The sequence below is a fragment of the Glycine max genome, chromosome 1 (assembly GCF_000004515.6).
Source record: "Glycine max cultivar Williams 82 chromosome 1, Glycine_max_v4.0, whole genome shotgun sequence".
Lineage (NCBI taxonomy): Eukaryota > Viridiplantae > Streptophyta > Magnoliopsida > Fabales > Fabaceae > Glycine > Glycine max.
The window spans coordinates 53,438,648-53,510,736 of record NC_016088.4 but is presented as its reverse complement, the minus strand read 5'-3'; the positions used below and the strand labels follow the sequence as shown (position 1 = coordinate 53,510,736).

Sequence of the window (72,089 nt, the reverse complement as noted above, 5' to 3'; positions counted from 1 at the left end):
GGTTTGGAGAAAAGCTTTTCCAAAAGTGAGAATGCATTTCCCTTTTTGTTTTAATAAATATCTGAGGCCGAGAAGTCTGACTTCCTTTTTTTATTCTCTTTATACATTTCAATTATCTGTGGTAACAACATAAAGAATATACATAACAATAATAATAATTGAGTCATTCCACATAACACTGTCCTATCTGTTTTCTGCATCACCTTAAAAGTTTCCCAGTATCACATATGCTTCAGTTGGTTATATCTGTGATAAACTCTAGGCACTTTTAATTGAAAGGTGTCTCATTTTTTTTTTGTTGTGGCAGCCTTTAATTGAATTCAAAAACTTCTTTGTACTTTCCTTTTCCCTCCAACCTAACACTGATAATTTCTCCTAGGTTGTTTGCATTAATCTGATTCTTTTCTTGAGTCTTGAGTACTAAGCAATTGAATGGTCCTCAGGGTGTGATGTGATGAAAGGGGGGCTACAAACTGGTGGGGAAGGAAGATGGTAAGCTAGCAAGAGTTTCTATTCTGGGATTCAACAGTTCCCAAAGGGACTTGGTGCCTACCTGAGCTATGCCTTTGGGTGTAAATTTAATCTCGTGTTCCTACTCTTCATAAGCTTCATTTTTCAGACTGTCTTGAAAAAATTTCAGGTTCTTTAGTTCTATGATTAGGCTGTTCAACTTACAGTAGTATGCCTTACATGATAGTATGTGTTACATCTGGAGGTGACCTGATACTTACCTCTTAATTTATTCTTCATTCCTTGACTCACACACAACCATTTGTTTGCAATGAATGAAATGTGGTCATTTTTATGCAATATTTATGTCCTTATCTTTCTCACATTTGAATATCACCCCCCCCCCCCCCCCCCTTTTCCTGGTCGTCATATGTAGTACTATAAAGTGATTCGGTTGACAGTGTTGTTTCTTATCTTATATGTTGACAGAAGAAGTCTTCTACTCCTTACGTTCCTCAAAACTCAACCCCATGTGCAACTTTATTTGTAGCTAATCTGGGGTCGTCTTGTAATGAACAAGAGCTAATCCAAGTGTTTTCTAGGTCAGTAGACATGAAAATTTGAGGTATTTTTTTATTTGTAAATTCAGAAGAAGTTGAATTTGATTGTGTTTTTTTTATATTTATCTTTTTCCATCAGATACCCTGGGTTTTTGAAACTGAAGATGCAGAGCACGTACGGGGCTCCAGTTGCATTTGTTGATTTCCAGGTTTCTTTTTGTTCTTTTATTTTTTGCACTGCATACATAACTACTAAGTGGGAGTATTTTATCACTCGGCACCTATGAAGTCCACATAAATTATATTACAGATACAGGGATATGGGAACACATTAACAATTTTTTTATATATTTAACATAAATGCACAATATTTGTAAAGGGACATTTACATTAACAATTGCTCATCATTGCATAAACATTCAATAATCAATATTTGGAGTACTAGAGATGTATCAGGCAATTTTTTTATATTTTTTGGATAGTTATCTTTTTTATTATTATAATATGTAGATTTTACGGCTCAGCGCCTTCCTATTTCAATTTTCTATTATTAATGAATTCCCTGGGTCCTTTCTGTCTATTTATTTTAATACAAATAATTGCATGCAATGAGTGATGATAACATCTAACATTAAAACTGTTGTGAAAGTCATTCAGAAAACTAGTTTATGGGCCTCATTGGCCTGTTGCTTGCCATCTTTGATTTGCATGGATTTTATTCTGAACAGTCACGAAAATATATATATCCTGTAATGTGCAGGATGTTGGTAGCTCAACTGACGCTCTAAACAGTCTGCAAGGCACAATTCTTCACTCCTCACAATCTGGCGAGGGAATGCGTGTAGAGTATCCTTTGTTCTCATTCACTTCTTTTGTTTTTTTGGACAACTTTTTAGATGTTTGGTTTTATTTAACACGAACCTCAGATATGCTAAATCGCGTATGGGCATGCGGAAGAAGCCCAATAGATAATAACGAGAATCACTCATGACATGACGCCTTTGAGCTGCGCTTTGAGTTGTTTAATATTTGCGGCTACATTGGTAAAGTTCTCGTGTATTTTATCCACTGTAAATTTATATCAAAGCTACCTTTTACAGCTTTTTAAAGATTGATGAAATACTTTCTATTTTATTTGATGTATGTTATATTCTGTACTTTTGTTGGTGTATATTGTAGCTTAATAAAATTGATGATAAAAGTCAACAGTTAAGATAGTAGTCATTTGACATTTTGATTCGTTGCCGTGAATTCTTACTATTAAATTATTGCTTTCAGTAATACGCAGTCGTTGGTCATTACCTGCCCACTGATTATTGACCAAAATCTCAATTCTATTGAAATTCATATTTGACACCTAATAATTATAACATTTCCTACTTCTAACTAAAAATGGATGAGTAGAGTATATGATACGTTTTATTATGTGAAAAAGATACAAAATTATAAAGGCGATGAGGGTCCTATTGTTTCATGCCTCAGCCACGGGCTTTTTATAAAGGTGATAAGGGAAATGATTGTTGGATACTCTTTGGATATTTACATCTTGAGAGTGATAGAAAGAAGTGAGATATAATTGATTGATAAAATTGATATATTATGAAAGAAAAAGAGATATAGAAAGATGAGAGACATTAATGGAGTGTTTGAAAATTATGGGTATTCAAATTAAATATTACCTTTCTTTCTAGAATCATTGCACTTTGGACAAGTTTAAACAAATATTGTCTTTATGATGCTATTTTTCTTTTTTTACTTTTATGAGAAGAGTATTTAAATAGCTTTCATACCTGCATAAAAAAATAGCTTTCATATATTTTTTGTTTTTCTAAAAATATCAAATTATAATAATAAAAAATTAACATTTAAAAAAAATGGAAAACATAAACAAATGTCAACTAGTAGCTGATTTAAGTTTAATTCTTTTCAAATAAGATCTGGAGTTCAAATTAAATAATAGTTCATTAATTCCCTTAATTGAATATAATTTTTTTAAAAATGTTTCATGCATGTGGTTTAGAAAAAAAGAAGAAAACAAAAACGTCAGGAGACCGCGTTAGATATATTTCTTCATAACCACAACTATTTTATGAGTCATGACACAATTGTTGCGTTTCATTTGTTGTCTAATTTTGATATTTTGTTCCTCGATATGTTTATATTTTGTTCCTCGATACGTTTGATTATTGCATTAATTAAGGTCTCGTTAATTTTATTATCTTCTTCGTATCTTCTTTTGAAAGGCCACGAGCCTAAATCTTCTAAATCTAATCCACACAAAAAAAAGCTTCTAAATCACTCGTAGCGGCACAAACAGTAGAAGGGTCAGAATAGAAGCTGTCAAATGCTACTTAATTTGCGGTAACACAGAATGGAAATTTTGCATAAAGTAATGCTTGAAAATGATAACATGTGCCTTATCAATAAACATATTATAGCATAGTTAATAGATAACCTTGGAAGATTAGTCCTAGGCTTTCGACTGGGATACCTTTGTTCACACTTCGCACAAAAAATGTGCCTTATCAGATCTGAGATTGAAGCTCCCAGGAACACAGCATATTCAGGACAGTGAATTATGAAGAAATGCTTTCATTCTCTGTTCCCCACTTTCACATGCTCCAAGGAGACCTTTTCTTTTACAAATCTTTGACATGTTTTATTATAATTAGCTAATTAATTTTTTTACTTAAATTATTTAACTAAATCTTTAGAGGTAATTGATCGTTTGATTGGTTAATTTCTTCTACAACAATTATTTACATAAATTATTAACAGACTAAGCTGTAATGTTATATTTGCATTAAAAAAGTATTAATAATTATTCAATATATTTTTTTAAGAAAGTTGCAAAAAAAAAATAATTTGCTAATAATTTCTGTAAATAATTGATGCATAAAATCCTAATAAATTTCACAGATTAAGCCAAATTATATAGTCGATTGATTAAAACAAAAAAAACTAATTATTTCATAAGTATAAAATATGCCAAAAATAGCATAATTGATTGGTTAATTTCAATGAAAAGATTTATTAAAAAATAAATTAATTTTGAAAATCATTCATGTAAACAATTATTGCAAAAAAAGTCAACTAGCTCAAATGATTTAATTAATTAGTTAAAGTTAAAATCAATTAATTGATTACCATAAAACATATATTTTGCTATTTATTACTGGAAAAATTTGTAAACAAATAATACAGTATGTTAATAATTTTCATAAATAGTTAGAGGAGAAATTAAATCAATTAATTTAAATCAAATTATGTAATTGTTTGATTAAAGTTAACTAATTAATTATAACAAAATATTTTACATTTACTTGTAAGATTAATTTGTATTAACAGTTTAAAAATGGTGCAGATTTTTAGATTTACTCTTGATGTCAATGAATCATATCTCATTTGATTGTAATTTCTATGCATGTTATTGTAAAATATATTAACTGTCAATTAATCATTATCAATAATTTTTAATTAATTATCATAAAAGTTAAAATTTTATTAAATATAATAATTTTTAATTAAATAATAATATAAAATATTGTTACACTAACAATATATAAACTATTTACTCTCACTCACATAGTCTTGCGTTCTTTTTTTTTTTTTTTATCGTCTTAAAAGACAGATCGTAAACTTTCACTGAAAAAGTTTATCTGTATCACTGTTCAAAGCGAGTCTACGAAGATGACGGGAAAAAGAGAACAAAGTCAAAAGAGTAATATAAATGGTGTTCGCTGTGAGATCAGAAAAGAATCAACGCATCACATTTTCAATTCTTTTCTGTTGAACAAATGTGAAATGTTGTGCACCACATGGTATAATTGAAAAAATAGTTATTGATGTTTTTTTGAAATTAAAAAAAGAACACACAAAAAAGCAGATTTTATTACTTATTTGTTTCTCTTGTCTTTTTTTTTTTAAAAAAAAGTTTCTAATTATTTGTTAATTTGGAATTTCAAGATAACATCAATTATTATTATTTCATTATATACTTTTCCTTCTACCTATTTCTTAAATATTTATATATTTGTCACAATATAATAAAATAATAATAGAATTTACATTTGAAAATTAAAAAAATATTTTTAATATAAATATAATAATTATATGCTTTAATTCGTGTATTATCTTACAAAGTAAATAAGAAAAAACAGAGGGGGTTATTATTGTTTCCTCCATATCTGATATGATTTGTCTTTTGAGGTAACATACATGTCCTAATAAAATTAACAATTACTACATAAATTACTATGATAAAATGTTTTTTTTACAAAATGATTTTTGTTAAAAGATTTAGGATGTAATTGTAAAAAAAAAAAAAATTGTTTATGTAAGATAGCAATAAATGAGTACTAGGCATGATTCTAAAAATTAATTAATACTCTGGGTTTTTCAAAACAACAAATACGCAGTATTTTAAAACTAAATAAACAAAAGTCAACCCCGACTGTGTTCATTAACTTCACCCATTGATTGTACGTCCCTGAAAAGGAAAAAAGTTACCCCATTCAATTTTCACCGACATTTGGTTTTTCCTTCAATAATGGAACAACTACATTAACATCCCTAGGATCTGTCCTACAAACAAGCAAATTCTGATACAGAGACACTAATAACTTGCTCACTCGTATATAATCAAGAATATTATTTTGTATCTTGAATTTCAATATAAATAAAATTAACTAATTTTATTCTTATTTAATAATATTTTTTGAAAATATGTTTTTAATTATAATTATATTTTTAATGACTTTATTTTTTTATGATTTTAAATTTTAATTAAAAATATTTTAAAAATAATCTTATTTTTGTTTAAGATCAGAAAAATTAAATAATTTTAACTATTTTTTAATTGGTATGAAAGTAGTTATTTTTGTTCGTATAATATATTTGGAGGAAGGAGTATTTTCTTTTTTGTATTGAATCAGTTTCAACAGATAAATTTATCTTCATCAAGAATGTAATATTAGTATTTTTTATATAACAAGATGAGAAAATATATTTGTATATTTATTTTAAGACCCTCTTTAAAACTGAACTGATTACCTGGTCGATTATGGACAAATACATGAGAATTGCGCGACCCAGTGTTGGCTTCATCAAAATTGGTGGAGTGACGAGGAATTCCTTGAACCGTTGATTAGTAATATATTAATAATGTTATATATTCTTAATTTAATATAACCAAATGTTGTGGTGACATTCTGTTCAGTTTTAACAATAAAAACTTAAAACTGAATTACATTGAAAAAAAAGTTCGATTTTTTGTTACGAATTTAATTTTCAGATCGATTTAACAGTTTAAATAATTTACTTCATTCTAAAATGATTTGTACCTTCACAAGTTGGTCAAATTGCTTTGTTGTGTTTTACTGTTATAAGGACTGCTATGTTATAGGAGGACTGGCATTTGTGAAACAATTACTAAATTTAGTCCTTGCTTGGTCAAATTGCTATAACAAGTTTGAAATTTCTTGATATGGCAAGTTCACTGCTTAAGTCCTTACTACGTTATAAAAGCAAACTGGCCAGAATTATCGAAATTTTATAGAGGGTCCTTTCCCCAATATTTGTGAAAGCCATTGTTTTCAATTCCAAAGGTGATCCGTATCAGCAATTTGCATAATTGTTTTAAGGAGAATGCTAACGAATGTCTTTCGATAAGGATATTGGTTAACGAATTAAATAAACAAAGATTTTTATTAAGTGTAAAATTATATTATTCGATAAGGCTATTAGTCAAGGAATTAAATAAATAAAGATTTTATTAAGTGTAAAATTATACTATTCATGTTTTTTTTTATAATTTTTATAATAAATATTTTTCTTAATTTGTGTTAAGGAACTGGTTAGCAAGATCTCATATAGACCAAATGTCTATTTTTTTGGCATAAATTGGTGGCAACATTGGTTATACCACCGCAGCTTGAAACATATTCGAGCTTACTTATGTTTTTTGTAGCAATCTATTTTACACCACGTGTTTCACAATTGGAAAAATGGAGATATATGTTAGAGTAGAAAGACAAACCTCACATAGTATAATACAAACTATGAACTAATGATTATGAGAGTGATGATCAAGAGAGAGGAAGGAAGAGAGAATAATAGTTTGTATTAATTTTTCAAACACAAGGTATCAAAAGCTTACACTTAACAATGCACATGCCTAATAAATTGTTGGTTTTAACAAACTTTAACCAACTAACTACCTAACCAAGAGAATTAACTACCATATGAATTATCTAACTTCAACACTCCCTCTTAATTCATATTGGTAGAAGACATTACTCATATCCTATCTCTCATTTTCTTGAATTTGATACACTTCAAAGGCTTTGGCAACATGTCTACTAGTTGATCTTCATATTTGCAAAATTCAAGCTCAAACTTCTCCTTACTCACTTGATCTCTAAAAAAGTGAAACTTGGTATTGATATGTTTACTTCTCCCATGTACAACCGGATGTTTTGCCAAGTCAATAATTGACCTATTATCAATTAACAATCTCATTGGGTTGACCATCTTCAGATTAAGTTCTTTCATCACTTCCTCGAGTCACACAGCTTCACATGTTTCCATAGTTGCAACAATGTATTATGCATCACAAGTTGACAATGCAACTACACCTTGCTTCCTTGGACACCAAGAAATTGGTGTTGACTCAAATTTGAAAACATAACCAATAATACTTTTCTTATCTCCTTTATCTCCACACCAATCTGAGTCATTATAGCCATAGACTTCTCCTTTTGCATTCTTCTAACTGTGAGGATAGAAAATTCCCAAATCCAGAGTACATTTCAAGTATCTCAAGATCCTTTTAGTTGCTTGGAAGTGAGGTATCCTTGGCTTCCTTATAAATCTGCTTATTAACCCAACATAATATGCAATAGTCGGTCTAGTATTGCATAAATACCTTAGTCAGCCTACAATTTGCTTATACAAAGTAGGATCAACTTCCTCTTCATCTCCTTCTAGTTGAACGCTAATTCCTGTCTCAACAAGTGTGATTATAGGGTTGCACTCACTCATGTTGAACCTCTTCAAAATGTCTTTAGCATACTTCTTTTGATGCATGAAGATCCATTCACTTGTCTTGACTTCAATGTCTAAGAAGTATGATAACTCACCTAGATCAGTCATCTCGAATTCCTGCATAATCATTTTCTTAAATTCAGCCATATCCTCAATATTGCTTCCAATTATCAGAAGGTCATCAACATAAAGGCATATAATCAAAATATTGTTCCTTTAATTCCTAATGTAGATTCCAAACTCAGTAGTGCACTTTATGAACTTCTACTAGACCAGAAAGTTGTCAATTCTCAAATTCCAAGCTCTTGGAGCTTGTTTACGGCCATACATTGCCTTCTTCAATTTTTAAACTTTTTGTTCTTAACCAATCATTGCATATCCAGGTGGTTGTGTAATGCACACTTCTTCTTGCAGTGGACCATTAAGAAAAGCTAGCTTCACATCCAGTTGATAAATTAGCCTATTTCTATAACTTGTTATTGCTACAATGAGTCTCATAATATCAAGCCTAGCTACTGGTGCAAATAATTCGTTGTAATCTTGGCCATGTTTCTATAAAAATCCTCTTACTACATGCCTGACCTTGTATCTGGACATTACTCCATTTGGCTTCATTTTGGTTTTATAGACCCATTTCACATCAATTGGTCTCTTTCTTTTTGGTAAATCAACTAATTCCCAAGTATCATTTTTCTCTATTGACTTCAGTTCTTCTTCCATAGCATATCTCCAACAAGTACTCCGAGAAAATTCTTCTTGACTTACTAGTTTTGATTCAGCAAGCAAGGAAAAATGAACTAATTCTCCCTCTGCATTGATTGTTGTATCAAAGTAAACTTCATAATCTCTGAGTGCTTGTGGTGCCTGCCTTTCCCTATGTGATCTTCTGAGTTGAATGTTAGTTGATTCAACAATTTTTACTTCAATATCTGCATTGTCAAAATGCATAATCACATTCCTTTTAGTATTATCAGTTGTTGTGGTAGTCCAATCCCAACTCTTTGATTCATCAATCAACACATCTCTATTGACTAGAACTTTCTTCATCTTGGGATTATACAACTTGTAAGCACCTGTTGGATGATAACCAATAAGAACCATTGATTTTGCCATGTCATCAAGTTTCCTTCTAAGTTGCTCAAGCACATGCTTGAAACATAGTGAGCCAAAGATTTTGAAATGGCTCACACTTGGCTTGTGCCCTGACCTTGCTTTTTCAGGAGTACACCCTTGTAACTTCTTTGTAGGACTTCTATTCAAAATATACATAGAAGTGATGACTGCTTCTCCCCAAAAATAATGTGGCATTTGCTTTCCCTTCATCATACTTCTAGCAATGTTCAGAATGCTTTTGTTTCTTTTCTCAGCAATACCATTGTGTTATGGTGTGTAGGCTGTAGTAATCTCATGCATTACTCCCTCTTTGTCACATAATTCTTGAAACTAATTTGAATTATACTCTTTCACCTCCATCAGTTCTCAGAACCTTAATCACACTACCACTTTGCTTTTCACATAGTAGTTTGAATTTTTTAAAGATGGAGAACACTTCACTTTTCTGCTTAATAAGGTTAATCCAAGTCTTTCTAGTAAACTTATCAATAAAGGAGACAAAATAACTATTTCCTCCCAAGGATTTCACCTCAAATGGCCTACACACATCATAATATATCACTTCTAGTTTCTCCTTTGATCCATTAGGTGTTTTAAACTTAAAAGAGTTTCTAGGTTGCTTTGATTCACAGCACTCAACACATAATTGTTTGGGCAATTCAATTTCAGGTAGGCCATGCACCATCCTTTTATTCTTCAATTCACTTAAACTTCTAAAATTTAAATGACCATATCTATGGTGCCACTTCCAATTGTCATCACTTATCAATGTAGCTAAGCATTTTTGTTCACCAATCTGAAGTTCAATCTTTAAAGTTTTATTTCTAGACAAAAGAGATTTTAAGATCAACTTACCAGACTGATCAAATAGCTTCATGTGATTGTCCTCCATTTGAATTGAAAAGCCTTTTACAAGTAGTTGCCCCAAGCTTAGTAGATTGTTCCTCGTATTAGGAACATAGAGAATATCACTGATGAGAGTTTGCTGGTCATCCTTACTTTGTACAATCACTTTGCCAATGCCTTATGCATTCACAGAGTTGTTATGTGCAAATTTAATTCTGCTTTTCGCCTTAGCATAAATGGAAACTAACCACTCCTTATGTCTAGTCATATGATTGGAACAACCTTTGTCTAGATACCACAAGTTCACATTCTAATTTTCAGTATTGGTTGTTGCCATCAACAACACCTTATCAAAGTCAAAATCTTCATCTTGTGCCAATTGAGTTTCATCAAAGTTCCTTGGCACCTTCTTGCTTTTGCACTCTCTTGCGAAGTGGCTAAACTTTTGGCAATTATAGCATTGGAGTGACTTTCTATCGAGTTTCCTTCTTCCCATTCTTCCAATTTCCCTTGCCTTTCTTGTTTATACCTTTATCACTAGAATTCCCTTTGTAAGTTTGAGCTTGCAAAGCTTGATTTGAAGATCTCAATGAATTTCTTTCATTGAGTCTCATATCTTGTGCTTCAAGAATCCCTTGCAGCTCTTCTACTTTCATTCCCTCTAAGTCTCTTCCTTGTTCAATTGCAACAACAATGTGATCGAACCTTGGGGTTGAGGTTCTCAAAATCTTGTCCACTATAATTGTATATTTTATCTTATCACCATAGTTCTTCATTTGGTTTGTGAGGGTCAGCATTCGAGTGAAGTATTCTGCTACACTTTCCTGATCACTCATCTGCATAAGTTTATACTACCTCCTTAGGGTCTGCAATTTCACCTTCTTCAACTTGTCAGCACCCTCATAGGATTTCGTGAGAATATCTCATACCTCCTTTGTAGTATTCACACCTATTGTCTTCTCTGAGATATCTACATCAACACTTTGATGAATGATGAATAAAGCCTTGCCATCTTTCTTATTGTTTTCTTGGTATGTTGCCTTCTGCACTTCTGTTGGAGTTGCACCGAGTTCTTGAACACCTAATTTGATGGTATCGATAACTTCTTAGAAGCAAAAGATTGCCTTCATCTGAGCGCACCATCAATCATAATTCTTCCCATTAAGAATGGGAAGAGAAGTTGGCAAATTCCCTGATGCGGATGCCATCTTCGAATCAGTCATAAGCTCCCACCAAGATCAAGAACGAAGCTCCAAATACTAGTTGTTAAAGCAACAAGATAAACCTCACACATACACTCACATAGTATAACAAAAACTATCTACTAATGATGATGAAGGTGATGATCGAGAGAGATGGAGAAAGAAGGAATAACAGTTTGTATTAATTTTCAAACACAAGATATCAAAAACTTACACTTAACTATGCACATGCCTCTTATACACAAGGCTTGTTGGTTATAACAAACTTTAACTAACTAACTACCTAACTAACAGAATTGACTACCTAACTAACAGAATTGACTATCATATGAATTATCTAACTTCAACGGTATCTAATCAACAGAAAAACATTTTTTTTTTCTAATCTCAATCCATTATAAATAAATAAACAATTGCAAGAAACATCTTTGCGCAACAACTTCATCAAGCAGACCAAAGCATGCACTCCCAAGTCCCATACAGTGTGAAAGTCTCATTGCAGACAGTCATTTATTAATTTATAATATTATATTTAATGACTAAAAACCTTGTGATGATACACTCATTTACCATTTAATTACTAACTCGTGGTAGATGCGGTCTAAAAAGAAAAAAAATGTAATATGGACGTGTGTATTCTAAAACCTTAAATTTACGTCTTTATCAGTTTCAATGAGTTGGTTTTTAAAACAAATTTATTTAGTATGCATTCTTACTCTATTTCCCATTCAATCATTGATATACTATCATACAGTATATACTAGCGTTTTCCATTTCTCAGCAATGTCGTGTTATTTACACAAACATTGCTTAAAAGCGTCATAACCAACATCACCAAGTTACATGCTTGCTTTCACGTCCCGGAAATTATATTAACAAGAGAAGTATTAGCCTTAACGTCTTCTGTGTAATCTCTTTCCTTTGGGCTTTTGCCCCTTTGTGTCAGGAAAAAAGAAAAACAAGAAGAGAAGTATAAAAAACGAAACAGCTGACGGTATTGGCATTATTTGCATTATTTGTAATGTATGTAATTTTTATTTGTTCACTTTGAAAGATAATAGATTTAGAGATATAACTAATATTCTCATTTATATTAAAAGTATTTTTAACTTTATTATACCACATTCATTATTATTATCTATCTCTTACTTATAATATCACATGCATTACTACTATCTATCTCTTAATTATATTAAAATATTTAAGAATTAAATAGAAAAAACTATAATTGTAGCGACTTTGTTAATTAGTACACTTTTGGTCAATGATTAAATAATTAAGAGTATAATTTTTTCATTTTAAAAGTGCATATTTAATGTTGCAGCATATTTAATATTATATACGGCAAAACGTAATGAAAAAATACCAATAAATCTTATTTTAAATTTCTAAATGGGTAAATAAATAGAACTAAATATATCTTTCAAGAGTAGATAAATAAAAGAATCAAAAGAAGTATTTGTTTTCGCTTATACTTAAATCGGGTAGTTCATTTATTATTGTTATTATTATTATTAGGGAAAGAGGGAATGTCTCTAAATTTTTTTTTAAAAGTAAATAAAAAAACAAAAAAGAAACAGAAGTTAAATAGGTACCGTTAACAAAAAAAAAAGTAATAGAATAAAAATATTAACAATATAAAAAGAGTAATAAGTTTAAGAAAAATTTAAAAGTTTAAGAAGTGATTTAAAAATAAAATTATCTAATAAAATATGAACATCAAATGAAAATATTTCTTATATTATTAGTATTGATTATTAGAGAGACTCATTAGATATTTATTAAAGTTAAATCAACCTGTTACTGAATCATTGATACCCTAAGAGGTAAGATATCCGGAGACCATTCAGGGAAGAAAAAAAAAAACACTTTCATGGAATACAATTGTAAAATAATTGTAAAGTAGGAGTACTTGTTATTCGTGTCCGCTTTTCGTGCTAAATTATTGTTTCAGTTGAGTTGTGTTCCAACAAGTAAGCAATTTGTTATTTTATTTATTTTCTTTCGCTGAAAAAATAGTAATTTAAATTTTGTTTAGTATATATTATTGCATAAAGTAGTTTTATATTAATACTATTTAAAAAATTTAACATATTGTCTTTATTTTATTTTAATCTTAAATATAAAAATATTAATTTAAAACCATATAATCGAACGGTATATATCAATTAATACGCTATTAGATTAATTTCAATTTTGGTGGAATAAAAAGAGTATGCCACGGCAAATCCGATGGAGGGAAAACGTTGACAAAATTGTAATTTTTAAATTTTATCAAATAAGATTGAAATAAAATTACTCGAAACAGTTATCAAATGAATGGATTAGCTAAAAATAATTATTTGAATTTATTTGATGATCTTAAAATCTAAATTTTGGATAGATAGCTACGTTAAATACTAAAAAGCAAAAAGTTCATCATCTAAAGTAATTTTTTCAACGGAATAGATTATCTCCAATAAAAAATATTTATAATCTTTGTAAAAAAATCTTTACTAAGAAATTTTTTTGTTAATAATTAAAGTATAAACAAACAAATTATTAATAGGCAATTAAGCCGCCCATGAATATAATTAGCAGGACACCAAGTGAACATGGTGGGCCGCTGAAATAATTATATCCCGATAGTACCCCTATCTGTGCGCATGACAAGAAATGTTTAAGAAGGATAAAATGGTGCATCCAATTCTATTGTTATTGCGTGGAGGGAAAGCCAATTGCTAACGGTATCTATCCACCGACCAACCCTCTCTGTCCACTCAGAATTATTAAAAATATAAGTATATCGGATAATAATGAAAATGAAACAAAATATTATTTATACCAAATAAAAAATCATTTTCTTTTTTCTTGTTAAATACCCTTTGAAATTCTCATTTCGTTAACCCTCAAACGACACCAACAAACCATACACCTGATAGCGCCAACGATGTACTGTTAAAATTTAATTTGAGAGTCGTGAAAAAAGAAATAGAAAGAAAAATAAGCTATAAACACAACAGCTTACGTCTAAAAAATTATATTTTCAAATTAATATAATATAAAAATTTAATAAAGTATTTATTCAATATATTGCTATTATATGAGAATTTATGTTATAAACTTGGCTACTTTAGTTTTAATGTCCTATCACTTACATGGTTAAGTAATCCCTTGTTTCATAATCATTTTTGTGTAAAATGAAAAATTTAATCCTAAAATCATTATTTTAAATTTTTAATTCAACATCAATTATTTTTTTATAATATTAAAGATATGAATTACATAAATAAAAAATAAATTAATGATAATCAGATTAATTTTATAAAAATATTATTTTTTTATATAAAGTTGATGTTGATAAAAGTAACAAAGGAAATCCCAATTAGGTTGGTACGTCCCAGAGATCCCACAAATCCCACAAAAACAAAAACTTTTTAATAAAATAATATTTTATTTCATTTATTTATTGATTTTTTAATTTATATAAAATAACTTAAAATAATAATTATAATGAGACAAAAAACTATTAACTAATAAAAATTATAAAAACCGTGATTTTTAAATAATTATTATTAAAGTTAACAAATTTATTATTTATTATTAGATTTATGAAAACTCTTTATGTTGTCCACTTATATACTATTTGCTCCAAAAAATAATTGGTAAGGTTTTTTTTTGGGGTAAGGTATTTGCTCTAAATTAAACTATAGTAGTTCAGATCATTAATTTTTTTATAAATTCAAATAAGGTTCTTGTTTGCTTTTCCAAAACATCTCCTTGATATAAGATACTATTATTATGTTTGATTGCTTTAAATGTGGGTTGACGTCCACCACGCTTATCCAAAGGCAGGTTATTATTGTACCACATATACACAGCTAGTTATGGTCGAACAGAATCATGTCTTCCCCCAACGACACTTTTTTTTTTTTTTTTAACACAAAACGGTAAAAAGAAATTCATAAACTGATAGAAAATGGGGAAAAAAATGAATATGTTATACATGTAATTTATTGAGTTTTATATATATTCAGTGATAAATTCATATCTACCATAAATTTATTGATTTTTATAATAATTATTTTAAAAATTATATTTATTATAAATTTTAATTATTTGATAATATAATTTTATACATTAATACTACATAAATATTAAACTCATAATATATATATATATATATGAATAACATAAATATACAATTATCAAGTTTTATTTGATGATAAATTTAAATAAAGTTACTGCACCTAATAAAAATTGATCTAATTGATAAAAAAATATTTAAGTCTCGTAAATAAGTGAATTCAATTTTTGTTATCGATCTAAGGATCTTGTGGTATTTATATAAACACATACATTATGATACTTGATTGTTAGAATTCAATTCATCTAAATTTTATTTAAAATAAATAAATAATATTCGCTTTTGAATCAAGAAAAAATAGTCCAAAATAAATGCTTTAATAAGTTTGATTTATGAGATAAAATAAAAGAAAAGAAGGAAGGAAAGAAAAAATAATCAGAAAATAGGATGTTTTTTTTTTAAATTGTTTGTTATTAAAGAAATAACAACATTTTTTTATAAAATAACATAAATATTCTAAATAAAAAAATATAACATGGATAAAGGTATTTTTTTCATTGTACAATAATATTTTTCTTTCTTTCTAATTTGATTTAGAAGGAAAACATTTTTTACTAAGACGCATCCATTCGTTTTCTTTCCTTCTTATTTTAAACCATTCCAAACAATTAAAAAAATCCAAAAATTCAAGATTTTCCTTTCTTCTTAAATCATTATTTCTCTAATTGAAAAATATTAAGTATATTCTATTAAATATTTAAAATTATTTGAATATAAATATGTAATGTTTTTATTTTTAATACAGTAAATAATTTTTCTGAGACATATTTAATTTTAATCATTATTTTAAAATTATTTGTTAAGTTTTATTTTTAACCTCTTAAATTCTTAATAACCCAACGGATTGACATAATGATATAAGACTTCATCCTATTCATATGTATGGAAATAATTTATTTTTTGAACTAATGACAATCACACATCATAAGTAAAATAAGGTTATGATTCAATGAGTTGAGATGTAATGATTGACTCAACAAAAAATCTTAATAAAGAGTACTTGTAAATAAATTTAAATTTTTTTTCCATTTGATTTCTTTTCATTTTTTTCTTATCACTATATTTTATTAATATCACATCAGGGTCACACGTTGAAATTATCACTTTTTCTTTTTTCTTCTTGGCACACAAATATATACGAGAATGAGATGGAAGTTATACTTTTCCCTCAAAGAAATTAATAAATACATTTTACAGAAATAAATACATGCACTAGTAAAAAATACCATGAAACCTTTTTTTGTATTTAAACATTTTTTTACTGCTTCTTAATTTTGTGTATTATATATGGTGTATCGTTTGAAAAGATATTTTCAACAAAATTGACTTTCCCGAGAAGAATGACTTACATTAAGTATTTATGTCACAAGACTCAATGTTTGAAGGACTGTATGATGTTCAAAACGATTCCTCTAAAAAGATCGACTCTCTAGAGAGTAACAACTTATCCTTAAGCATTTACATTACAAGGCTTAATACTTTGATCGCTATACACTGTCCAAAATGACTATTTCAGGAAGACAAACTCTCTTAAAAGAAACAACTTACCCTTAAGCATTTATACCACAAAGCATGCTTGGGTTGTACACCATCCAGTTGAGTTTGCGTCATCAAGATCTGGATGTCAACATATACATATCAATAAACCTATATATAGAAGGCTTAATTAAGTTTTTCAATCCTGGAATATAATTTGTTTTAAAAAAACTATCTAATATTCATTTTTTTTTACCCAAATACCTAAAAAATTTATGCATTTTATTTTACTATTTGTCATTAGTCTGCATCCTTTAAGTGATGACGTGGCAAATAAAGTGTCACGTCATCTCACCTAGTCACTAAACACATAGGCACATATGTCCACGTCATTTGTTGTCGTCGCCGGCACCGTCTTGGTTCTCAACTGTACCACATCATCGAGCTTCACCTCCCCAGTGTAGCTCTCTTTAGCGTCCTACGCCAACCTGGTTCCCTCCCTTCAGATTTGGCCTCCTGCATCAACCTCTACAACCTCTACATTCAGTGCAACTTGCTCAGCGACCAAATCCCAACCTTTCTGTTTGATTTGGTGGACTTGGTTCGCTTGAACATGGGCTTCAACAACTTCTCCGAGCCCTTTCCCACCGCCTTCAACAGCCTCACCCGCTTGAAAACTTTGTTTCTCAAAAACAACCAGTTCTCTGGCCCAATCCACAACCTGGACAAACTCACCCTCGACTAGTTCAACATCTCCAATAACCTCCTCAACGACTCAGTCCCTCTTCATTTTTCTGTGCAGAAACAAGAGTACCAAGAATACTGGCGACTTCGACATTGCTACTATCAAACATCCTGAGACGGAGTCCAAGGTTCTTGCCGACAAAGGGGTCTCCAATGTCGAGAACGATGCTGGTCATGCCAATGGCAACTCTGCGGTCATTGCTGTGGTAGCAGGGAATGGCAGTAGCAAGGCGGCGACAAAAAAGTTTCTGTCTTTGAGTTGCTCTGTCGACGCCTCCTACACCACCACGGACGATGCTGCCTCTCTTTTTGGCTTTCATTTTTTTGTAAAATAAAAAAAAACAAATATTAATGACGTGGACGCCTATGCCCATGTGTTTAGTGATTAGGCGAGATAATGTGACACCACGTCATTATTTAACAGATGCAGACTAATAACAAGTAATAAAATAAAATGCAAATTTATTTTAAGTATTTGGGTGAAAAAAATTAACGTTAAGTAGTTTATTGAAAACAAACTATATTTCAGATATAAAAAACATAATTAAGCCTATATAAAATATAGATATAATTACATATATTTTTGTCTTAATTATTTCTAAGAATAAGTAATATATATATATATATATATATATATATATATATATATATATATATATATATATATAAAAGTAATACAAATGTGTTTTGCATTGTTAATTAATTAGAAATTGTCTTTATAATAAATTTGTTAACTTAATTATCTTAGAATTTATATTATCTATAATTTCTGATTAATTAATGGTATTTGCCTAGTTGTCTACTAAACTTTATTTCAAATATTTTTTTATAAATTTAATTTATTATGTATTGTTAATATAAAATATCTAATAAAAATTAATTATTTAACTATATGATCTTGTTTATTGATATAGTGATTGATTGAATTCAGCTAATACGTATGCTGTTTTAGAGAGTAAGTATAAATGAATGAGTTTATAATATATAGATTTGGAGAAAACAATGTGCGTGGGGAGGGAAAAATCTAAAGAGAGAAAACAATAACATGCATTGCATTGTTGTTGTTGATGAAAAGAGACGGCGTTGTCTGACTTCCACAACCTGCGTCTTAAAAGGGACGGTTTAGAATTAAAATTACAAATATCCAAGGAAGGACGAAAGGGAAGGGCTCATTAGTAATGGATATACGAAGAAACAAACATAGGAGTTTTTTATTTTTAATTTCTAATTTTTAAAAAAGGAGGGGTCGAGTGAGTGACTTTGTCGGTGAATTAATAATTTAAATGGAAATAGAAAAAGAAAAAAAAAGAGTGATTATTGGTATTGCTATTATTATTAAATTATCTGGTTGGTAATTGATTTGGCATTAAAATAAAAAGCTGGGGTTGAAAGGAAGCATACCAAGGTGGAGGCTTACCCAGATGACAAGCTTAGTGCGCGAGTCTCTCTCCCTTATAACCCTTCTTCCACTTCCGTGTCTTTTACGAGTTAGATTTCTCATTCGTCATGGAACAACACATTCACTCTCTCTCTCTTTAGTGATTTTTTCGATTTGATTGACAAACACAACGAACCAAAGTTAACTACTTTAGAGAGAGAGAGAGAGAGAGAGAGAGAGAGAGAGAGATGGAGAGTGAAGGAAGAAGAGAAGGAGGAGAGAGAGAAACAACAGCAGCGACGAGGAAGGTGGAGGGTGCTGAGAGAAGATACAAAGGAATAAGGATGAGGAAGTGGGGCAAGTGGGTCGCTGAAATTAGAGAACCCAATAAGCGTTCAAGGATTTGGCTCGGTTCCTATTCTACCCCTGTCGCCGCCGCACGTGCCTACGACACGGCCGTCTTTTACCTCCGGGGACCCTCCGCACGCCTCAACTTCCCGGAGCTTCTCGTCAGAGAAGGCCCGGCCGCCCTAGTCGCCGGCTGCGACATGTCAGCGGCTTCTATTAGGAAGAAGGCCACCGAGGTCGGTGCTAGAGTCGATGCTCTTCAGGCAACCCTTCACCACCACTACGTGCCCCCGCGGCAACTTCTCTCTGGCGGTGGTGGTGGGTCCGGGGATTTCCCGGTGCGGGTTGTTGACCTGAATAAGATGCCTGAACCCGAGAGTTCGGACTGTGAGTGGGATGTGAATTGAAGGAAAAAAAAGTACATGTTTTCTTATTCGGTTGCTAAGCGCGGGTTGAGGCAAAGTGATGTTGTTGATGAGGCCTATGGTGGTGTGGAGTACTGTACTGTATCTTATTCCTTCAATTTTCTCTCTTGGGTCTTGGCTAGTTTTTTTTTTTTAGATATTACAAAAGAAATTTTGGCGTTGTAAAAATATATTAAATGTAAATTAACTAGTCCAGTAGCCACTTCTTTTTCTTCTTAGTTACTATGTGTCTCATGGGTGGTTTTATCTTAACCTTTTAAATTTCTTAGCCTAGTCTCTTTCCGAGCTTTCTGGGCTCTGTTATTATGTCTTCATGGTTCTGTGAAGGAAAAAAAAAAAAAGATATTTTTTTGGTGTGTGGAAAGGAATTCGGCGGAAATTAGGAATTTTTGGAATGAAAGTGAAGGTGGGTTTACTATAATAGTAAGTGAGGCGTGATGTTTTGGGGTTAGAAAAAAAAAGTAGAATGAAGCAGTGGAAGTGAAATAAGGTGGAGGGAGGGGACAGCAATGGCCTACGGTGCCCAGCAGTTGGGTACAAAAGGAGAGAGTGAGCCATGCTAACCACTAAAGTAATAATAACTACTAAAAAGTGATAAGATTGAGAGTTAGGTATTTTTCTGGTTCTACACTTTTTCCTGATTATTGAGTTGTGAAAGGGGAAATAGAAATGGAACGGGCCACTGCCAAGGGAAAACGTTGTAGCCATGGGCTCTGTTTTGACAACGATGGATGATGGGGTCGGTTTTGTCGTCTCAGATTTTTATTTTTTTTCTCCTTCTAATTCTAGTCAAATCTCAGACAACAATCGTATCGAAAAATAAATAAATCATACCATATATAAACGAGAAACAAAGAGGAAAAAAAAAAAATAGAGAAAGAGATGCATGCCTCCATGTGAAAGCAAAATTACAGCTCCTCTATTGATTAACAAATATCTTTGCGGAAGATTTCTGATTTGAGTCTGAGCTGTACCCCATATTTGGTTTGCTAGGATCTATGGGGCCTTTTAAGTTGTAGCCAAGGATGAGTCCATGATTAGCGGAGAATTAGAGGTTTTTTTCACTTTTATTTGAGGTTTTTTATAGCTGTGGTCCTGTGGATTACATCGTGCTTGACGTAAGTAGGCGATTAATTAATTAATGATAAAGTAAATCTCCCGTATTAAGATTAAGATATAGGCCTCATCAGCCAAAAGAGATGAAAAATTACATAAAGGCAAGGATAGGGTAAAAGACAAATGTAGAATTGGATTAGCGAAGAGGACAACGTCCTCGTGCTCGGTTATTTAGGAGTTTTTTTTTTCCTAGACCGTAAGGGCACCCAATAACGTGGAGATCAGTAGAGGATAAATAATGTGGCCAAATTAACCAAAAGATCAACATTAGGCAACGTCCTTAATTTTCTCGTCGTATAAAATGAAGAAACAAAAGACAGGTCCCAATCTGTTACTGTCAACCGTTCTGCTCAACAGCTAGTCGTGAGTTTTATTACAGTGACGGACCAAGACCAGTCATCGCTTCAGCTCAACCACTAACCGATTTAAAACGATGTAGTAGTTAGTATGGAAGTAGATTAATGCCGGTTGAAATTTGTGTCTGAATTATCTATAGTCTTTGACATATGATTAATGCTGCGAATTCACAACATTTTCAACATCATTATCACCAAGGTTGCCCATATAAATTACAACAAGAACATATTAAGAAGAATAATAATAGCCCTATCAAAATATTGCCCGTGACAAACATTCGTGTAAATGCCAAAACGATAAGATATACATGCCTAAGCTAAAATTTTAATTCTGATTTAAGCAAGATTCTGTGGACACTTTTTTTTTGGGGAACAAATTCTGTGAACACTTGAATCGAACTACTGCATGAAATCCAGCAACAAGTTTTTTAATGATCTTCTGAATCCTATCATGCTTTCTTTTGGTTCGCTTGTTTCATGTGGAGTGCGGCTCTTACAACATTTCCTCTTGTGATAATCCCAACCTTCAGATATTAATAATAAACATTTAGAAACATTAAAAGAAAAACAAAACAAATATAATACATTGGATTGGAAGAGTCTCGTACCAGTCTACCCTCAGCATCTACAACTGGAAGGCGTCGAAATTTGGTCTCTAGCAACAACCTAAAGATAGACATTTAAAAATGGTCATCTTTTTTATAGGCGGCTTAAAAATATACTACTAAAAACAAAAGTTAAAAAAGGAAAAAGCAAAGGGGGATGTTTCCAAGGGTAAATTAGGAAAAAGATGAAAGAACCTCGCAGCATCCTCGAGATTGGTGGTCTCACGAACGACCATAGGGGCAGTGGTCATCAATTCACCAATCAACTTTCCGTTGGTCTTACTTAGCAGCTTTTGAACCTCATTGAAAGTCTGCAAGAGCCAATAATAATATCAGCAAAATGGAGCTCTATTAAACTACCATCGTTGAATTAGCTAGTAATTGAAATGCAACACGCAATGCAAACCATCCAGTTCAAATGCAATCATTACCATCTATGAAACACGAACACTCAAAAGGGAAAAGGCTTTATCCGTATTGGACACATGATATGACACACTCACGATTCCTCAAACACACTTGGGCATATCTAACTTGTGGTGTCAGCATAGTTGCCTATATGGCATGTTTCACACATGATATCCCAACATCCGTTCTTCTTAGATTATCATGCAAATATTTTATGAGTGGGTTGAGATTGTTTCAAATAATAAGGTGATTGAGGGAAACAAGGGGTGAAGCAGCAGTAGATTCTCAGGATAATTTGTACCAGAACTAAACAAGTAGTTCATGCTTAATAAGGGGAGATATTATAAACTTTGTAGCTGGTGTTATCAAATTACGAATTCCAAGCTGTTTTTTGAATCATGACTTACAAATCATATTGAATAGTAAATTCAAAGACGCCTTGAAAAAAGCTTGAAACATATTTAAATAACATATAGTGCTCAACATTCTAGACATGTTTCAAAATAGCTCAAAACATATTTAAATAAAGTTTAGGAATTGACAAAACAATTCAACCATGAGTTTCACAAAACAAAACCCGATGTCATAATTTAGAACAAAAAAATGAATAAGGTGTATTGGAGTATTGTAAAGGAACTGCAATTTGAATAACTGCAGTTCCTTTACAATACTCCAATAAGGTGCGCATATATCGAGCAAGAGATTGTGTGAAGCCTCGATTTTAGATGAATGAAAACAGAGCAATGGAATAGCCAAATAAGGAGCATAGAGTGAGCGTCTGTGCAAAGCCCCTACTATAACAGAAGAATGAAAACAAAGCAATAAAGGGCACATTCAGTAGCACTCTTTCAATTCTTTTTTATTTAACAATGTCAGCTTTGACTTTTAAATTTCTTTGATAAAATTTGGTGAAAGAAAATTGAAAATGAAAAAAATAATGATGAATCGTAGAATTGTGTATTTGTGCAATTTATATTGATGATATAGAATCGCACTGCTTCATGTATGTTTAGTACAATGAGGGAGATATTATAAGTTTTGTTGCCAGAAACATCAATTATGTCGAACATGTTTAGCATTCAGCTAGTGTGAGAAACATGCATCTAAGTTACTATAAAAAAAGTTCTATTAAGCAACATAATATTTATGTATGTTAATTTAGACACTAAGCTACACATTTTTTATCCTCAATGACAACTTTCTCCATGGTGCAGCTTCCTTCTTAATTTACACTATGGCCAGATTTTTCTGGCCAGCCTAACTCTCCAGTATAATTGAGATTACTGATCAGTGATCATTTCTCAATAGTTACTTACTGCATATCACTGATCAGTAATTGAGATTTGTCTAATTTAAGTTAAATGCATTTAAAAACAAGAAAGCATTGAAAAACTTAATCATATATTTCATTTATTTATTCAGTATATTTTAGAAGGGGAAGGGGTTACTGACTTACTGTGATAGAGTATACAACTGCAAAATTTCCTATAAAAATTGTTTGGGATGCTGGTAGGAATGCCTAGTAATACTTACATATGGTAGTGATATATGGATTTTGCTTTTCCTATCCAGACCAGCTTAGCTTTTTAAGGTCTGACTACCAAAGTATCAGCTCAGTAAACTCATTGTTTAATAATTTTAAGTATTTAACAATATAAAATCCAGAAAATATTAGAATATGATGGTAAAGATGAATTAACTATCAGAGAAAGAAGTACAAACATACTTTCCAAGTACTGTCAACTTCTGGAAACATGTTATCCTTTAACCCGTGACCTGAAACCAGCATAGCACACTGTATTTAAGCTACAGGGTTTTAATTCAGGGATAGACACACATTAAAAATGCTAAAAAAAATATTTGTTATGTTATCCCATGAAATGAAAGTGCTGTTAAGTTTGATTTTTGAATAAGGTAAAAATCAAACTAACAACAAATGAACAAGGATCAGATATTGCTTTTTCTAATAAATAAAAAATCAATTTACCTGATATAGAGTCCAGTGCTAACAAATCATAATCTGAAACAACACCAACCTGCAGAGTATAAAAGAACCTTCAGAAATAATTTCCATGAAAATTAGTCCAGCAATGTTCTGCCGAGTTAATCTCACATGCAAATTTGGTTTTATAAATGAAGAATGGAAGGAACTAAATCATAAGCAATTACTAATACATCCTAAGTTTGTAGTTATCAGATTCAATTGTTAGAAGGCTATACTGCCACTGAACTATACTTTGCTGAATTGATTTAGTTTTTTAAATAAATACAATACTCAACAGGGGGAAATGTTCATAGAGAATCTTCTGATTGATTATTAGATGATTAAATCAGCCTCATCTGGATTTCATCCAGAGACACTACCTATAACTAAGTTTTATCTATTTTCACATTGGCAAATTTTCATTCTCAAATCAAAATTAACTAGCCTTGGAAATTTTCTTTGTTAAGACTGCATAGGCATATGTCATTAGGTAAGTGTTTTGACGATAATGGGATAGTTTAGAGAGCAATGGGTTTGAAACAAGGAAACGAACAAGGTATTTCTCAAGGCGGCCTAATGCAAGGGGCTCCCACATCAAATATTATGCAGCCTAACCCTTATGAGTGGAGAGGTAATTTCCGTGACTAAAAACTGTGACCACTCGATCTCAATGTAGCAACCTTACAGATATGTCAAGGTTGTGTTTATAAATCATAACCATATTTCTTTTACAATCTGTTGACAAACATTCAAACAGTGCATTTTGAAAATTTTTAGATAAAATGAAGATGGGAAACTACAAGAGATTTATTAATAAATATGGCAGAGATTTATTAATATAAACCAATTAAAAGTGAAAAAATGAAAATGGGTAAGAAGAACTTACCAGTTTCCAGTTATCATCAATCACGGGAAAACCAGTTATCCTGTTTTCAACAAGAATTTCTAAAGCTGTTGCAAAATAACATGTTAGGAATTAAAATAAAAAATCTTCCCTTCCCTTCACAACAAAAAAAATGGAGAAGAAGAACAGAGAACACTTCTACTCTGGAATAAGACATGTGCCAAGTATGAAAATATACCTTCATCCACAGATGTTGTCGGTTTCACCACATGTAAATCCTCTTTCTTTGTCATAAAGTCACCAACAGTGTATAGTCCACTTCTTGGCTGCATACAATATCATGTCAAAACGTGGTCACTACATTTATACATTTCTCATAAGTTGATACTTTATAAATAGTAAATCACTGAGAACATCGAGCCAAAATGGCCACAACGTAAAATCAAGCCGGTCTTGATTTTGCCACCCTCAATACAAAAGGGCTTCCTCCATTTGAAGGAGGCAAATATATCAAATAAAGAATTTGTTTGAATAAACTTCTCTGCGAGTACTTATAATAGAAGAAAATAAAAAGAAAAAATTAAATAAACTTTTCCATAAGCTAAAATTAACTTATGCATAACTTTAAAATAAGTTGCTGGAGAAGTTAATATAAGATAGCTTTTACAAATTAACTTACGCATGAGTTAATTTTAGCTAAATGGAGAAGCTTATTTCATATTTTTTTTCTTCTTATTTTATTCTCCTATTAGTGCTTACAAAGAAATTTATTCAAAGAGACCCAAATAGACCTTGTTCTCTGATCTCTGTCACTCTTCACGTCGAAGCATGAAACTAGATTATAAATACTATTTCCAACCTTTCAGCCATTTTTACACTCACTCTAACTCTATAACCACGAGCTATAACACCATAAAAACCTGTTTAAAATTAAAAAGCTCTACGAAATTAAATTCCTGACGTGTTAACAAAATTTAACGCAACTAAAGCAAGTGAGCGTAAAACAGTTAGAGACTATAATCTGAATTGAAAATCTATAATCTAAAACATTAACAAATTTAAAATACTAACGGCGTCACATCACAGCTGTTACAGGAAATTCGTTAAAAGGAACATGCTTTGATATGCAAATAGATTCGGAATTGAGACTAAGAAGAGATACCGAGATGTTATTAGCGGTGAGGGTGTTAGCGGCGAGAAGCGGCGAGAAGCGGAAGCGTGGGAGAGGAGGAGAAGAGCGGTGGAAAGAAGCGGAGGAGGCGGCGAGAGGGTGGCAGAGAGGGCGGTGAGTGGCGGAGGAGAGAGGAGGGAGAGTGTGGAGATGCAAGTGCAAGAGAACCGAGTCCATGTGTTGGGAATTTGGTTGGAGTCGAATTCGAAACCAACCAAAGGATTGGATTTGAGTTGAGGGTTTCAGAGTTTGGACTTCACACTCTAATCTGCAGATATCGTTGCGCGCGACAGAGACAGCGATTTCTTCCTTTAACTGTCAAAAAACACAAAATCCACCGTCAATTTCTTCTCTCTGTTTCAACGCCTACCCAAAAAAGAAAAATAAAAGAAAAAAGAAAAAATATCCTTAAATATCTCTTCAAATTTTGGCCTGGCTTGCAAGTGCCATGAAAATATCACTTATTCATTCATTTCTTTTTTATTTAATTCAGAGATTTTGCACCACGAGGATTTGGATTGTTCAAGTGCCACACGTTTCATACTTCTTCAATATATTTTTCAGATTCATTTATTTGAAATACGTAATTTTATTATGTCGTTGAATGTTCTCAACTCCAAGAATATTACCTCGTCTGAACAATGTATGTGATTCAAACTTTAAAAAAAGGCATATCAAAACTTTTACTGTTTCTTCTTTTCCAGATCATACTATCACTATGTACATTAAATCCAGTTAATTTGATTTTAGCTATGACCAATATAATCTGTCAAAAAACAAACAAAATTTTTCCTGCCAAAATTTCAATGTAATTATATTTTTCAATTTAAATTAATAAAATAGGTTTCGAGGGTGAGATGTGTAGTAACATATATTTTTATAATTCTAATTTTTACATTAATTATTTTTATTTTTAGTTAAAATTTTTAAAAATGTATTTTAATATTTTAAAAAATTCCCTTAAATTTTAAAATTGATTGTGCATATAATCTTACATTTGCAAATGCTTTTTAATTATTTATGATTATTTTTTGAAACTTTTGTAAATTTAAAGAATATTTACAATAGTATATGACAGGGCAATGATATATTTGTTCTTTAATATTAGTTTTTAATTTGTACTTTTTCTTCAACAGTTTAATATTATTCATTTAAAATGTCTACACACTTGCACCAACACAGGATGCTAAGTAAGAACATTACATTAACATGTAAACAAATAGCAAATCAATCTCGTACTCGATACTAAACAAATTAGCAATCCTAAACTCTAAATATAACAAAACAGAATATTCAAGTTCTCTTGTTAAAAAGATATCTGAATTAATTCGTGGGCTTTACAAAGAAATCCAAACAAGTTCTCTTCGGATTTCAAATTCCAGAAGCATTTATCCAGCTTCATTTAAAGTTGGGAAGTAAGCCCAATGTCAAATTGAGGAGCCCAAAAAACTGCCCAACTAAAATGTAGTCTTTTAGGCATTATGTAACATCCAAAAATTTTGTTTTCTGATATTCAGAATTATTTAGAAACCAAAGATTATAATTTATAAAATTATAAACCTTGAGACTGGAATTCTTCAAGGAGAATTTCAGGAATTTGGAGTGTGAAATTTTAATTCCTCAAAAAAAAAATCTAGAAATTAAGAATTTAAGTGTAATAAAACTTTAGTAAACTGAATCGTAGGAGTCTAAAGTATGGGAAAAAAGAATCTCAAAATTTAAATTTTAAGCTTGAATGTTGGTATTATTCTAGGTCGTGTTATCATATTTTACTTTATTATAAGTTGAATGAATTCAAAATTTATACGATTGTTTTCAATACTATCTTTTCAATTTTCGATATTTCTCCGTCTTGTGAGTTGTGGGATGGGTTATGGGACTTGATCCGTCTGAGTTATGTAGGATGGATTCGAGGATCACTATGAATATTTTGATATTCTTGGGTTTCATAATCTAATGCATTGAGAATAATTTTTTTTCCCTGTAAAATTGAAGGAAAAAAGGGTATTAAGTTGTAGGCCTTTGATGCATCTTACAACATAATGGTAGCCCGAGTTCATTTGCATAGAAGGCAGTTGCTTCCTACACCAAAAAGTTACTTTCTGCATTTTTTTACATTTCGGATTAATAAAAAATTTAATACATTCTGGAGTGGTGAGTTGGTGACACCTTTTTATATTCTTTTGATCTTAATACTCGATTCATTGAAGAAAATGGATCCTAACTAATCCAGAGTTTGGTCAAACGATAAGTCAAGTCTGGTTAATAATGTTTTTCGTCGAGGATTGAACTCAAATATTATCTGAATGATTTAACCTTAATGTTAACATATTAATCATGTGTGTCCAATCACTAGTTACTTTTTTACATTTTGAATTAACTAATTCAAGATATAAAATCATATCACAAAAAGATTTAGGAAGAAATTTTTCCGGCCACTAAAGCAACTACCTACGCGGCATATGGACTTTCTCAATTGTTAAAGTGTTTCATTTCATTCCAATCAACAATCCATTACTTCCTGTACTTTTAAGTTGTTTTTTTGCACTCTTTTTAGAATGTTTTGTTTTAACTTTTAGATTTGTTATTTCAGAAGCCAAAATTTGTAATAGTTATAGAATGTAATAAGTAACAATAGTCGATCAATTGTTTTTGGAAGCCATAAAAGAAATGCAACAAGTAACTTGGAGGTGCAAGAAACAATAGCCGATCAATTGTTAGGATGGATATGGTCACATGGGCTTAAAAACTTAATAGCTTGTCATTGGGTGTTGCTAGGTGCACCCAACAGTATTGTTGGTGCACCCAGCATTGTAAGTGAAAGGGTGAAAATGCCCTTTCACTTAAAATTTAAAAGTGGCGCACTAGGGGTCTCTTTCTGTATGCTTCTTCTTCCTTCTGCAATGCCTTCTCCTGGTTCTTCTTCTCCTCCCGCCGCCGATCAAGCTTCTTCTTCCTCCGTCCGTCGTCCGTGTCACATTTGGTGATTCGAGGCACTGAGGACTTTTGCTGCGCTTTGATCTTCCACCGTCGAGGTAAGCTTCGCGTCTCAGTTAATGGCGTTGTTTGCATTTCTTTTTTGTATTGGTACGGATGAAGTTCATTTGTAAGTGTTAATTAATCCGTAATGTTCTGAAGTTGATTCGTAAGTGTAACTTCATCCGTATGAGTCATACGGATGAACTGTTTTAACTTTCTTTTGCAAAAAATTTTATTTGTTTTGAAAAATGTTATTAAATAGGGTTTTTATATGTTTGTTTTGTATTAAAAATAGGTATCTCTTGTGTTTATAAAAATAATATGTATGATTGCATGGTGGTATGAAATACTTTTAAAGTTTAATAGTAAATAATTGAAATTTTTAGTTTTTTATGTTTAATATATTTGAATGAAAATAGTGATATGTTATTTAATTATGCATTTTGTGTTTTTATTATGTACTCATATATGGTCGTATGTTATTGGTAGTTTTACATTTTGTAGATGTTTAGGGTTTAGGGTCTAGGGATAGTAGCTAAGGTTTAGGACTTAGTGCTCATAGGCTAGAGTTTAGGGATGTGGGGGTTTGGTGTAGGGTTTAGCTGCAATGGTTTAGGGTTAGGTTTATGTAGTCGTATTCTTATTTATGTTTAATTTATTTGAATGAAAATAGTCATATGTTATTTAATTATGTGTTTTAATTAGGTAGTCATATAATGACTGCAACAAATCCGTTTTCATGAACAATTGATCAAACCCACTACAAAACATCATCCCGGGTACCAAACACCTACAATGCAACCCGAAGAATTTTAATCTTCTACAACACATTCATTTTATCAAATCACTCAGAATAATAAACATTATTACATGAGAAATATTGAACGTATCCGAACAATCAATATGTTGTTCATTCACACCACATTCTTGTTCATTTTGATCATTTATATCAACTTCTTCAGACATTATACTGTCATACATCTATCGATCTTCGTCCATCTTAATAACAAATAAAAAAATTTTGCATCATACAAAACTCTACATAATCTTTTAGTGCACACCATTTTATACAAACTAAAATTCATAGTCATATATATCAATAAACAAAAACCTTATATCAGTCCTTATACTTTATATTTTAATTTCATTTTAGTCTTTACCATCAAAATTTGATTAATATTATCAATAAAAATTAACTACATAAATATTATCAAGTAATTCGTAACTAATTTATCATAAGAAAATTTGTAATAAAAAATAATTGATAATCTATAACTAATTTGTAGCTAAATAATTAAATTATATACTAATATTATATATAATTTGTAATAAATAAATAATTCATAATTTGTAATAAAATGTAAACTATAGGAACTAAAAAAATCACTATCAAACTATAGCGACTAAAAAAGTATGAATCATGAAACTATAGGGACCAAATGAGTAATTTAACACATTAATAATTAAAAAAATAAAACTTTAAGGAATTAAAAAAAAATCAAAAAATCAATACGGATGAACTTGATCCGTATGCTTTATACGGATGAACTTCGTACTTGCGGATCAATTTCATCTGTATAAATCATATGAATCAAGTTGATCCGTATGTGAAAAATATGCTTACGGATCACCACTGAGCCAAAACAGCGTACCTGGTGTACCTTCGACGAAAACAAACCAACAACCGCAACAATTACCGATCAGTAACACTTTCACCTCCACCAAACCGCTACCTCTTTCGAAAATGGAAAACCAACACGAAAGGGACAAAGGGAAGCACAAAACCATAAACACGTAAAATAAAAAATAACAGAAAAAACAACTTAAAAAGAAACAAGTCAGGAACATTTTAGACATTAACAAAAAATGTTGGCTGCACTTAGCAACACTCCTTGTCATTGGATTCGAGATTTCCAGCCTATCCATCTCCGAAGGAAATTGAGGGCCTTGTATTTGAGTTGCCCCACTACGAGCTGTTGCAATTATTTTATTTTATTTTTAGTTATTTAGAGGATTACTAATGGCGTTTATCAAACACAAGATTTATATAAATCGAACCGCTATACAATATGATTTATCTAATGGTCTTAAAAAAAATTAAAACGTATACTAATACTAATTTAAATGTTAACTTATTTGGAAAATTATTGTTAACATATATTAACTTTTCTTAATTATGTTATTGATGCAAAATATCATTACCCGTCAAAATATCTTATTAAATACTTTTAGTGAAGTCTTTTTTTTTTATCTCATTTTTTTCAAGACTTGAACCTGAATTAAATATATGTGTAAACATAAGAGTTAAATAATAATAAAATCATGTGTTAAAAAATAAAATAAATAAGATATAAGCTTATTTTTTAAAATTAAATCTTAGATTTATAATATAATAATAAATTGTATAACTTAAATTAATAATTAACATGTATAAAATTATTTTTAAATACATACATATTTCTAACGTGATCTGTACAATTTTTTATGTACTATTAATTTTTAATTATTGATTTAACTGTTTATCTTCTTCTATAAAAAAAATTAAGTGTTTCTCTTGTTTGTATTTAGCCTACAGTTTTTTCTGATGGAAAATTATTGAAATTAGAATATTATATTGCAGATAACGAGTCTCGCGAGGTTAAAGGTCGAATAAAAAACAGGTGATAATTTGTTTGATACTTTAATCCTAAGTTTGTTCTTGTGTCGCTAATTCGCATGGAAAAAAATAAAAGAAAGACGATACAGAGAAAGTGAAATTCTCCATCTCATGTACAATTTTTTTTTAATGTTATTTTAAAATTAAAAAGTTACGATGACAAGCAGAAATTGCCTTACAATTAAAAGTGTGTAGAGAGAGTGACGAGACAGTGTGAACACAGAAACGAGAAAGCGACGACTGGAAAAATAAAAGAAAAATCAGTTTTTTTTTTTTAAGCGAGGTAAGTATGAATGGGAAAAAAAAAAAAACAAAAACTGGTACCTTGGATTTTGAGAGAGCATGAGTACCTTTTCATCCTAAACCAATAAAAAGTACTCATTTATACATTAAAATCACATAATAAATGAATACAAATATAATTTTAATGACGTTATAAATTTATAATTGGAAAATTTTCCATCAAGATTTATTTTAACCTTTTAAACACAAAAAGTATGTAAGTATGAATGGAACGAGCAACAGTCATTTAACAATTACAAAATAACAAAATCACAATTAATAAGTCATATTATCAATTTGATATTATCTACAACATGAAAGTTACAACCTACAAGTATATGTCTAATGAGTATTGGTCTACACAATAAAAAAAAATATCTTATCAAATATAAAGTGTATTGTGGGGGATTACGAAGGTCAGATCACTTTAAGAATGGTAAAAACATTTGACACTCACTGTGGGGCCGAAGTGAAATTTCCTTCGGGTCACAAGATATATGGTAGCAACCAGGAGTTCGACCTTATAGTCGACTGCCATGGAGGAGAACTCTACAATATAGGGTCAACCGAAGAATACTCTTTTCGCTTTCTCGTTTGTTTGAGACCTATTATTCTAACCCCATTTGCCTCACTTCCCCTTTTCTTCTCTGTTTTCCTGCCTATACTTTTTTTTCTTTTTTTAGCGACTTCACCCTGTTTCCTAAAATGTTCAAAGACGTTAACCCCCTCATTATGGTCAGACGGAGTGACGTTAACCCAATCATCAGCGATGTTGCTGGCAAGTGCGTTAATGCCAAAAGAAACCTCCAATCCCCTCATCAAAGCCTGAAAGACATCCTCATCAAAGAGAGGAAGAGAGATGGTGGATTTAGAAAATGATTTTGATCCTTCCCTCTACTAGACACCTCATTCGCAAGCATAGACTTGCAAGGAACAACTAGAGAACTATCTCCATCAAAACCATAACAACACATGGTGAGGAAAAAGAACGCAAGTGGAGAAGCTAGAAACTCGAAGAAACTAGAATGGAGAGTACCTAGATGAGAACAATGAACCCAAGGAAGAAGAGTTGCAAAGCCAAGCAAGAGCAAAGCGAATAACAAAACCCAATCTCCATCGGTAACACTTCCTTCTAATAACACTTGGTGACTGAGGAAGAAATCAAAGGCAAGAAGAAATGAAGATAGAAGATAGGAACATGGAAAGAAGAAGACACCATTGGGTTATATAGTTCTCAAAAAACCCAAACGAAACTTTTTAACTCCCCACCACAGGTTATGACCTCAAAGGTTACAAACAATCATGAGGGGTGTGGGAAACAAAACGCCACCACAGAGGTTTAACCTAGTCACCGTTTGGGGTTTTATGACCAGACACGAAAATGCAACATGCAAAAAGATCCAACTGTCCCTCTCCGCAAATGACACGCCATGTGTCATAGTCTGAAAAGACTTCTTGAGATATCGTGCCCCGAAATAAAAAGTCATGTCTCACCTTGCCCGAAAAAACTCGCCTTGACCAAACACCAATGTCATATTAGTTGACTGAGGTCACAACCCTCGGACCCCACTCCTCATGTCGGTTTTCTTTGGTTGCAACCCTTGAGTCTTGCTCTTAGTGGAGACATACCATGAAAATCGATTCCATGATAACAATAAAGTCAGTCATGCCAAAACGTTTCGATTAGTCAACACATCTTTGAAAAACACATTCACGACGCATGTTCCCTGTCAAACTCTTTCGTCTATTTTAAACTTAGAACTTGGGGGGCTTGTGTATCATGCAAATCACGATATAGGTCGAACACGACCTCTATTATTGCAACTGTTAATTGACCTCCTTTATCCAGTTGTGACCCTCGAGAAATGTAGGGATGGTTACCGACATGGTAACAATCCTCGCGCCTATTTATAGGAGTAGAGCACCAATTACACGTAAGTAATAGTTATACTCACTATATTCATAAGAAGTGGAAGATCAAGCAAGTTAAATCACTGTAAGAGTGATAAGAACATCAAGGAATTATGCAATTTGTCTTAGATCGTATTAAATTTTGTATCCTACCTCCCATTATAATTATCATTCTAAATTATTGTACACACATCAAGAAAAATAAATAAAAAATAAAAGAGAATAACTATTTTATAAAATTAACCTTATTATCATTAATTCATTTTTTATGTTTTGTAATTCATATCATTGATATTATAAAGGACATAAGTGGAAAAAAGTAATTAATATTCATTGAAAGGTTAAAAATAACAATTATTTTGAGATAATTTTTTATTCTTGCACGGCGATTATTATGGAACTAAGGGAGTATTTGATTTTGAAAATCAAACCATTTTAATCCAAACTGACACAAATTATAATAATTTGTGAAAAATATATTTAATTAAAGATTATTTTAGTAACAATTTAAATACAGGTATATAAGTGTTATTATCAAAGTGTGAAAAATTATTTTTAATAGTCTAAGTTTAAAAAAATAGTTTTATGTTAAAAAAAAGTTTTGCTAATATTAACATTAAATACTCTAATATTTTTATCAATTAAAGTAGATGCATCTCTCAAGATTAAAAGTGTTTTCCTGGCATAATATAATTTTTCTATGGTACGTTCAAATAGAATACTATGGTTTTCAGCAATTGTCATTTTATTTTTGGCTTTGACTATAAATTTGTTTACTAAATATAATATAATTTTTAGATGTTCTATAACAATGTAAAGATGTGTCAATAAAAAAAATCGAATCATCCCATCTAATATTAAATCGCATTTTATCGAATTAAGTTAGATCAATTTTGTTTTAAGGAATGCAATTCACAGTTTCAAATTAAAATTAACACTATTAATCTTTTGACTTGACAAATACGCCAATGTTAGAATGTATCTGAGATAGATAGATGCCCAGTTGTTGAATGAGTAGATTTATCCCTCATCTATATATAAAACGTTAAAGTTTTTTTCGATGATTTACTAGGTTATAATACAATACTTTAGACTTCAGAATTTAGAAAGTTGGAAATCCTATCAGATGTCTCCACAACTCCATTTAATCCCCATTTCAATAAGTACATTCTCCACGTGTTCCAATCAATGGCTCATATTAATCTATTCATTCATTAATTAATATGTGCATAATCACATGATTCACGTTGTGTTTTGGTAATTTTGATCATAAAATCATATCAAAGTGGGACCCGCAAAAGTAAACCACCTGGATTTGATCATATTACATGTAAGATACCATTCACAACACAAATAAGCTTTCAGTGGGGATGGCCTACGGCCACATGATGAGTCTATGCTCTCGAGGCTGTGGTGCTGGATTAACATTTCGGGATAAATTCTTAAATATTTTAAATATAAAAAGTAAAATGTTTTTTCTTCTTCTGAATATGCAGCGGTTTAGTTTTTATATAGATTATCATCATATTAAAATTTAATTATATTTTTAATATAATGATTGAAAATAATAAACCTTTTTCTTAATATAAAAAACTTCTCTTGATCTGTACATAATATTTTTTTCGAATCTCCGTAGATGAATTTTCAGCCGCATATTAAAACGAACAGATTAACAAAAATGTAGGTTTGACCAAATTAAGCTGAGGGAATTCAAAGTTGATTAAATGAATGATGAGATTCTTTTTCACAAAAATCATAATGACATAATCTTGAGTTAAGTTGTTTGTTTATTGTAAATAAGAATTTATACTTCTTTAGTTGCACCCTCACAAACCCGACCCAAGCAACTTTTTTACGTCGACTTCATTAAAGTTATGAAAAATAGTTTTTATAACTTTTTAACATGTACAAAACCAATATGAAAAATTGAGGAACAGACTCTTTTATTATATATAAAAAAAGCATTTATTAGCGTGATATTTACATATTCTCATACGTGTATATATCTTCCAAAAAAAATTGTGCATCTCCTTATAATAATTTAATTATAGAAAATTATAATAACAACTTGAATTCTAAAAAGTAAAAGAATTGTACAAATCATATTTCATTATTCTTCTCTGTTTATCAATCTATACGTGCGAGTGAATCTCTTCCTGATCTGATAATTTTAAAGAAGTATGTTTTCTGGTAATTTGTCGATTTCAAGAGGTCACTAGTATATAGTGTAGAAGAGATTCACTCAAACTCGTGATCATATATGAAGTGGGCCCATATTCTCTGTCTTTATTGATGGAAATTTTTTGGAAAAGATTTTACAACTGGTCATCGTCGTCTCATGAATCATCAAATCCTAAAATTTTCAAGTTGTTCTGTAAAAATAACAAAGCCAAACATAAGCAGCAGTAAAGACATGGCAAAAGAGGATAATTATCATTTCATAGGATTCCCTGGTTGGTTGCCAGCTTTCTAAAATTGTCAAATTACATGGTTGGAAAATTGATATTCCTATATATGGAATGTACACGTGAAGCCATTATCCATACCACTACCACATATCAATCCTTAAAATTCGCATTGTCTAATCTCATTGAAATAACACGTTAGAATTCGAATATGTTCATTTTGCAATTTTTTGAGCCAAACTTCATAAACCTAGTGCGTGAGAAAGCTTAAAGAAAAGTTAGAGAGAAAGAAAGATAGGAAATGGAATTTTATGTATTGAGTAAGTTCTGGATGATACAGATGATTATATATAATCAGTTACAACAGCAACTAACTTTCAACCAACCAAACTAACTTTCACTAGTTTTGGGTACTTGCACTTCTTCATTTTTAAAAATTCATCAAATTTATAAATAAAATCTTATATTTTTATATTTTATTTTATCTATATTTATATAATTGAACTCATTGATTTTATTTTTTATAATTTACACTCAGTGATTTAAGGTCTTGGATCCGCCACTATAGCTAACTAACACTAAGAGCCCCTCTCAAACTAGAAATGAATATCAGACATTAGGGCTTTAGTGTAAACATCAACTAATTGATTTCCAAAAGGAATGGGAAGCAACTTCACAAGACCACTTAACACCTTCTCTCAAACTATGTGGCAGTCAATCTCGACATGCTTTGTTCTTTCATGAAACACTGGATTCGAAGCTATTGTCACGATACAAAGTGACAGGTTTTTGAAAGTCTACTTTGAATTCTTCTAGCAAATAGATAAGCCATTGTAGTTCACAAATGAAACTGGCTAGTGCTTTGTATTCGACTTCTGATGAGCTTCTGGCTATAGTGACTTGCTTTTTGGATTTCCATGAAATCAATGAGTTACCAATGTACATACCATAACTAGTGATAGGCCTTCTGGTGTCAATGCAACCACCCCAGTCAGAATCACTAAACCCCTTTAAATGAACTTTACTTGCAGCAGAAAGGAAAATCCCTGCTCCCAGGGATCCCTTAATATATCTGAGAACTCGAACAACAACATGTTGATGAGCTGAGGTGGGAGCAACAACAAATTGGCTCAAATGTTGCACAACATAAGTGATATTTGGCCTTGTATTAGTTAAGTAGATCAGCTTACCAATTAACCTTCTAAAAGAGGAAGCATCTTCCATTGAAAGAGGAGTTCCTGATTGTTGATGGAGCTTAGTAGCATAATCTGATGGAGTAGATACTGGCTTAGATCCAAGCTTACCAACATCACTGAGAATGTCTAAGGCATACTTCCTTTGACATAGATTGATACCAGTAGGTTTTCTGGCTACTTCAAAACCTAATAAGTATCTCAAGTCATCTAAATCCTTTATCTTAAAAGCATTGTCCAGCAGCTGTGTAAACCTTGTATTTCAATCAAATCATTTCCTGGCAAAACAATATCATCCACATAAATTAATAGAGCAGTGATAGTGTTGAGCCCATGCTTGAGAAACAAAGAATGATCTGAAGCACACTACATGTACCCATGTGAGATCAGAAAGGAAGACAGCCTAGCATACCACTGCCTGCGGGCTTGTTTCAGTCCATATAGGGACTTTTGCAACTTACAAACTTGCCCAGGTTTGGCTATTGCATATCTTGAGGAAGCATCATGTACACCTCTTCATTCAAATCACCATGCAAGAAAGCATTATTCACATCTAATTACTTAAGATACCATTTATTGATAGCAGCTAAGGCCAATAGAAGTCTCACTGTGGTTAGCTTGGCAACTGGAGAAAATGTGTCTAGGTAATCTTGCCATTCCACTTGAGTGTAGTCATTGGCCACTAACCTGGCCTTATGTCTCTCCACTGACCCATTTGATCTGTGCTTGATCTTATACACCCACTTACAGCAAATAACATTTTTATGTTGAGGCATATCAGTTAAAACCCAAGTATCATTAAGTTCTAAAGCCTTAATCTCTGCATTCATTGCCTCTATCCAGACAGGATCCTTAAAAGCTTCATTATAGGATTGAGGTTCAAGACTTTGTGTAATGGATAAAATGATATTGTGATAAAAAGGAGACAATCTACTATAGGAAAGAACAGAATTAAAAGGATATAGACAAGTACCTGTAGAATAACTGGCTATAGTTGAAGATGGGTATGAAACATGGAAGTCCTTATACTTGCTTGGTCTGTGTGTTTGTCTCAGAGATCTTCTGGTTATATTAGAGGACTGTTATGAAGTCAAGGGATCAGAATCAGTATTATTTGGCACAGGTATGATATGATCAACTAGTAATTATGATGAGACACCATCAGATTGATCAATGGAATGAGAAGAAGGAATAAGAAGGATGGTGACAGGTTACCCAATGAATGGAAAACAATCCTCATAGAAGATCACATTCCTAGAGATAGATATGGACTTGGCTTTAAGATCAAATATAATGAATCCTTTGGTGTTTTGCTTAAAACCCAAAAATGTAGAAGTGGCAGCCCTAGGATCTAGCTTCTTTTTGTTAGCTGCTAGAGTACTAGAAAAACATAAATACCCAAACAATCTTAAAGACTCAATATCATAGATGCTTCCATGTAATTTTTCATAAGGAGTATGATTATTAAGAAAGGGAGAGGGCATGCAATTGATAAGAACAAAAGAGTGAATCAATGCATATGACTAGAAGACAGTTGGAAGATTTGATTGAAATAACAAAGATCGAGTCACATTGAGCAAATGGTGATATTTTCTTTCAATAATGCCATTATGTTGGGGTGTTTCAATACAAGTAGTTTGATGCACAATACCAGTATCATCATAAAATTGTCTCATGATAAACTCTGATCCATTACCTGACCTGATCACTTTCACTTTTGTCTCAAACTGCCTTTCAACATTGGCAACAAAATTCTTTAAATGAGATTGTGTCTCAGCCTTTGAATGCATGAGAAAAACCCAAACAAACCTTGAGTAATCATCTATTATAGTAAGGAAATACTTGTAACCATTTAATGAAGTTACATTGCAAGGACCCCAGATATCAACATGTATAAGAGGAAAAGCACAAGAAGAATGTGATTCACTATTAGGAAATGATAATCTTTTCTGTTTTGAATGATGACAAGTTCCACACACAAATTTCTTATCTGATGTAAGTATAGGATAAAATTGTTTTAATAGCAACAATCTTTCTAAAGATGGATGACCAAGTCTATAGTGCCATAGATCTATAGTTATTATATTACATGAAAAGGCAGAAAATTGGAAATGCTAGAACTAATAAAACCAGACTTGTGCCTAGACTTGAATGGAATCATCTTGAGTCTACAAAGTCCTTCCATCATCTCAACTGTACTAATCTTTTGTTGGTTCATATCCTGGATAAAACGTTTATCATTCATAAATGGTAGATTGCAAGGTAAAGAGGAAACCAATTTAGACACTGAAATCAAGTTATATTGAAAGCTAGAAATGTATAAAACTACTTCCAAGTATAAAAACTGAGTAATCTGGATTTTGCCTGCAAGGGTTGCAATAACTGTATGGCCATTAGGAAGCTTAACTATCATAGGTTTTATTTTATTACATAAAAAAATAAATATGGGAAGGTTGTGACATGATCTATGGCTTTAGAATCAAGAATCCATTCATCTTAGCTAGTTTTGCTAACATTACAAGTAACATATAGTATACTACCTTTGTTAGTAGTTGTACCAATTTGATTTATTTGTGAATTGTTTTGGACTAGAGCTTGTTGTTGCAATAATGACATCAATGCTTTGTATTGTTGAGTAGTTAATCCTACATCTTCTTTTTGTGTCTTTTGATTTCGATATAAAGGTGAACCATCACCTTCTTCTCTTACAACACTAACATTTTTTATGTTTGGATTTTGAACCTTGTAAAGTTTGTGTCCAGGTGGATACCCATGCTTCTTGTAACAATCATCTGCGGTATGGTTAGAAAAACCACAATATGTGCAGATCTTGTTGCCTTTTACTCTTGAATTTCCTTTGCTAGGATTGCTTTGAGTTCCCTTTCCTCCTATGGAATCATAATTCTGAGGAAAACCATTCTTCCTATAGCATCTATCAATAATGTGATTATCTTTCCCACAATAGGTACATGAAGGCCCAGAATTCGATGAATTGTTTCCTGCTGCATTGATCAGACTCGTGTTTCTTGTTAATTCATTGTTATTGATTAGTCTTTCCTGCTAATAGTATATGAGAAAACCTTGGCTATGTTTGGCAATGGGTCCATCATCAATACATTGGATCTCACAATATTAAATTGATCATTTAAACCTCTAAGGATCTGCTTTATATAATCTTGTTGCTTTCTTTCCATCACACTAGTAAGAGCATCACATACACACTTTGGATTACATGAACATGTTAGATCAGGCCTGTAACTTTCCAATTCATCTCAAATAACTCTTAATTTTGTGAAGTAATCAATAATGCTTTGATCACCTTGTTTGATAGAAGCCATTTCTTGCTGCAACTCTGAAATTCTCAGCAGATCTCCTTGTGAGTATCTTGACTTTAAGTCCTTCCAAATGTCTCTAGCATTATCCATCCATAAGATACTCTGCCTTATCGAGGCTGAAATCGAGTGGACAAGTCAAGAAACCACCATATTATTGCATCTCCTTCAAGCTGCATGAAGAGGATGATTTGATGCATATTTTTGGATTGATCCATCTACGAATTCGATTTTGTTTTTGGCGCTTAATGCAGTAAGCATTGAACAACTCCATGAGTTGTAGTTTGTCGAATCAAGAACTGGAGAAACCAGTGCATTTGCAGGGTTTTCTCCTTGATGAAGGTAGTTTGGGCTATGGACATTCAAGGACTGGTCTTGTGAAGAAATCCCATTGGTCATGATGAAGGAATCGAAAGAAAAAGGATTCAGGTTCAAGATCCGGGAGTTGCACAGTAAAGCACTTGATACCATCATAAACCTCATGCCTGACATTGTTAAATGCAGAGCTAACCAAAAAAGCTTGCAAGAAAAGCTAGAGAGAAAAAAAAATAAGAAACAATGAATGAAATTCTATGTATTGAGTAAGTTCCAAAAGTTGTACAAATGATTATATATATAATCAGTTACAACAACAACTAACTACCACTAGCTCCACCCAACTAAACTAATTTCCAAGTAAGTAACTAATACTAAGAAAACTAGTGATTTTTTTAAGGATATATATGCTGCCACAGACAATATCTGCCCTCTTTCGTGTGCACTAATTCCATACTTAAACAGTGAAACATTTATCATTCCGATCCGAATGCATAAAATATTTAGTTTGAGGCAAATACAATGGATAGCTTCCTCTTCTTGTAGCTCATGTAACTATTTTGGGGAACGAGATGAAATCTTGATGCTTTACACTTGAGCCTGTATTTGATGTCCACATTATCGTTTAAATTTAAATAATTATCGCAATGAATGCAATTTAAAAAGTCTTAAATCGTGATTTTGCTTAACCTATACACTAGATTGGAAAATTTAAAAAGTTAAACTAAACTTGTAAGAAAATTTAAAAGACGTTAGAAAATTGAGTTCTGAATTTAATTTGGTTGGGTTCAGAAGTCAGTTTACTTTTTTAAGTGAAAAGAGCAATAAAACTAATCTTGCAAATTGCAAAGGATGGAATGCCATTAAAAATTTAATCCATATTGAGATTGAATATTTGTAAAATCACAAAACATATAGTTATTTAAGTCTTTTTAACATTATTATTTTCTTTTCCTCGATATGCAGATATAGCGCAAGTTTTATTCAAAGAACCGGTATACAAAAATTCAATCAGCTCTGGTCAATACTGAAGACGTTCACACCACCCTTTGGCTGTAAAATCATTTGATTGGGTTAATTATAATATCAATGAAGAAATTTGATTCTTTCCTTTGCAATTAATTGCAGTCGCTGAAAAATATTAATAACAGTATTTAAAATTCTTTCGGTCCATGATGTGTCATTTATTCTATAACTTTTCCCCCCTTAGAAAGTAAGATTCGAAAAAAACTTTTTTATGTGTCGCAGCAAGAAGATATTTGGTTAATTTAACCAATTAACATGCACGTTATCTAAACTTCTCTCATTACAAACATGTCACGCAATCAATGGAATTTCTATCTTCAACATAGAGGAACTTTAAGCAAACGTTGTTCTTTTTAGGTTTGACGGTGAGAAAGTGATTTGTAGGAGCATGATATTTAATTCAACTTTGTAACAACCATCCTAAACTAAGGTTTGTCGACCAAGATATTTTGATTATGTGAAAAATAAACAAAAAAGACATGGCATATCATTCTTGTCCACTAGTAATCATGTATGAACGGGAAGTTAAGGTGGGCCCCCAATTCCTTTAGCATGGGACATCACAAGGAGAGGAACCTAAACGACCCATTTTTGTTAATTTAGAGTTGTAATTTTCAGACACTGTTATAGGTGTATGATCCTAGTGCCAAAATAGTCAAACAAAGTTAGATGCGACTATATGTAAATTTTAAATGGAGCAACAGAAGTTAGGTCGGATACATAGGTAAAGGGGTTAAGGATAATAAAGTTAGTGGGCCTGGTGGTATTACTTGGTGTACATGTGAGATGAGAGAGAAAGAGGTGGGCCTGGGCTTGAATAATTGAACGAAAGGGATGACAAAAACAACAAAAGAGTGAGGCCCACTTCGTTGGTACTGTTTCCACTTGGGGAAAACAAGTTCTTCAACCGTAGCCTCGTCCCACTTCCATTATGGGAAGGTTTAGCTTTTTGAATTTTTTAGAAAAGAAAACAGAGAAGTAGAGTAGTGATGTGTGATGTGAATAATGGATGGATAACCACGTTCCCAGTATTTTGAGGTTGGACTAGTTGGAAATTTCGTCTCGGGTGCGATATGACGTGGCCTACCTCTTCTTCACTTGTTTATTTGTTTTAATTAATGAAATCATATATTTATATCTATAATAACATAGGCCCACCTTCAAACCCCACTGAAAAAAACACAACGTTTCGGTTTCCCCCTATCACACTTTGCACCAACACTATTTATCTCTATTTAAATAGATAGCTATTTCAACAAAATAGATATTTCTTTGTCTAATAAATATTGGCTTCAATACGGAGTAAACATTAAACAAGTTAACTAGACTTAAATACTTATTAGAAAAAGATTGTGTTGTTGTAAGAGAGTCTTATAAAAGGTTTACAATATCTAATTTAAAAAGCATTCAGCTGAGATAAATGTATTTTATCTTTTTAGCTTTGTCTTAAGTGTTTTTATTCACAGACCTCTCCTTATATCTAGTAATGTTCATCCCTGCCTTTAACTCCCCAATAGTTATTATTAAGGGATCTTGTAATGACATTTTTTAGACAATCATCATATATTCAGGAAAGTTACATAGATTATGTTTAACAAAATTGAAAAGTCATTGAAAAAATAAAAAATTTGTTGAAAGTTTGAAAAGTTGGTAACTTGAAGTTGAAAAACTAAATTGTTAATTATAAGTTTTTGGTAAAATTAATTGTTAAAATAACTGAAAAATATAAAATGACATAAATAATAAAATCATGATTTATTTAAAAAGTATAATCATAAAATTGGATAAATATATTGAGAATTGAAATGGAAGAAAGTATAAAAAATTATAAACTAGAAACTAGTGTTTTTAAAAAATGTTATTTTAATTAGCGCTTCAAAAAGACATTAAAAGTTATTAAAAAAAATTATTTATCAGATAGTTAAACAAAGTTTTTAGCTAATAATAAAAGTTAGAAACGATATAAAATATCTTGTTAAACATAATCATAAATAGTATAACATTCATTAATGTGACATTGATTGACATTTCATCATACCAAATATATAAATAATAATCATGTGTTAGTTAGTGAATGCCGATATGATGTACAATTCTCCAACCTTCAGTGTATGATCTCTATGAAACTTAAAGTTACATGTTGATCGATGAACCATCCATATGATACAAAGTCCTCCAATTTCAAGTTATTGAACATGAAAAGGCTTGGAGTGCTATCTCGATCAACAAATAATTGATATGATACAAAACCTTATACTTGAAATTAACAATATAAGATTAGGTTTAATTAAACATTCTTTGTCTGCTTAAAAGGTTATAAAAAAAATTTATTTAAATTTAAAATGATCTTATGTTTAGTTGTTTGCCAATAAAAATTAGTTTGAATTTGAATAATTCTGAATACATTTAATTTAATTTGTGCTAATTGTTAAAAATTGGTCGTAAACATAATAATAAATTAACAAAGTAAATTATTAATATAAAACCAATTTTATTGTTTTTTTATGTTTTAAGAAAAAAAATATTACTCAATTAAAAAAATAAAAAAAAATAATGTTCTTGTCAAATAAAACTATTAGTTTTTAATCCCTTAAAAAATACTTATGTATTATAATTAAATCCTATTATGTTCTAAAAAATGCATACTTTTTAGTAATTTAGTTTCTACTGTCATCGGAAATTTGCATCAATCTATTAGTGTCAATCAGTTGACATTAAATCAACACCGTGTAGTTTTAAAAAAAATAAAATCAACACCATATTTTGGGTTAAGTTTATTTTCTTTTTTGACACTAATTTTTTTAAGCATTTTATTATGAAAGTAACGCTAAATGATAATTTATGAAAGTAATTACTTTTAAATTTTAATTATTAATGTCGATTAGGCTAACATAGTTTCTTAAATTTGCATTGAACTTGAAACTAAAATCAAAACGGTAATTGAGACAAATAAGTCATATTATCAACTCTAAAAAATCATATTATTTCAAAATTTTATCTTCATTCTCTTTCTTCTTTTCTTTTCATTTCAGATGTCAAATAGATCAACCTAATATGACTTGTACCTAAGAAAAAAAATTATTGGATTTAACCCGTTTTCAATTTAGGTTGAACTCTTAACTCAACTCAACTTTGATGAATTATGAATTAAATTGAGATGATCCATCTTTTTTAATAAAAAAAATAAAAAATTGATGACCCATAAGTTGACCATCAAATAAATAAAATAAACATATAAATATAAAATTAAACATAATATCACAATCATAATAATACTATATTACTAAATTCTCTTAGCATTAATTATTTCTAGAAACTATCATCGTGATGCTAATTTGCATTTTTCTTGTGGTGCACAATGATAAAAAATTTCACCTCAATAGGTATATTTTTTATTTATTAAATTTTCATCTTTATGCTCATTCTAGTTTAGATTAATTCTAGGGTGAATTACCTCTTTGGGTAGTGCATTGGTGCATCATCGATATGGGCTATTGGATATAATTTTTTCTAATAGCTTAATTATATTTTTAATTATGAAAATTTGGAATAATTTTTTTTTGGTTCCCAATTTTTTTTAATTCCTTATAATTTTTAAAAAAAGTATGGTTGGTCCTTAACCACTAGTGATATTAATAAAATTGTTGACATAGTTAATAGAGGATACATTAGGGATTGTCACATGAATTTTAATATGACAGTTAGTGTTATTAAATATATTATTTCCCATTAAATGTGGCCAAGTTTTTTTAGCCCCTCAAATTTCAAACGATTTATTTAGTCTTGAATTTAAAAGTTGTTTTATAGTCCCATTATTTTGGAAATAACTTATTTTGATTCTCATAATTGGCACTAAAAAAAACTGTTGGCGCGATTAGCAATATATTTACTAACAGTTATTAATATACTTTTTTTTTCAGATTTTAAACTCCCAAAATTTGAATTAACGATTAATGATTTTAAAAAAAATTGTGGTGATTTTAAACCCTAAAGTCCATTAAAGCAAAATCGATAATCATGTTCATACATTTCATTAAGAAGGCACCACCATACTTTAGTCCTAAAAAAATTCACGTCAAAACCCTATCATGGTGGCGTTGTCAAGGAGCACGGGAAAAAGAGGGTAAAAAAGGGTGAGCAAAAATAGAAGTGAATATGGCGAGAGGGGAAGGGCCAAAAAGACAAGGAGAGAAAGAAAGCCTGAGAAAAAGTGAGGATGGAAATTGAGGAGCAAAGAAAAGGCAAACAAGGAGGTTGATGGAGAGGCTAACAACAAATGAATCATATATTTTGAAGATTAAGAATTTCAACTGGTTACCGTTAAAAGAGAACAAGTTGTTGTGATTTTTTTTTCTTTATTCGATTTGGGGGCTTTAAAACTATTATAAAATGTACTGTAAAATATTACTGTTACTTTGAATGTTGGCACTTGGCAGTTCAAAATAGACATAAATTCATATTTTTAAAAACGTTAGAAATCACATTATTAATCATATTAGTAAAAAAATTTAATAACCTCAACTTTGAAACCTATACAAGATATTTCCAAATCAAGAGGATTAAACAATAAAAATAAAATTTGGGAGACTATTTTAAAAAAATACAGGACTAAAGAGTAATTTTTAAAATTGAGATGTTAAAAAAATACAAGACACTAAATTAGATTTAGACAACTGAAAACATAATTTGAACTCATCTTCAAAATAAATCGAGTCTAATTTTAAAACTTAAAGTCATCAAAATCAACCTTAACTCCTGGCAAATAGAAGGATGAGTTAGATGACACTCATCCCTATGCTCACTTCAAAAAATATATTATATGAAGCCTATATTTATAAATATTTTTTTTTTCATTTGATTTCTGTATACAACTCATTTTTGTACACACCTTTATATCGGACAAAAATACTGTCAGTGCGAAATAAAATTGCGGTTGAACTTTTTTATATTTTTGGCACCAACCACGTTACATCAAATGAAATGTATTATTGTAGTAAAAAAAAGAGATGTATTATTGTAGAAAAAAGATGAGATGAATATAAGAAAAAAAAAAAGAGATGTAACTATAGTTTTTATCATTAGTTATCGTTAAAAAAATGAGAAGTAGTATTAAAAGCAAAACAGCTTTTATTAGATAATACTAGTACAACTATGTATGGATTGCAAATTTTTTATTAGACAACATTTTTTGTATATATATTCCTTAATAAATGACGATGATGTCAACCGTGATGTTATCTCTCATAGAAAGTTATACAATAATCTCTCACCAAAAGAACTTAAACTAAAACATATTGTAATTTGTAACCTCAAATCTATCTATCAATCTATCCTGTGGTTTTTGAGTTGGCTTCGCCAATGTCACACACGTAGACCCACTCTCACCAACCCACGCTAAAACGCACGCCTACAATTTTGTTTTTTGTTTTCTTTTTTTCATCATTTTAAAAAGACAAACATGTCGCATGTCTTATCGTCCAACATAACTTGGTTCAAAGCAGACTTTTTTTTAATCGGTTCGAAGCAGACCTATTTTATAACAGTAAGAGGAGGCTATATATTTTTTATTACACTTATTTTAACAGTCTCGAATATTAATTAAAATTTATAAAAGAGACTTATTAAATAAGAAGCATGACATATAAAAATTTATGATTTTAAATAAAATTTAATTAATAATAAAGTATTTATTAAAGTTCTAGTGAATTATTAGTCTAAGTTGTGGTCTACTTATATTAATATATATTTTTTACCATGTTTATGTTAGTAGCTTGTTGGTCTATTAGGACTTAGAAGAGGCTTATAGATTTGTTTTTCTCATTAGTTCTTCTAACTTGCATTCAAACATATCCTTGATAGAATAGATGACAAAAGGTTTTTAGGGTAGATGAGATTGAATAGACAAATAAATAGAGTGTCCTATGTTTTGTTTGATTTTTAATGAAAATTGCCAAGAGAGAGCGTAAAAGAAGGAGAGAGAGCATGAAATTAGAATAAAGCGAAAATAGGTTCTAATTAAATGTGATGATGACCGAATAACTTTTATATTATTTTTATAAAAAAAAAAGACTAAAAATGTGTTTGATTTTCCATTAAAATCACGTTTAACGAGTTTTTTTTTTCACTTTTCAAGATAACAAAGTAAAAATAAGTCCCCTGTTAGCTTTAGAATGAAAGTTAATTACGTTTAACGTAATTATTATTCAAACACGCACTAAGGTGTTGTGACTAAGAGGTGTGCTAGATTTATAACTTGCAAAACTTGACCTAACTTAATCTGTTTTCCCTCTAAGGTTTTACATCCTTAATGCTCTTCCTTTACTTGTGTAACTTCACTTTTCAAGATTATTTCCTTTAATTTCACGTTCTTGTTACATGAAGTGTTTCTTTCGAATTCACGTTTTTATCTATCAATAATTTATTGTGAGCATCTGTATGATTAATTTTCTATACCCTTCATTTATGCGATAACAATTTGGTTTTAATTTCAATAAAATTTCTTTTTCATTGCAATAAAAAAATTAATTAAATTTAATTATAAACTCATAGGGGCAAAACAAATAAAATTAGTATCTCTTCGATTGAATATTTTTTTAATTTACAATGATTATTATAAAATTTGAACCAATAAATCATACAAATTATTCAAACTCCTCACCCCCTCCCTTTATTACGTATTTCTACTCCCCCTTTCGTTAGATATTTATACAAGCAAAATGTAAGAGTTACAGGGAAAGAGTTGGGCATTTCTTTGAAAAGAATCAAAAGAAAAGAAAGTTTTAAAGGGAAAAAAGAAAAAAAAATGCAAAAAATATAGATTTAGAAAAGGTAATTATACTTCAACAAATATCAAAAGAAAATTAACAATTTATTAAAAAATAAATAATATCCCCTCCCCCAAAGTAATCATCACTCCTATAGCATTGCAACAAGTTTTTTTTCAAAAAAAAAAAAATGATTTCATGATTGATACTTTTGTTGGTCATTAGTCATGCCATGAAAAAAAGAAATTTAGGACAAAAACATTCAAAGTATGAAAGTATAATTTATCATGCTTTTTAAGTTTGGTATGAATTATATAATAATGCTTTATTTGGATTAGATCATTCTATCATTAACCTTAAGTTGATCAACCCAATAAAAAATGAAAGAATATATAATCCCTCGGTTTTAAATGCATAATCACAAAAAAAAAAAATAGTAAGAAGAGTTGACATTCGACTTTAGAGATATAATACTAATTATCTAAATTTTGATAAATTAATTTTTTAAAAATAAATCATAAATATTATAAAAGTTAAAAAATAATATTTAAAAAAATGAATTTGTGATAAGAAAAGGAGTATTTTGTGGTTGTAAAGAGAGAAAGAAAAAAGATATTATAAGTGGGAGTTGCGAGAACACGCGTAGATGGAGGCGAGTGAGGTTGATAAATACGAGGTACAGCGTCGTAAGGGCATTGGGCGCTTGGCGAACCAAAGAGGCAAAGGTGGCCCTCTTCCCGTACTCTTGGATTGGACTTTTCTGGAAAGAGTTTCCTTTTACTTGTATTATTCTCTCTACGCCGTGGTCTCGACTCTCAAACAATAATTAATATTCCACTTTCTTCCCCAAAATGCCCTCCCTCACCACCTCTATTTACTTTCCTTCCTCTTTTGACCCCCCACACGGTAAAACTTAGTCATAATCCTAAAAAGATAAAAATGCTTGGACTCATCACAGACATGGATGGAGCTGCCTCCACTCCTAAACTCATCATTAACGCTAACAAAAGGTAATTCCGAGTAATTTTCTTTCTTTTGGACTCCTCGCGCGCGCTGTCTATTTCCATTACTGCATGAGAGAGAAGGACAGCCACCCGAGATAGATAGGAGATGCTTTTTCGATTTCGTTAACGTGGGAAAGTTTTTTAAGAAAGAGATGCTTGATGCTTATTGGTTAGTATTATCGGTTTTGGTCTTTCCTTTCTTTTATTCCCCCCATTTTTACCACTTGCGTTTTTATTTATTAATTAATCACATAAAAACGGAAATAAATAACAGTACGGTGATTATTTGATGAGAAGCAAAACAAAAACAAAAATCGATTGTAGTAGTATTTAAAAAGAAAGCAAGAGAGAGAAGAGATTGTTGAAGCTGGGATGCTTTCGGCTAAGCTTGCTGAAACTGGCCTCGTCTATGCTGTATTGGGCAGTTAGGCGAATTCAAAGATCTTTGAACACCTCCTTCTTTATTACCTTTTTCCAACACCTACCTCTTCTTTCTCTTTCTCCCTCTCACACACTCGTCCTAGGTTTGATTTTCCCTTCCTTCTCCCAATACTCCTCCATTATTTTATAACACTCTAGCTTCGTTACTTGCCCTTTTCTCTGCCCAGCTACATGCTTGTGTAAGAACTAATAAGCCAGCTGAAGAATGTGGGATCTGAATGACTCCCCCGATCAGAGAAAGGACTACGAGTCTGAAGGCTGTTCTTCTTCTCTGTATGATGATAAAGGCAAGAGGGTGGCATCTGTTTCCAATTCAAGCTCCTCTGCGGTGGTCGTTGAAGATGGATCGGAAGAAGAAGACAGTGAAAGAGGTGGAAGCAGAACATTGGATAACAAGAAAACCAACAAAATATTCGGCTTCTCTGTAGCTCATGATGACAGTGACCACCCACCCGTCACTCATCAGTTTTTTCCGGTTGAGGACTCCGAACTTCCAGTCACCGCTGCCGCCGCCGCGGCCGGAAGCTCCTTCCCACGTGCTCACTGGGTAGGCGTCAAATTTTGTCAATCGGAAACACCCGGCGCCGGAAAAGCAGTGAAAGTGTCGGAGCCGATGAAGAAAAGCCGCCGAGGACCACGCTCGCGCAGCTCACAGTATCGAGGAGTTACTTTCTACAGAAGAACCGGTAGATGGGAATCTCATATATGGTTAGTGCTGTGTAAATTTCAACTACAAAAACATACTAGTTTTATTTTATTGAATTTCTCAACGGTTAAATTTTGATTCTTTTGGTTGTGGTTGTCCTTGGTGCTGCAGGGATTGTGGAAAGCAAGTATATTTGGGTGAGTATTACGATGTGGATGATTGCATATGTGGTAGTTGTTGTTGTTGTTGTACACTTGTGCTGTTTTATTTTAATAATGTTTTGTTTTGGATACAAATTGGGAGGCAGACTAATTTTTAGGGATGACTGACGAGATGGTTTTGTCTGGGTAAATTTGTGCAGGTGGATTTGACACAGCACATGCAGCTGCTCGGTGAGCACTTGCTCCCTCTCTTCCTATTGTTCAGCTTGTAATATAAGTTTTCTACATCTTGAACCCAATCCACATAAAATTTCGTTTTCTTGCATATAAATTTAAGGTTCGGATTAATAAAAGTATTTATTTTATCTGTATGCTCAGTGCGTATGATAGAGCTGCTATTAAATTCCGGGGAGTGGAGGCAGACATCAACTTCAACATCGAAGACTATGAGGAAGACTTGAAGCAGGTGAGTCATCAAGAGAGAGGGAGGGAGAATCTGTGGAAAGGCATTTATCTTATCTCGAACAGTCGCGTGATACCTTATCTTCTACAGTTTCTTAATCACTAGCTATTAGTATTTTATCAATCTTGAATTGGTATGATTTGGCTAATTAATGTTGTGTTAATATAGATGACCAATTTAACTAAGGAGGAGTTTGTGCATGTTCTTCGCCGACAAAGCACTGGATTTCCCAGAGGAAGCTCCAAATATAGAGGCGTAACTTTGCATAAGTGTGGAAGATGGGAGGCTCGAATGGGCCAATTTTTGGGCAAAAAGTAAGACCTAATCTATCTTCTATTATTTATCTATTTTATGTATCATGTCATTCTTGTGTGTGTTTGTTCATGCCATGACGAAATTAAATTAATATTTTGATTTGGTTTGATTCACTAGGTATGTCTATCTGGGTTTGTTTGACACCGAGATTGAAGCTGCAAGGTATTTATCTACTTTGTTTACCTTGTCAATTTGATCTTGTAGAAAGTAGTCAACAATATGGAGGTATGCTAGGCTTTTAATTTTTTTGACACATTTTGTATATAGGGCATATGATAAAGCAGCAATAAAATGCAATGGCAAAGAGGCTGTCACCAATTTTGATCCCAGCATCTATGATGGTGAGCTTAATTCTGGTAATTAAGGAATGAACTGAGCTTTTTTGTCTTCACTAATGTTCTAATCAAAGTTTGTATTTTATTATTCTCATTCACAAGACGTAAATTGTTAAATACATTATTCGATGGCAGAATCCTCAGGAGGTGTAGCTGCAGATCACAATTTGGATTTGAGTTTGGGTAATTTGATCTCTAAACATAGCAATAGTCAATCATCGAGGAATCACTTCCCAAATTCTGCAACCGATCAGCATATGCCACCTGAATCTAATTGGCAGAGTGGGGGAAGCAAGCCTAAGGTTCATGTAATATTTTCTAAAATTCGTTATTTATTGGCTAGTTCACTCTTATGTATGATTAATGGAAAAATGTGTTTTTAATTCCTATACCTTCAATCAAACATAAATAAGGTTCTCTATACTTTGGTGAATTTAATCTTCAAACTTTTAAGCGTATGTGGATTTAAGTCTTTATTTTGGGTGATTTTTATTTTCATAAATAGTCAATTAGGGACGGTATCCATGTCTTTCAAAATTTGAGTACTCAATTCACTGATGTAAGAGTACAATTGTTCACGTTTGATTGATATTGTAAAGTTAAAAATACATGTTTTTCCTTTAATTAATTTCCTGTTGAATTCTACATGAACACCCCTTTTGACTCCTCATTATGTTTCATTCAGCTGGTTAATATACTTCCAAAACCATGTGGTAGAAGCAACATGGAAGCCTATGGGCAAGGTGAGAGTGAAACCTTGAGGTTGCTAAGCCAAACTCACCTTCAATCCCCAACCACTAAAGAAATGCACAGATATGGTCCGTATAGGTCGCCAGCAGAGCCACAAATGCCTCACAATTTCGCACATCATCTTCACCAACCAAGTTTTCATGTGGGTACCTCTTCAATTAATTTCTGTTTTTGGTCATGCATTTAATTTAAATGGACAAAAGATGATTCAGGAAGCGCCCATTAAATTTATTAGTAACCAACATCCAAGTGGAGTTTAATCTTTTTTCCCCCTCTGATCATGCAGGTTCCTAGCAGCAGCAGCAACCGAGGCCGTATTGGAAGCGATCTTTCGTTATCAATGTCCGATCAACAACAATGGCAACAAGCCGGGCCTCCACATTTGTTAGCAACTGCTGCAGCATCATCAGGATTCCCACAGCAAATTAGACCCTCCCAAGGTTGGCTGCAGAAAAATGGGTTCCACTCTCTCATGAGACCCTCATGACCCTCAAGATATTATTTCTACCATGCCATTTTCCATTTGAAAAATAATCTCCCCCTATTTGTTTTGTGAGCATGTATGTACGAGTGAATGCAGTTTAGATTATTGTTTATGTTATGTCCAACCTCCCCCTTCTTTAGGAAAAGCCCATACATAACTGTAACTTTACTATTGGGTGAAAGAATAGGGAGAGCCAAATTGGGAACTCACTCTGGACTTGTTATAGGCCAGTCAAACTAACCAACGTACGAAATCTTTAACTAGATACTAAGATATTCTGGGCTCTGACTAAAGTTTCTGATCTTATATAACTATGATTTACTGCATTTCTGCGCTGTGGTATTTATGACAGCACATATTCGTTTTCTTAATTTGGGATGTATTGCCATCACATGCACATGGCTGTCAATTTGTTCCTTATTTCTACTCGGATCGGGATTGGCCTTGATAACTTTGTAAAGGAAAGATGCTAGCTTTGGTTCCTTACTAATACTAGGGGTAGTGCAGGTTTTGTTTAGCTTCACATAAAACGTTGAGCCAAAATATTAATGTCTTACTAGCTTGAGGGAAGGAAAAATTAGCAAAAAAAGTATTTACTCTTGCGATAAGTTAGACACATTTTATGCAAAGTGGGTTATTTTGTGTCTCGGAAATATCACCGGATGGTGATGAATAGTCTCCATCAATGGTGTCCTTTGAATCAGTTCTCTTGGCCAAAAGCAGTCAGACAATGGCTATTATGACGAGAAGGACCTATCATTGTTCGTCTAAAGCTTCAGAAGGACACTGATGCATTCAGACTTGAGAGAGAGAGAGAAGGAAGCGACCAAAAGGGTATAAATGGTGAAAGGGTCTAACTTGCTTGGGGGGGTTCAAGGCCTTTGTCAGTTCAACTTTTACGAGAAAGAAAATTGAGTGTACCGCGTACTAATAACAAATGTTAATTAACTGGGGGAAACAGGAGTTGGGCCATTTATTTATGGGATGTAACTTTATGGGAACAGAGCAGAGGAGTAATTGGTTTGTGTAGTGGTTGGGTTCAATGATTCTAGACTTGTGAGTATGAGAGGGAACAGAAACAGCATCTGAATGGTTAATGAACCTGCGACTCGATATTAACTTGATGCCAGTAAGCTTTTGTCGTTTGGATCTTACATGAGTGCTACTTAAAAAAATTGTTTTTCCTTCAAAGTGGATGGAGTGTATTTAAAAATTGAATTATATAATCTCTAGTTGCAATTTTAATACGCAGCATTACATTACACCTTTCATTTGACAAACCAGATCCAAAACTTTGTTATCTCGTTGGTTGGAATAATACTAGAATAATGTGAGAATAATCATCCGTACAACCCATTTGTTTATGGGATGTTGTGTTGGTCGGGTAAATGGCTTAAAAAAAATGAAAAACATGCGCGATTCCGTCATCACGAGCGTCATCGTAGATATTTTAGGAAAAGTGGGCCCAAATTCATGCCATACGTAGAATTTAAATGTACACGTTGAAGTTTTTTGGGGGTAGAACATGTTGAAGTTTTTTCACTTTCACAAGTTACTACCAGAATATTTGGAAAAAAGAAAGAACGTAAAACGAGGATCGGCAATGTTGGTGTAAAGAGGTGCCCTTAATTCAATGATATTTTTTTTGTAGCCCACCTACCAAAAGAAGCCAGTACATAACATCAAGTAAGCTTATGGAATGGCAATATTTGATTAAAGCCATGAGAGGCAGGGTAGACGCTAACGACAACAAGTTCAGTGGTCCAAAAATTTGATACCACAGGCCTTGATTCTAAATGGAAGGAAAAAAAAGCTAGTAAATTGCAGAATGGAGTACAAAGTGGGACTATGTTATTCACTGCTAGTGCTCATTAGGTTTAAGCTCTCTCTCTAATCTCTATCTTTTTTACTTTGCTTTGCATTAGGAGATATAAGATTGATTCAGTAGTTAAGAAATAATGAAAAAAGAAGAAAAAAAGGAAGATTATGGGTTTAAATATTTTCAATCAAACTAATATTTCTAACAAAATTAATAAATTAACTTCTACCAGTAAAACAAAAAAAAAAAGTTGTATTGCATTGGATCTATGGACATTGCAACATCCACATATATAGATTCACTTCTCTACCATCCTCTCATTTTTCTTATGGGTATTTTAGCCTAGTATGCATGACAACCTCTGTTGAGATAGTGTAAAAGAATGAGGATCAACATGAGTAAAAGTAATTTAGCAAAAGGATTGGTTTTAGACCGCTTTTTGTTATCAGGATGATTAGATGAGTGTTTCTATATGTTGGATTTCTTGAAGGGTTGGAAAAATATAGGGACTAGTTTAATTTCTATTTAACAAAAGCAAGAAATCTTTCTGTGTCGTTTATTTAATTTTTACACAATAAGTGACGAGTGGGGTATGCGTTTGAGTTTGTGTTTGATGCTACAATACAATTGATATGATAATAAATCTATGCAAATATAGTTATATACGGAAGGGTGATGGTGACTGGGACTTGGGTGAGGAGGCAGGCATTGGTCCTATCATGCACAATACATTGTGCCCTCAATTGTAAGATCGCTATCATCATTCACTCAGACAAACTACTCTTTTGGTTTCCCTATCTGGGACGCCCTTGCCACTTCTTTCTCCTAATCTAAGCCTCATTTTAATTACACCTACTGCACTGTGCTACCCTTTATCTTTGCCTCTGCCTGCCTTGTATCTATAACGTTAATTATATACACTTTCCTTTTCTGGTATGTTTTGGCGTTTGATATTGTATTCACCTGCATCCTTTTGCATTTTTCTATCTAGCCTTTAGCGTGGATTTGTATCTTAATTCTGAGTTCTAGATCCTGTACCCATGTGCAACTTGAGCAGTCTCTTTTCTCACAGACTAGCATTTGCTCCACTCCAATCTCCTTCACTTCTTAGCTCATATCACATTATCTATATATACACTAGAAAAATCATTTATAATCAATTTGTCATTAGACTTTGTCTTGGTTGATATTAACTTTATATTTAATCAAATTTGAGTTGTTAGTGCAGATATTATAGATTTATAAATATTTGATTTGTTAACTTGGTGAAAATATTTGATTTGTTGGTTGTGTTTTTTTGTTGAGTGATGATATGGGGAGATTTTCGTATATCATATACTTTGTCAACACTTTTTTTTCATTTTTTTATGGTCCTCTTTTGTTTTTGAACCCTTATTTATTTAGGTGAACCACTACACTTGCCACTAAATTAAAAAATGTATACTTATCCAGAAAATTCCACTTGCTATTCTTAGTAAGATCTACTATGTTAATTACGTTTTTTTTTATTCACAAAGAATGGACTCAAATCTAAAATTTTACCTAAAATATTCAAGTTTAACTCAATAACTTGTTGGTATTATTATTTCATTTCATTTGTAATCTATCATTGTAAAAACATATTTTCTTAATTTACGTGTGAATATCAAACCTGTATGAAACATTATTATTAGATTGAATTAAGAAAACACTTCGTATTTTGAAATATCTTATGATAACATTTGTCTTCTTATAGAAATAGACATCTCTATCAAGTATATATGAATATACGATAGTTATGTTGACATAAAACTTCAAATCTTAATTCCAGTTTGGCGCAAGTTTACATTAAAATGTTTATTTCTCGTCTGGAATAAAATTAAATTTAAATCCTTTAAGAAATTCATCCACTAATTAAAATTTTAATTTAGATCGAATTATGAATCTTACTAACTAAAATCGTGATCAAAGATAGTTAAATTGAAACTTTAATTTGATTCATCCCTTCAAGTTAAGAGCGCTGCTTTTTTTAAAAGAATCCCCTACTGATGTTTTTTTTTAGATTATGATTATTTTCTATTGAAAACAATTTTGTTTGAGTTAAAGAAGATTATAGATGATAAAAAATTTCTTTCAAACATGTAACGTACCTACACATGGATTGATGATTGATTATAATTGTCTCACAAATAAAAATATATTTGTTGCTAGGATCACTGTAAAAAAATTCTATTTAACCAAATATACTGGGATTTGACAATCAAGGCTCAAAATCAATTTCCACTCTCAGCAAAATTACAACAAAAGTGTATTGATAACACGCAACATCACATGTTTTATATAAAAAATTTCGATATTTTTTATTCATTAATGTCTTCGAAATTGATTAACATTCTATGAAAATTATTTGTGTTACGTATGAAGTACACCAAAATTAAATGTTATATTGTTGTACTTGTATTATTTTTCAATATTTATAAAAATTCTATGGCACTCATGAATTGATCGATCATGTCACCTAGACAACAGTGTTAAAAATTTGTGTCGTGGGCAATGCAACCATGTAGGTGGTATGAACGTGGGAATGGTACTTTGGGTTAATTTAAGTAGGCATATATAGGTCTTATATCATTACAGGGCATCGCATCTCTAACGTAAATTAAGGTATTATATATAATTGTAGAAGATCGAGGTGAATTAATTTTAGCCGCATTTGGCCACATTGTAAATTTCCTTGCCAACCAGCAAAACTAGAAGATTAACATATTAACATTCGGAAGTGGAAAATTTCTTGTAAGGAGTAATTCATTCAATATTAGGAATCAATTAACAAGTAAGGCTTAATTATAAAACGCAAAGCACAATCATATTTTTTGCTAGCCAACATCCACAGTCAATTCAGTCCGTTCAATCACTCTTGTTTTTCCTTTTACAATCGTTAAGGTTTAATTGGCCACATGACTACGTTACTATATGTCTATATGATTAAGATTTCTCATCGCATTCCGTTTGAGGTCGGAGATTACGCAAATGCTTTCTCCAATAATGGCAATAAGAAAAATCAGTGCCTACACGAAGAGGGAAAAAAGAAATCTCCTAATTTGAACGGAGGTTCGAAATCAATCATTGATATTTGACACTTGTGAAGCTAGGAATCCAGCTAGTGAGGAAAGAGACCGTGAAACAGGAACAACACTGTTTGTGGTTTTTTAATTTCAAGAGCAAACATGTTATGCATATATTTCCATTTGTGCCTATGCTAATCAGAGATGCTTACGAGTTTCTAATATGGGAATGGGAAGACTTATGCTAAGTTTTCTAACCGATTGTCTTGTCATGCACTTATCTTGGTGAGTGGACAGATAAAAACGGAGGGAGATGGGAACCTACTTTTTCCAAAAGTGGCAAATTTTTTTGTATGGTGAATAATGTGTCACGAGGTTTATTCTCAATTGGGGTTCGACTGTTTTTCTTTTATGGGAACAAGTTTGGTTTTCGAACGCAAACTATTTACCAATTTGTGAATTAAGGTGTCGGTTGTCACGGCCATATTCTTGTTGCTAAGCTAAGCGTGATGATGAATGTAAGGGTGAGCAACTCAATTTTATTTTGTATGCCTTTAGTTAGGACTATGGAAGATTGAAATTTGAGTGAGCATGGGTTCAACTGATTTTATGCCTAATTGCTGGAAGTTTGAGGAACACGTTTGCAGTTTTTTTCTTATCTTATTGGCCCTATAGCATTAGATGCTGAATAGGTCGGCAGCCAAAATTAGCAACGAAGAGAATATCAATGTAAATGAGGCCCCGAAGTCTACCTAGGCCCAAACCGGCCATGAAGCCCCATTGGAAAGATAAAAAACACACACCCACACCCTCACAAAATTTGAAGATATTACTTAAAATCTGTCTAGATATACAGATAATTAAAGAGATAATTTTTTTCATAAACTGATAAACTCAGATCATTAGTATGTAATTAGATAATTTAAAATAATTAATTATATCGAGGCTAGGTGTTTTGTTTTTTCATTAAAAACAAATTTTTAAAAAATAATCACTTTTAAAAAAATTCATATATTTTGTTTTTGTTTTTGCTTTTACAAGTAATCAGAAACTGGAAACAAAAATCGAAAATATAATTAAAATAAAAAATTTAATAGCTTTTTATAAAATCAACTAGTTTTTCTTTGTTAAAAAAGTGATTCTTGATTTCTTATTAATTAAATAGAATTAGCTTATGTTTTTTTAATCCCTAAAATAATTATTAGACTATTTTACAATAAAAACATCTTTCATCTATAATAAAAAAAAAACCTAGAACCTTATATAACTTTTTAAATCCCTCACTATTAGCTTAACCCTTCTGGTTCAACTCATAGTTTAGTTATTCCTTTATTATCATAAAATTCATTTTGCAATTTCAACTTTCTTACATTTCCTCTAATTTGAGATAAGAATACCCGTATGAATTGCTGTATTGGAAAGAAAGGAAATCAATAATTTACTCATGGATTACTGAGACTATATCATTTTTTATCCTTTTTCTGGTCCATTTACTCTTCGTATTCTAAAAACTTTCGAAAGAATATTTGTTTTTTTTATTTATAAATTGAATTCTTTTATTTTAGTCACTCAATTTTTAAAAAGTAATTGAGTTTGTTTATTTAGAAAATTAAACAAATTTAACTCACTAGCCAACTTTTTTTAGTCTTGTTGAAAAACTCAGTCATCGAAGAATCTTTGACTTGAGTTTACTCAGGAACCCATCTAGTCCAACATCTAGTAGAGTTTAGTTTTAATTAATGGTCCATCTCAGACAGATTAACTTATTTTAATATTAAAATTAATTATAAAAATTTAATGAAAATATCCAACTCAATTAAAAACATGTAAAACTATTTAAAATATTAATTATAAAAGATGATAAATATGTAATATATACACATATATCATATAAATGCAAATATATCAACGATAGCTTTCCTTGATTATTGTTAAACAATATCTCAAGTAATTTAAAAAAGCTTTGCTTAAAAGGTCAAGTCTACTATATTATTGACAGTTTTTAATTTGAATAGAATTACATTTGATGAAAAAATACCTGTAATTCTGAACCAAAAATTGTTCACGGGGCATGTTAGAATGGTTCATAGCATAGGAAATGATAAACAACAGCAACTGAACAAAAGAAATGGAAGATGAAGCATGGGCTTATGCTCTTTTATAAGCCTATGCTTACAAGTTAAACTTGGGTTTTCCAAAGGGTGTTGCTAGGTGCATCCAGTATTATTGCTGGTGCATTCAGCACTTAAGGTGAAATAACAAAAATATTCTTGATCTGTAAGTCATTTAAGTTGATCCATATTGTTCCATAAAATACTTATGGATCAAGTTGATCCGTATCAACCTTACGGATCAAGTTGATCCGTACGATTTATGGACCACCTTCACACACACCCATCACAAATACGAAAAAAGTGCAGGAATAATTTTAGTATTTTAACAAAATGCTGGGTGCACCAGCCATAATGCTGGGTGCACCTAGCAACACCCTATCACTTCGGCAAATTCGTAGGCCCACTGAGTGCTTTTTCTCTTTAAAAACGCATGTTGTGCTTAGGGAAAATAAAAAATCACGTTGGGTCGCCAGGGGCGAGAATATAAAAATGATATATATATATATATATATATATATATATATATATATATATATATATATATATATATATTTGGAGTATCGAAATAATATAGTATTTCTTATAACAAATATTAGTTATTAAAATACATAAATTTAATTACACTTTTAGTATTTCAGACAGTGTTTTTGCACTGTTTTTGTTTTCAAGTTCCAATTGCATAATTTGATTCCTCCATCAATTTTTATTATTTCTTTTATAATTTTTGTTAATGTGATAATGAATGATGATATGACAACCGACATGTTGTCTAACACATGTTTTTTTTTTTTTTTTTGTAAGCAAAAATATTATATATAAGATGCACTAGAAGTGCAGATATTACAAAAATGGCCTATTCCATCAAACTATCCATCGGCAGATCGTGCAGTAGATAAGAGAGAAGTCAGTCGAGTGCCAATTGTATCCCAACATATACACCTAATCATGAAACATACCCTGAGATTCCACCCCAGCAGAGCCCAACAAAGTTTATTAACTGTACATTAAAATCAATGTGAATAAATTCTATGTATGCCATGAAAGAAGACACATTTTCTATCCCCACACAATCACGTCGCCCTATACCTCCTTAACTCCACACTGATACACCTATCCACCATCCAAAGTAAATGCATCATAAAATGGATATCAAAGCTATATGTGCCATAAGTTTTCATTGCACCCATCAATTCCACCACCATATACTACCAACATACACCACCATGCATATTTATCTTCGATAAAATATCACACTACCACAAACCCAACATCACGTCCCATGAGAGTTTCATTCATCCAGAAAACATGACATCAAATAACAAGCAGAGTGTAGGATTCATTACCCACTGATTAAACCAAAACGAAGAATTTTGTAGAAGCCAGCCAACTCCACGCCGTGAACAATATGGAGTCCCATAATAGATCAAAATCCATACATACTCCATTGAAAATGCATATATTTCGATGGTTCCAAATTGCCTAGATTGTTGCACCCCAAACAATTCTCCACCTCCATAATTCCTCTTTGTACTTGATGCAAGATGGGATGAACAAAAAGTGAACTTATACCTCCCCAGGGAAAGGCGAGGGCGATGACAGGATGTCAAGTCACTTTCTCCACATTCTATTAGCAATAATACATGAGAGTAACGCATGGTTAGTGGATTCGATGCAATGGCAGAAGCAACAACCATGGGATGGGATGATGTTTCTACGAACTAGGTTTAGTCTCAATGGTAGCCTATGATATCCCCCATTTTGTTGAATACATGATCCATTGAAGTGACAAACCTTCTATTATGTAGTAACTTGTGGGCTGATTTTACAGAAAAAAGCTCATTCACCTCAGCATTCCACCACCATGCATCACACCTTTGTTGATTCAGCCGAGACAAATTAATCTTAGGCTCAGATTGGTTAAAGCTTTGGATTTCCCACTCAAACCATCTATGCCTCCTAGTAAAATTCCAGACCCACCCACCACCTTCCCAATATCCCAAGTTACCCACTTTAGCCTCCACGGACAAGGAATTGACATATATTCTAGGAAATCTAACAAAGTGTGGCTCTTCACCCATCCAATTGTCATGCCAAAAGTTTGTTCTCATCCCATCACCAAGGCTCCACGTCACCTGTACATCAAACCACCTATCACCATCATCACCGTCACGCACCATTTTGATATCTCTCCACCAAATTGATTGGTTCTGAAGGCTTCCCACACCTCCAAGTGCATCCCATCCTCCATATTTGGAATTTATGATTTTAACCCACATGTCATTCCGTTGGTGAAAACAACTCCACTTCCATTTGGTAAGGAGTGTCTCATTAAAAATCCCTACATCTTTAACACCAAGATCGCCATTAATTTTTGGAGAGCACACCTTGGACCATTTCACCCATGAGATTCTCTTCCTTCCCATCTCACACCCCTACAAGAACTTTCTTTGTTTTCTCACCACCTCTTTAATAACCTTGGATGGCATCTTAAAGAATGACACATAGAAGAGAAAGATAGAAGATAGAATTGAATTAAAAAGACAAACTCTCCCTGCCATAGAAAGCACCCTATGTTTCCACTTTGCCAACCTTCTATCGACCTTTTTGAGCAAAGATTTCCAAGTTTCCACCAACCTCGGATTTGCTCCCATCGAAAGGCCAAGGTACACAAATGGAAAGGACATCAACATGCAATTAAGAATGTTAACAAAGAATTCTAAAGTGTTTCGCTTCACTCCCACACCCCTAAAAGAACTTTTAGAAAAGTTCAGTTTTAGCCCCAAAGCCAACTCATAACATCTTAGCATACTCTTCAAGACCATAATATTCCTAATGGTTGGTTCACCAAAGAAAATCGTATAATCATCATATTGGAAAAGCTCAACCGGTGATCTTTCCTTACCCACTGAGAATCCTTTGAACATGTTTTTGGCCACCACTTCCCGCATCAAACCACTCAACCCCTCGACCACGACTATGAAGAGCAGCAGAGCCAAAGGACCTTCTTGTCTAATGCCTCTTTGAGGGGAGAACTCCTTTGAAGGGCTACCATTAACAAGGGCCGAAATGGTTGTAGATTGGAGGCATTCCTTGATCCAAAAGACTCATTTCACACCCAACCCTAGTCTTCCAAGACACATAATCATACACCTTTTCATAGTCAACTTTAAACACAATGCACTTCTTCTTCCTTCTTTTAGCATCATCCAGGGGTTCATTCACAATCAAAACGTTGCAAAGAAGGTGTCTTCCTTATAGAAGGGCACTCTGTCTCTTATTAATAACTCTTGCCAGTGGTCCCTTGATCCTCTTAGCCAGGATCTTAGCCAATATTTTATACATTCATCCCACCAAAGAAATTGGCTTGAAATCTCCTAGCCCTTGGAGATTCTATACCTTAGGAATCAAGGTTATAAATGAAGGATTGCATCCCTTAGATATCTTGCAACTTGCATGGAACTCATGAAGAAACTTGACAACATCATGCTTTAAAACATACCAAAAGGCCTTAGAGTGAGTTTGGACAGAGAATTTTAACTGAGGAAAATAATTTATCAGAGAATTTAAATTTCGGTAATCTAAAATTCATTGTTTGGATGTTTTTTTATGAAGAATTTAAATTTTTGGAATTTTAAACAACTAAAAATGTGGAATTTCAATTTCCTTCTAAAAGGTGAGAAATTGAAATTCTCTTCTTGATGTAAGAATCTTCTAAAACGTTTGTGTATTTCCTTTATAACCTTCATCATTTCTTTCACCTGAAAGTTCCCGAAATCTCATTCTTGAACTCGCGACTCTTCCCTCACGTCGATGATCATCTTCAAGAAACACCGTCTGAGCTTGTGGAGCATCAATCGGGTGTGGGCGTAGGGGGACACGTAGAACTGCACCCACCAGTCAGGGGAGCAGCCATCACTATCCATCACGCGGCGAAGGTATTCGCCCGCGTGGAAGGCCTGAGTCATGCCTTGAGCCGTTAACTAAATGTTGTAGTCAGGTGTGGTGATGTATGTCGTCGTGTCTCGATTCTCCTGCGACTTCCCATGCTGCATCATTCTTCTCTTTGGAAGCACACCAACCATATCTTTTCTTCTCTTTGCATTCATTTTCTTTCACCCTCACAATTTTAATTTTTTTTCCAAACACAAAATTTTGAAAATAAAAGAATTTCAATTGAAGTATTTGAAATTCTTAGAATTTAAAATTTTTCAGAATTTTAAATTCCCTCATCCAAACACACTCTTAGTAAATTTAAAATTGAATCCACCAAGGCTTGGGCTCTTAGATCCTCCACAATCCCACACAGCCTCCTTGATCTCCTCTTCTAAAAAATGTGAAATAAGAGACGCATATTCCTCTTGAGAAATGGAGGGAAAATGTACCCCATCCAAAGTAGGTCTCAATCCACCAAATTCTATGAATCTAGATGGGAGGAAACTTCTTGCTTCATCTTTGACTTGCTTCGGATCCTCCACTGAACAATTGTTGACATAGAGACCTTTGAGGACATTTTTTTCCTGTTCCAATTGATCACTGAATGGAAATACTTAGAATTAGTATCACCTTCCAACAACCACTTGGACCTAGATTTTTGCCAAGTTGCCAAAACATGTCATGTAGATCAATCCTTCTTGCTTTTACTTGTGTTGAAAATGGACGACATTCATCTTTATAATCAAGATCATTTAGCTCCTTAACAACCTCCTTTTGAATTCTAAGAATGACACAAAGTCAAAAGCATTCCACTCTTTTAGGGCTGACTGAAATATTGACACCACATCAGTCTAATAATACTTGAGAGAAAAAAAAGTATACATTTATTAAAAATTGTATGTCCATTAGTTGAAATTTAATAATAAAAAAAACACAAAATTTATGTATTTTATGCATATTTAATGAATTTTTCTTATAATTTTTAATTAATAATAAAACATGTTATAAGAAGTGTACAAAAGAGTATATACTAGTAGGGCTTAGGATTTTATGACAGGGTCTAGCAAAGCTTTATTGACCAAAAGTGTGAACCTCTAGGGCCCAAATTTCCTGACACTTCTAGTGAATAGAGGCATCAGAGGAGGACGCACAACAACTTAACTACATTGATTAATTTAATGAAGCAACAATGCCATTCAAGTAATAACTATAGATTATCTGATCGAGTATGGACCCAAAATAAAACTAGAGTATACCCGTAAGGTATTGTGTGGTAGCCAACTTATTAACCACGAAAAAAATACAAAAAAGAAAGAGTTTAAAATTTTAATTTTGCATATTTTTTATAGATTAATTTAACTAATAGAATATTATTAAATAACATTGATTCACGAAATCTGTAAAATAACTAAAAATTATAAAAGTGAAAAAAAAAAGTTAAATTGAATAGTCGAATAAGAAGAAAAAAAACTATTAATTCGGTAAGAAAATTCAAAATCTGTGAGCCACAAGTTATAAGATAAATATATATGAGAGATTTTAATTCCTTAAATGTAAATTCCCCTGAGTTGATTTGAATTGACTAGAACTTAAAATGAATTTTTGTCATGTCTTAAATCCAACAAAGAAAACCTGTTACATCTTGGAATTCGAGGACCAAGACAAGCCTCCTAAGAGAGAAGAAGAGAGAGAACTTTTCTGTATTTTTCTTCTATCCCCGAAGAGAAGCGCCTTATACATATATATAGCTACCTGCTAGGGAACAAAATCCCGACAGCAATAACAAAAAGATAAGCACAATCATGGAATATCCTAACAGAATGATATTCATAATATTCTACATTATCTAAATGGCGCGATTTGGTGGTTTCCTACATGATGCCTACTTCGTACCCATGCATGATGCATGATGCCAACCATGTTGTACCTACTTCCTTAAGCAAGCTGGAGGTGCATCCTTCCTCTTGGACCTTGTGGTGCTTACTTCCTTCAAACCCCTTGTGTCATTCATACCCCCTGTGTCATCCGTATCATTCCCAAGCCCATCAAAAACACCTTGTCCTCAAGGTGTAGGGTTTTCAAACTATGGCTTCAAATTCGAACCGGGATCCCAAATTAAATGAGTGAAGGAATGAGTGAATGAAGATTAGTGTTGTGGAAGTCGAGGCATTTTGTGGTGTCGATAGTAGCATAAAAGAGGAAGGAGTGGTTGAGTTCCTTGTAGTGGTTGGGGTACTCCTTGCGGACTTGGAAAATGGTGATCCAACGGTGGTCAGAGGACGCGTTGGGGTTGCTGTTAGCAAGGAGGGGAACGACCACAATGAGAAGTAGAGCCGACAAGGGTGTGGGGCGCGACTGTATGAGTGCGGAAAGTGGAGGTGGAGTCGGCATGGGCAGCGGAGTCAACATGGGTGACGGAGTCGACATGGACAGCGGAGTCGGCAAGGGTGTGGGGCGCGACTGTATGAGTGCGAGAAGTGGAGGTGGAGTCAGCATGGGCGGCAGAGGTGGCATGGGCGACGGTGGTGACTGCACAGAGGAAGAAGGTAGGTAGTGGTGGCTGGTTCTCGAAGGTAGTTTTAGAAGAAGGGCATCCAGTGTGGATTCGAGGCGGAGTTGAGCTGCAGCAAGTTTGGCCATGGCGGTCTCGAGGCGATCCTCGCGAGCTGCAGAAAGTTCGACATCCACCATTCGAGGTGTGTGCTGAAATGGAAGGAAAGGTGGTTGCTGATGAAGGGTAGTGTGGGGAGGAAGCAATGAGGAGAGGTGGTTTGGCGGGTGGTGTGGGTTGCGCTAGTTGAAGCTGGTATGACAGCCATGGAAGGCAGCCATGGGAGCTTTGTTTGGCGGGTGGTGTGGGTTGCAGTAGTTGAAGCTGGTATGGCAGCCATGGGCTTTCAATGAAAGCACCAAATGTTACGTCTTGGAATTTGAGGACCAAGACAAGTCTCCTAAGAGTGAAGAAGAGAGAGAACTAAATTGTATTTTTTCGTCTATCCCCGAAGAGAAGCGCCTTATACATATACATAGCTAACTGCTATGGAACAAATTCCTGACAGCAATAACAGAAAAATAAGCACGATCATGGAATATCCTAACAGAATAATATCCATAATATTCTACACTATCTAAATGGCGTAATTTGGTGGTTTCCTGCATGATGCCTACTTCGTACCCATGCATGATGCCAACCATGCTATACGTACTTCCTTAAGCAAGCTGGAGGTGCATCCTTCCTCTTGGACCTTATGGTGCTTACTTCCTACAGATCCCCTATGTCATTCGTACCCCCGTGTCATCCGTATCAAAACCCTACAATATTCATTTTATTTAGTCATGAGTCATAACCCGATGAAATCACATAGTAAGCACTGTAAGTCAACCAAAAAAAAAATATTAGTTATGTAAATGTGGAATACGTTATGATCTTTGAAAAGAGCAAGGGAGACACAGCATGAGAAATTAATTAAACTATGTTCCAAAAGATTTTTTTGTAAAACAAAACGTTTTTTTAAATATATATACATATTAGTTCTCTTGAACATGAATCTGTTTACTTAATTAGAAAATAGTTTTTTTTTAAAGGCATTCCCACAAAACTGTACCGAAAGCAGCCAGAGATTTATTTGATTTATTTTCAAACCATCGAGAACTATGTCTAATTTGTAATATACAACTCATGTTTTTTCATTATGTCAAGTTATTAAATACAACAAAAATCATAACTTGTTATAAGTTTTCAATATTCTGAATTTTTGCTCAACAAGATATGTGTCCCTGAAAGGAACAAAAGATTGTAATTAACATAAGCTAATTAGAGTGCAAACAGCACTGTTACATTCTTTCTTTTTTTTGGGCCCCAGTTGTAGTTGGATTCTAACTAACGAAGATAGGGGCGAATTAGGGACCACAAGTAAACTTTAATAATCATTGATCATTAAAATAGTCATTATTGATGAAGTTCAGTCTTGGAAAGTTTAGAAAAAAAGATACCAAGAGTATAATCTAAGCCTAAAAGGCGTATCTCTCGTATCAAACAATGCATCCCAGTTGACCCTTCCCAGTTCCCATTTTAAACAACAACCACTCTTTTTCTTTTTGTTGTCGTTATCGCAAACACTTATTCATCTTTTATAATATCACAAGAGTCTATATTACTAACTTCTATCAATTATTTTACAAAACCTTTATATGCTAGAACTAGAAGACATTACCTCCGTTCATTTTTTATACGAAACAAGTTATAAATAATTAACATAATAAGTGCTGAAATAGATGCTACTTTAATATATATATATATATATATATATATATATATATATATATATATATATATATATATATATATATAATTGAATTTAAAGAGAAGTGCAAGTTAAATCCCGCTTCTCAATTAATTATTTTATAGATAGAAAAAATGTCATTTTTTTTATTAAAACAATGAAAGGTTGGCCTCAAAGATTTATATTTAAAGAACTTCCACGACAATTACTCAAATACAAATGAGTCGCTAGCAATGAGTTAATTATGAGAGATTTAGAAAATTTATAAGAAATTTTTTTAATATTTTATTTTCCTTACAATAATATTAGGGATAAAGGAAAAGCAAGCCTGTATGTTGAGAAAAATAGAAAAAGCCTTTTCTTAGCCTGAAAGAAAACTGAATAGAAACAGAGAAAACACACCAACCAGGCAAGCACTAAAGGCCATAGAGCTAGCCTTATTTAAGTATAGATGGATTTTTACTAGTAACTGGTTTTGATTTCCTTTCCTTGATGTGAGATTTGAGCAGCATCATGCTAGGATAGATTATTTTTTTTAGTGTACTTTCCTTGTGAAATAAGAAGAGAACAGGTGAGCTTCGTCTTAGGAGAAGGAAACGTGTTGTACTTACATATTAAGGATTTATTGTTGCATTAGCTATCAATAAAGTTTCTAATTATAGACAAAGTTAATTTCCTCAACAACTATTAAGTCTTTATTCAATTAGCATCCCCATTTATAAGTTCCTAACGAATATGAATTTTCAGTGGACTGTTGAGGTTTCAAAAGTCAAAACCCTTGCGTGATTGGATTGATAACACTTATATGGTCTCTCAATTCTTTCGCGTGTCAAGATGTGAAATTTAGGAATGTTATCTGCTTCGATTTTTAAACTTCTTTTATCCTTCTCCCCAAAATCCAAAGAAATTAAGTGTGTGTTAGTTAATTTTAGTGTATTATATTGGAGCTAGCTCCTGATCCATTCCCTATTATAATGAAGTAGCCATCTGGCTTTAATTTCACAATCAATAAGGAAAAAGCTAACATGCTCGTTGCTGTTTTAAATGTAAATAAATTAAGGAACATGGGTTTTCGGATTTATTTTTTTTAGGTTATGGGAGGGAATAAGTTGATAGATGTCCTCTTCCAATTCAAAGGGAATATGCTCACCGGGGAACAAGACAATATGTGCAAGGTACTTAGTTTCCTTAGGTGATGAATAAGTGTGTTCCCCGCAAATGACATAACCAAAACCTTAGTTGTGACCACCTTAATACATGTTTGGATATGTCGATGGAATCATTTCTGTCCTCCAAAATGGTGGTGTGACTATCAGAAGCAACAACGTGTAAGGATCGTTAAGCGCGTGATGGATAATAAAAGAGTACATTACATATGTACTATTGGCCGATGAGATGACTAATGACTCTTCGGTGTCACTCATTCAAATAACTCTCATCTATTCTACGTACCATGATGACACCCTGTCTTAATTTCCCCCCTATACTTTTTGCTTTTTTCCCTCTAAGGGAAAAGGGAAAATTTTCACCAGATGAGTATTATATTTATGTTAGACATAACATATTAAATATTAGTTTTAATTGTACTTTTGATTTTTCTATTAGTTAAAAAAATATTATACTTTCATGAATTTGATATTCTTATTGTTTTAATTATGTTATTTTGGTTCAATCTTATGCTAAATTAACCTCCATTATTTAATGAAAATGTTTCTACATTTTCATGTTAGCAAATTTGTGTTCATATGATACTCTTCTGCCTTGTCATGTAAATATTTCCTTTAAATATTAATCATCAAGTTAATGGATTAATCAAAACAACTATTCTATTCATTTCGAAGAATACAAGGCACGGAATGCACGAATAACAAGGTGGATCAACGAGCTTTTATTAAATAAATATTTTAAAAACACATGAATGAATTTATGGCAAAAATCACCGGTCGTGCAATAGTACAAAAATAGCTTTCACACAAAATAATATTTTCCTAAAAACAAGGGTTCGAAATTGAGTTTTAGCGATATTAGCGAGAACACAAATATAAATAAGCCTAAATAATAATAATATAATCTCCAAACATTTTTTTTTTTGAAAAACAACATTGCTTTATATACTTTTATATTTTATACTAGCATATACTTTAACTATTACTAATACTATATATTTTACGTTATACTTTAAGCAAAATGAAGGTTATTAATACAACTTCTTTAATACACCTTTTAATTTTTTTTAATTATTGACTAAATATATTAAATTGCACAAAATCATGAATGAAGTTCATCCCACACAATTTTATGATTGCTAATAAATTGAAACTAATAAAAAATGTGTTTAAAATAAAAAATTAATGATCATGTATTGTTTATGTAAAAAAAAATTACATTATTTATGAATTAAAAATTATTGTTAATATAATTTTAAATTTGTAATATCAATAAATTGTTGATTCTCTTGTAATAAAATGGTAAAAAGTGTATTACTTTACTCAGGCAAAATTCATCACATTAGTGTATATTGAGAAAATATTAACTCCAAGATTGATGAAAAGTTCGTGTTTTTCTAAAACAAGTGAATATTAAAAAAACACATGTTTTCAATAATTTTAGCAATCAAATCTCTCCATTATGGCTGTGTCCTTTTTCACTTTGACTTTTAGTTCAGCAGAGTACACTTTTCCTGCGTTTTTACTTCATTTCCCTTTCCTTGGCTTGGCAACCAACACCCCTTAAAGAGAAAGCTGAAATTGCTGATGGCTGGAGTTGTGGTGCCCAGTACTGCACTCTCTGCGTCGGTAAGAGATCAAACATTGCACGTTTTCATACTCATTATTTATTTGTGTCTGTCCCTTTAAAATTCGCAACTCCGAACTTCTTACCATTTTCCTGTCTCGTGAACTGTGTTCATTGCAGAGCTGAATCTCTTCGCCATTGGGTCTCAGATTTTGTTTATTTTTGTCTTGAATGATCCGTGTACTTGCAAATCCTCACTCTTCATTCTTAAGAGGTCAGAAACCAAACCGCACACTTCATTCTCATGATCTTCTTATCTTGTGCCGTCATTTCAATAAAAAAAAATTCCTTTAATTTGTAATGTTGCCCGGAATAAATTTTCAGCTTTCAGGCTTTCTGCATAGGAAAGATGTTGATAGTTTTTTTTTTTTATGAATATGGATGTGTGGGAATGTTTATTTATTTAGCGATCTAATGTACCTCTTTTGTATGATGGTAAGTTTCT

The 72,089-nt window shown here is 32.1% G+C and overlaps 5 protein-coding genes across 12 annotated transcripts in view; 4 read left to right on the top strand and 1 right to left on the bottom strand.

Annotated features, from left to right (window-relative positions):
• Positions 1-2,119, top strand: part of LOC100799471 (U1 small nuclear ribonucleoprotein A) — a 3,799-nt gene extending 1,680 nt beyond the window's left edge. For 2 of the 4 annotated variants that reach the window (XM_041016569.1, XM_041016568.1), the window contains exons 7-10: positions 943-1,052; positions 1,150-1,219; positions 1,771-1,856; positions 1,937-2,119. In XM_041016569.1, coding sequence (XP_040872503.1) covers positions 943-1,052; positions 1,150-1,219; positions 1,771-1,856; positions 1,937-1,982 — 312 coding nt within the window. In that variant the 3' untranslated portion in view covers positions 1,983-2,119. Of the gene's footprint in view, positions 1-939; positions 1,053-1,149; positions 1,220-1,770; positions 1,857-1,936 lie in introns of all 4 variants that reach the window. The other 2 variants (XM_003516556.5, XM_041016566.1) reach the window with 1 other exon arrangement.
• A 16,853-nt stretch (positions 2,120-18,972) lies between these two features.
• Positions 18,973-19,914, top strand: LOC100527066 (DNA-binding domain-containing protein). Its single transcript, NM_001251235.2, has one exon. The coding sequence runs from the start codon at positions 19,188-19,190 to the stop codon at positions 19,692-19,694; it is 507 nt and encodes a 168-aa protein (NP_001238164.2). The 5' UTR covers positions 18,973-19,187; the 3' UTR covers positions 19,695-19,914.
• Positions 19,915-21,413: 1,499 nt separating this feature from the next.
• On the bottom strand, positions 21,414-26,733 carry LOC100802500 (CBS domain-containing protein CBSX1, chloroplastic). Its single transcript, XM_003517265.5, has 8 exons — positions 26,188-26,733; positions 25,264-25,351; positions 25,068-25,132; positions 24,185-24,233; positions 23,924-23,973; positions 21,985-22,100; positions 21,793-21,850; positions 21,414-21,708 (listed from the first exon to the last, which is right to left on the bottom strand). The coding sequence occupies exons 1-8, from the start codon at positions 26,371-26,373 to the stop codon at positions 21,634-21,636; spliced, it is 687 nt and encodes a 228-aa protein (XP_003517313.1). The 5' UTR covers positions 26,374-26,733; the 3' UTR covers positions 21,414-21,633.
• A 23,411-nt stretch (positions 26,734-50,144) lies between these two features.
• Positions 50,145-53,984, top strand: LOC100801975 (floral homeotic protein APETALA 2). 4 transcript variants are annotated; one of them, XM_003517264.5, is made up of 10 exons: positions 50,145-51,212; positions 51,322-51,347; positions 51,512-51,542; positions 51,690-51,777; positions 51,943-52,088; positions 52,207-52,251; positions 52,357-52,445; positions 52,560-52,726; positions 53,110-53,316; positions 53,461-53,984. In XM_003517264.5, exons 1-10 carry the CDS (start codon positions 50,710-50,712, stop codon positions 53,659-53,661), a joined length of 1,503 nt encoding a protein of 500 aa, XP_003517312.1. In that variant the 5' UTR covers positions 50,145-50,709; the 3' UTR covers positions 53,662-53,984. The 4 variants fall into 4 exon arrangements, with proteins under 4 accessions (XP_003517312.1, XP_006573642.1, XP_006573643.1 ...); XM_006573579.4 differs by having other exon boundaries at positions 52,560-52,732; XM_006573580.4 differs by having other exon boundaries at positions 50,146-51,212; positions 52,357-52,430; positions 52,560-52,732.
• A 17,512-nt stretch (positions 53,985-71,496) lies between these two features.
• The window catches only part of LOC100800905 (filament-like plant protein 7), a 7,071-nt gene continuing 6,478 nt past the window's right edge, over positions 71,497-72,089 (top strand). For both annotated transcript variants that reach the window (XM_003517262.5, XM_014776168.3), the window contains exons 1-2: positions 71,497-71,646; positions 71,765-71,858. The gene's annotated coding sequence lies outside the window, so the exon portion shown is untranslated. The remainder of the gene's footprint in view (positions 71,647-71,764; positions 71,859-72,089) is intronic.

Bases quoted from the DNA above. Each gene is read 5' to 3' on its own strand.
- LOC100527066 (NM_001251235.2), top strand. From the start codon at position 19,188: ATGGAGAGTGAAGGAAGAAGAGAAGGAGGAGAGAGAGAAACAACAGCA.
- LOC100801975 (XM_006573579.4), top strand. From the start codon at position 50,710: ATGTGGGATCTGAATGACTCCCCCGATCAGAGAAAGGACTACGAGTCT. The intron at 51,348-51,511 runs GTGAGTATTACG...AAATTTGTGCAG, and splicing joins TGGAAAGCAAGTATATTTGG to GTGGATTTGACACAGCACAT. The intron at 51,778-51,942 runs GTGAGTCATCAA...GTGTTAATATAG, and splicing joins ATGAGGAAGACTTGAAGCAG to ATGACCAATTTAACTAAGGA.
- LOC100802500 (XM_003517265.5), bottom strand. From the start codon at position 26,373: ATGGACTCGGTTCTCTTGCACTTGCATCTCCACACTCTCCCTCCTCTC. The intron at 25,133-25,263 runs GTATATTTTCAT...ATTTTGCAACAG, and splicing joins GACAACATCTGTGGATGAAG to CTTTAGAAATTCTTGTTGAA. The intron at 22,101-23,923 runs GTATGTTTGTAC...TGGCTCTTGCAG, and splicing joins AAGTTGACAGTACTTGGAAA to ACTTTCAATGAGGTTCAAAA.